The sequence below is a fragment of the Ranitomeya variabilis genome, chromosome 1 (genome assembly GCF_051348905.1).
Source record: "Ranitomeya variabilis isolate aRanVar5 chromosome 1, aRanVar5.hap1, whole genome shotgun sequence".
Taxonomy (NCBI): domain Eukaryota; kingdom Metazoa; phylum Chordata; class Amphibia; order Anura; family Dendrobatidae; genus Ranitomeya; species Ranitomeya variabilis.
In genome coordinates this window covers 1,118,894,954-1,118,966,493 of record NC_135232.1, presented here as the reverse complement: position 1 = coordinate 1,118,966,493, position 71,540 = coordinate 1,118,894,954, and the positions used below count along the sequence as shown (strand labels likewise).

The 71,540-nt window shown below is 47.7% G+C and overlaps 3 protein-coding genes across 4 annotated transcripts in view; 2 read left to right on the top strand and 1 right to left on the bottom strand.

Moving 5' to 3' along the window:
* The window catches only part of RMND5A (required for meiotic nuclear division 5 homolog A), a 15,540-nt gene extending 5,261 nt beyond the window's left edge, over positions 1-10,279 (bottom strand). The window contains exons 1-3 of one of the 2 annotated variants that reach the window (XM_077280245.1): positions 9,904-10,279; positions 3,885-4,030; positions 3,370-3,504 (exon numbers count right to left, since the gene is read on the bottom strand). In XM_077280245.1, coding sequence (XP_077136360.1) covers positions 3,370-3,504; positions 3,885-4,030; positions 9,904-10,045 — 423 coding nt within the window. In that variant the 5' untranslated portion in view covers positions 10,046-10,279. The remainder of the gene's footprint in view (positions 1-3,369; positions 3,505-3,884; positions 4,031-9,903) is intronic. The other variant, XM_077280244.1, reaches the window with a different exon arrangement.
* A 10,996-nt stretch (positions 10,280-21,275) lies between these two features.
* Positions 21,276-30,371, top strand: RNF103 (ring finger protein 103). The gene is made up of 5 exons (XM_077280241.1): positions 21,276-21,474; positions 23,011-23,269; positions 24,217-24,356; positions 27,514-27,629; positions 28,423-30,371. Exons 2-5 carry the CDS (start codon positions 23,044-23,046, stop codon positions 29,915-29,917), a joined length of 1,977 nt encoding a protein of 658 aa, XP_077136356.1. The 5' UTR covers positions 21,276-21,474; positions 23,011-23,043; the 3' UTR covers positions 29,918-30,371.
* Positions 30,372-41,753: 11,382 nt separating this feature from the next.
* Positions 41,754-58,150, top strand: CHMP3 (charged multivesicular body protein 3). The gene is made up of 6 exons (XM_077280242.1): positions 41,754-41,906; positions 45,193-45,253; positions 51,953-52,132; positions 52,593-52,714; positions 53,328-53,442; positions 54,495-58,150. The coding sequence occupies exons 1-6, from the start codon at positions 41,862-41,864 to the stop codon at positions 54,635-54,637; spliced, it is 666 nt and encodes a 221-aa protein (XP_077136357.1). The 5' UTR covers positions 41,754-41,861; the 3' UTR covers positions 54,638-58,150.
* Positions 58,151-71,540: the final 13,390 nt, after the last annotated feature.

The following is a 71,540-nucleotide window of genomic DNA, read 5'->3' as shown; positions in this document are numbered from 1 at the left end:
ACTCTAAACACATGCAAAAGATACCTGAGGCTTTTAAAAACTCCCTGCCTGGTTCATTACTCAAAACCCCCATCATGGGTAAGACTAGCGACCTGACAGATGTCAAGAAGGCCATCATTGACACCCTCAAGCAAGAGGGTAAGACCCAGAAAGAAATTTCTCAACAAATAGGCTGTTCCCAGAGTGCTGTATCAAGGCACCTCAATGGTAAGTCTGTTGGAAGGAAACAATGTGGCAGAAAACGCTGTACAACGAGAAGAGGTGACCGGACCCTGAGGAAGATTGTGGAGAAGGACCGATTCCAGACCTTGGGGAACCTGAGGAAGCAGTGGACTGAGTCTGGTGTGGAAACATCCAGAGCCACCGTGCACAGGCGTGTGCAGGAAATGGGCTACAGGTGCCGCATTCCCCAGGTAAAGCCACTTTTGAACCATAAACAGCGGCAGAAGCGCCTGACCTGGGCTACAGAGAAGCAGCACTGGACTGTTGCTAAGTGGTCCCAAGTACTTTTTTCTGATGAAAGCAAATTTTGCATGTCATTCGGAAATCAAGGTGCCAGAGTCTGGAGGAAGACTGGGGAGAAGGAAATGCCAAAATGCCTGAAGTCCAGTGTCAAGTACCCAGTCAGTGATGGTGTGGGGTGCCATGTCAGCTGCTGGTGTTGGTCCACTGTGTTTCATCAAGGGCAGGGTCAATGCAGCTAGCTATCAGGAGATTTTGGAGCACTTCATGCTTCCTGGCACCTGCTCACAGTGCCAAAACCACTGGTAAATGGTTTACTGACCATGGTATTACTGTGCTCAATTGGCCTGCCAACTCTCCTGACCTGAACCCCATAGAGAATCTGTGGGATATTGTGAAGAGAAAGTTGAGAGACGCAAGACCCAACACTCTGGATGAGCTTAAGGCCGCTATTGAAGCATCCTGGGCCTCCATAACATCTCAGCAGTGTCACAGGCTGATTGCCTCCATGCCACGCCGCATTGAAGCAGTCATTTCTGCCAAAGGATTCCCGACCAAGTATTGAGTGCATAACTGAACATTATTATTTGATGGTTTTTTTGTTTGTTATTAAAAAACACTTTTATTTGATTGGACGGTTGAAATATGCTAATTTATTGAGACAGGTTTTTTGGGTTATCAGGAGTTGTAGGCCAAAATCATCAGTATTAAAACAATAAAAGACCTGACAAATTTCAGTTGGTGGATAATGAATCTATAATATATGAAAGTTTAATTGTAATCATTACATTATGGTAAATAATGAAATGTAACACTATATGCTAATTTTTTGAGAAGGACCTGTAGTTGTATTCTCAATTTAGAGCTATAATGTAAGTTTGCCTAAATGTTGTAATACGTCTTTCTACCACTAGAGGTCGCATTGTGGAGGTTTGCGCTGCACATGGAGCAGTGTTGCACTGGACTAGTTTCTGAAGATCCTCAAATGCCAGAACAGCAGAAAAACTGCAAATGGGACCCCCACACTTTGGATACCACATCACTCGGGGAATTCATCTACGGCTGCAGTGACTATCGTGGCCTCACAGGCATTTATACTTTGCAACATACCGGCCATGCTTTTTTTGTTTTAATTGGAAAAAAGTAAATATGTCACTGTAGTGCCCTATACATTGCAGTGCCCCACACATTGCAGTGCCCCACACATTGTAGTGCCCAGCTCGCGCTTCCGAAGGCACACACTGAAAATTAAGGTGGCCTTTCCTAGCTACAGTAATGTCAAACTTGGACGCCAACTGTGCTTTAGGCACACTGTGGGTCTCAGAAGAGGTTGGGGGGACTTGGGAGCGCAGAATTTGATGGAGCCATTTCGCTTTTCCAGAGCCTTTGTGCTACCAGTAACATGGACACCTCCTATATTTCCAATGACAGATGACGGACCTGAGTGGGGACTTGCTTTTTTTGTGGGTTGAGTTGGTGGCGTTTGGGGTACAGAACATTTTGGAAGATTTTTAAGGCTCAGTTCACGATTATCCTGCACTCTCCACTGAGCACTTATATTGGGGTTTCCGTTTAACTCAGCCAAAAAGGAGACTCAGATGAAACCCAGGATGGACTCACTCACTAACACCTTGCCTCTGTTCAGCGGGGCTCATCTCCTTAGTGGTGTCCTCAACCGTTCTTTGATGCATGCCTAAAAACACAGACACCGCCAGATCACAGACCAGACGGGAGTCCAAGGTGACTCAATCTGCTTCAATACAGTGAATGTTTGCTCAGTGCTCTCTTCCGAGTACCATTTTTCGGGGAGTGATTTAGACAGAAATCCCGGTGTAAGCGCTCAGCGCAGGAGAAATGTGAGCCGAGCCTTTCTGCGATCTTTGGGAGGCAGAATGAACAAATCAACAGTACTTTTTTTTTTTTTTTTTAACACTGTTCACCCTTTGGGCTGAAGTTCCGATACAATGTCTTCTTTAAATTTCTCATGTCCGTTGTGGAGTTATCGGCTTGTAAAAGCTTAGATGCCAATTTCCACTATAACAAAGTTATTAGAGCAGAGCTGTGCTTCATTGCAAACACGTCTCTGCCTCTATCCCAGGTATCAGGAATAATGCGCCAGTAATTGAGATAGATGCAAACCGCTGTATGTGACAAGCACTGATCGCATAACAGTGCTGTGAGATGAGAGCTGTAGTGTGCAGTCTACACTTGTCACCTACCTGGGATGGATGCAGAGCAGTGTTTGCAATGACACACGGCTCCGCTTTCCTTCTCCTGCACCATAGTCGTCAGCAGTGAGATCTATGTGACCTGGTTAGACATAAGTCTTATAACTCACACAGAGAGACGGCTCTGACCGTCTCTGGGGGACGTTTTCTTTTCCTTCTGAGAAACAATGGAAGGGACGGGAAAGTCTTTGACACAACTGTACGGTCCCCACAGCAGGGTATCAGCAGCAGAGCTCCTATTCACACCGGGCGATGTGCTGATGTCTGATTAGCACCAAGAAGCAGCATTCATGTGAGGCAGAAATGCGGCAAATTCGCTAGATTTAACCCTCTAAAACTGCACAGTGAGAACCATCAGCATAAATGGACGGGCTTTTTTTATGGCGAGGTATGAATTAGTATTTAGTAAATCTCAGCACGCCTTGCCATAACTGGAAAATATTTGCCAGGGTCTGGTATGAACAATATGCGATGTAGAAGCAAATTACCAGCGAGGACGGTTCGGTGGAATATCACAGGCTGGAAATGACATCTGTACAAAGGAGTCCACTTCTTATTGTGAGGAAAGGGAAGGTGACCCCTCCCCATATTACCCCTCTATTATTTGCCCCCCTGGGTGTTGCGCCCCTTTATACTAAGCACTGCCGGCATATAAAGTCCCTCCTGAGGCTGCGGGTACCTGGCACAGCTCCTCCGCCACATCCAGCATTCCCTGCCGGAAGAAGTGCTCCACCATGACCTCATTGAGCGTGCGCTGGCTGTCCGCCTGCCAGCAGCCATCGATGCCCACGCTGCTGATGTCTGCATCGAAATTCTGCAAGAGAGAAAGAAAACCTGGACATGAAACATCCGGAGAGGAAAGAACATGTTCTCAGTAAGCGAGTCTTGTCCAGATTGGTGGCGCTCCTCCAGATGGTGAAGTGCGCCCTTCATCATGAGTACCTGAGCGGAGGAAGGCGACCACCAAACCTCACCACCTTCTTATACACCACAGACGCCACACCGAAAAAAATATCCAGAGAATTGGGGATCAGTTTATGTTCTGGGACCTCAATCGGTCAGAAAGTCCCCGTGCTCCAGTACGAACGCAGCACCCAACGCATGAGCCAGCGCTCCGGACCGCCATCCACCCTCGCCCGCGCACTCAGTAGATGGCCCATCGGACACGGAGAGATGCTGCCGCCATTACTGTACCTTATCTATGGCCTTCCCCACCCTGGACACGCTGCTGTGGATATCCTTGTGGTCGGAGGCCAGCTTCTGCACGGTGTCCTTTATCCGCTTACAGCACTGCGTCAGCACCAGAGACAGCGTCCCGGACAATTCTCCATCTTGTTCTACTAGAAAGAAGGAAGGAGACGGTCACTTATGGACAGAGGTGCAGACACAGCGTCGTATACGGGCTGCGCACACACGCACAGCGTCGTATACGGGCTGCGCACACACGCACAGCGTCGTATACGGGCTGCGCACACACGCACAGCGTCGTATACGGGCTGCGCACACACGCACAGCGTCGTATACGGGCTGCGCACACACGCACAGCGTCGTATACGGGCTGCGCACACACACAGCGTCGTATACGGGCTGCGCACACACAGCGTCGTATACGGGCTGCACACACACACAGCGTCGTATACGGGCTGCGCACACACACACACACACACACACACACACACACAGCGTCGTATACGGGCTGCACACACACACACACACACACACACACACGTCGTATACGGGCTGCACACGCACACACACACACACACACACACACGTCGTATACGGGCTACACACACACACACACACACACACACACACACACACGTCGTATACGGGCTGCACACACACACACAGCGTCGTATACGGGCTGCGCGCACACAAGCACATACACACAGCGTCGTATACGGGCTGCACACACGCACAGCGTCGTGTACGGGCTGCGCACACACACACACACACACAGCGTCGTATACGGGCTGCACACAGTCATATATAGGCTGTACACACGGACAACATATTTTCCTAAGTTCTACCAAACATTCAATAGTTTTGATTTATGTCCCCAGTCTGAAGAAAATAAACTGTGCCCTACTCCCCCTGCCCAGGTCTCCCTCACTGCTTCCAGTCTCTGTAGCCGGGGAACAGATTCTGACGCTTTGTGGCTAATGGTTACTAGGCTCCATCATGGCCGACCCCCGGATACACACCCAAGCACAGGATGCCCGGCCTGCACGCTTATTTCGGGGTAAGTGGCTGCCGGGTATTATCCATAGAAACCTATGAATGAAAGGGGTGCCCAACTAAATCCATTGGTCGCCAGGTACAATCGTGGGGGGGGGGGGGCACAGTCTCCAGTGTGAATGGAGAAGGAAACAAGAGTGCGGACCCCTCTGAGCGATGGCCATACATCACTGATTAGCACCATTACTGGGGTCCCTGCAGTCAGCTGTGTGTTGCCTAGGCTGCTAAATGTAAAGCCTCAGGGGGTCCAGTGCGCCTGGAAACATCTCTGAGGGTCTCTCACTAATGTGATATAGCTCTCCCTGGTTTTAGGTTCTTTCCCGTTTATCCGAGACTCCAGATGTCCTGGGAACGTGTCAGCTGCTGACTACAATCGCTGCCATTGTGTCCGGTGGGCACGGGGCGAGACAACCATTGTCCCCACACGGGTCACTGTGGCCTCCGAGACAATGGGTGATACAGAGTCATCACCCGCCCGGATCCAAAAATAAGAACCTGAGTGTGACACATTCCCTGTGCGAGGAGCGGAGGCCGGACTCCCCCCAGTCACATGCAGTGGGCACAGGACCACAATCCGGCCATTATCAGCCATCAGGTGACCGTCTCCCATGTGGGCACTGCCACTGATCACCCCATGAGCCGCTTCTCACCACAGACCCTCTGACTCCCCGTATAGGTAGAGGACAGTATCATGGGGGGACGGTGTGCTGGGACCCCACTGATCCCAAGAATGGGGTGTAGAGGCCCCATCTGAATCATAGAATGGTAGGGTTGGAAGGGACCTTGTTATGATCCGGTGACCCTGGAGCCGCATGAGACCATCTCTGGAGTAGGTGGTACCTGTACTGACCGCAATCCTAATACTGACACTGCAACTAGAAGTAGCCGTGGGATGTACCTAACCAGGCTTAGACACCTCGACACAGCCGGAGAACTAAATACCCCTAAAGATGGAAATGGGAAATCCTATCTTGCCTCAGAGCAGAGCCCCAAAGGATAGGCAGCCCCCCACAAATATTGACTGTGGGTCTAAGAGGAAATACGTACACAGGCAGAAAAGACAGAGTTTAGCAAAAGAGGCACTTCTAGCTAAATAGAAAAGGATAGGACAGAGTTCTAAGCGGTCAGTATTAAAACACTAGAAAAATCCACAGCAGAATATACTATATACTACATCTAACTAAAGACATAGGATGTATATCTGCATCTCCAGAGAAACCAGCATGACAGAAAAATCCAAACAAGTCTAAGCTGGACAAAAACACAATAGATTGCACTGCACATAAAAGCACACTGCATGCGTGCTACAGAGAACCAAAACCAGACACTTATCTTAGCTGAAATGACAGCAGGGCAAGTGGAGCCAGACAGAGATGAAATCCCTCCAAGATACAATGGACAACTGGCAGGGATTGATGGATCCTACAAACCTAAATACTGAATAGAACTGCAATAAGCAGAAACACCTGCCCTGGCTATAATCCAGAGACCACTGCACTACCACTAACAACCACCAGAGGGAGCCCAAGAGCAGAATTCACAACAGGACCTCCTGGGTCATTTGGTCCAACCCCTGCTCAAAGCAGGATTCACTAAATCATCCTAGACAGATGACTGTCCAGCCTCTGTTTGAAGACTTCCATTGAATGAGAACTCACCACCTCTCTTTGCTGCCTGTTCCACTCATTGATCACCCTCACTGTCAAAAAGTTTTTTCTAAAATCTAATCTGTGTCTCCTCCCATTCAGTTTCATCCCATTGCTTCTAGTCTTTCCTTGTGCAAATGAGAATAAAGATGATCCTTCTACAATGTGACAGCCCTTCAGATATTTGTACACAGCTATTAATTCTCCTTTCAGCCTTCTTTTTTGCAAGCTAAACATTCCCAGATCCTGTAAACGTTCCTCCTAGGACATGGTTTGCAGACCGGTCACCATTCTGGTCGCTCTTCTCTGAACTTGCTCCAGTTTGTTGATGTCTTTTTTAAAATGTGCCCAAAACTGGACACAGTATTCCAGATGAGGTCTGATCAAAGAGGAGTAAAGGGCAATAATGACTTCATGTGTATGCTTCTGTTAATACATCCCAGAATTGTATTTGCCCTTTTTGCTGCTGCATCACACTGTTGACTCATGTTCAGTCTGTGATCTATTAGTATACCCAAGTCTTTTTCACATGTCCTGTTGCTTAGCCCTATTCCTCCCATTCTGTATATGCTTTTTTTCATTTTTATTGCCAAGATGTAGTACTTTGCATTTTTCCTTGTCAAAAACCATTCTGTTAGTTGCTGCCCACTGCTCCAGTTTATTTACAGGTCCTTCTCAAAAAATTAGCATATAGTGTTAATTTTCATTATTTACCATAATGTAATGATTACAATTAAACTTTCATATATTATAGATTCATTATCCACCAACTGAAATTTGTCAGGTCTTTTATTGTTTTAATACTGATGATTTTGGCATACAACTCCTGATAACCCAAAAAACCTGTCTCAATAAATTAGCATATTTCACCCGTCCAATCAAATAAAAGTGTTTTTTAATAACAAACAAAAAAACCATCAAATAATAATGTTCAGTTATGCACTCAATACTTGGTCGGGAATCCTTTGGCAGAAATGACTGCTTCAATGCGGCGTGGCATGGAGGCAATCAGCCTGTGACACTGCTGAGATGTTATGGAGGCCCAGGATGCTTCAATAGCGGCCTTAAGCTCATCCAGAGTGTTGGGTCTTGCGTCTCTCAACTTTCTCTTCACAATATCCCACAGATTCTCTATGGGGTTCAGGTCAGGAGAGTTGGCAGGCCAATTGAGCACAGTAATACCATGGTCAGTAAACCATTTACCAGTGGTTTTGGCACTGTGAGCAGGTGCCAGGTCGTGCTGAAAAATGAAATCTTCATCTCCATAAAGCATTTCAGCCGATGGAAGCATGAAGTGCTCCAAAATCTCCTGATAGCTAGCTGCATTGACCCTGCCCTTGATGAAACACAGTGGACCAACACCAGCAGCTGACATGGCACCCCACACCATCACTGACTGTGGGTACTTGACACTGGACTTCAGGCATTTTGGCATTTCCTTCTCCCCAGTCTTCCTCCAGACTCTGGCACCTTGATTTCCGAATGACATGCAAAATTTGCTTTCATCAGAAAAAAGTACTTGGGACCACTTAGCAACAGTCCAGTGCTGCTTCTCTGTAGCCCAGGTCAGGCGCTTCTGCCGCTGTTTATGGTTCAAAAGTGGCTTTACCTGGGGAATGCGGCACCTGTAGCCCATTTCCTGCACACGCCTGTGCACGGTGGCTCTGGATGTTTCCACACCAGACTCAGTCCACTGCTTCCTCAGGTTCCCCAAGGTCTGGAATCGGTCCTTCTCCACAATCTTCCTCAGGGTCCGGTCACCTCTTCTCGTTGTACAGCGTTTTCTGCCACATTGTTTCCTTCCAACAGACTTACCATTGAGGTGCCTTGATACAGCACTCTGGGAACAGCCTATTTGTTGAGAAATTTCTTTCTGGGTCTTACCCTCTTGCTTGAGGGTGTCAATGATGGCCTTCTTGACATCTGTCAGGTCGCTAGTCTTACCCATGATGGGGGTTTTGAGTAATGAACCAGGCAGGGAGTATTTAAAAGCCTCAGGTATCTTTTGCATGTGTTTAGAGTTAATTAGTTGATTCAGAAGATTAGGGTAATAGGTCGTTTAGAGAACCTTTTCTTGATATGCTAATTTATTGAGACAGGTTTTTTGGGTTATCAGGAGTTGTAGGCCAAAATCATCAGTATTAAAACAATAAAAGACCTGACAAATTTCAGTTGGTGGATAATGAATCTATAATATATGAAAGTTTAATTGTAATAATTACATTATGGTAAATAATGAAATTTAACACTGTATGCTAATTTTTTGAGAAGGACCTGTATATCTTTTTGAATCCTCTCTCTCTCTTCTCTAGTATTAGCTATCCCTCCTAGCTTTGTGTCATCAGCAAATTTAATCCGTTTACCCTCAATTCCTTCATCTAAATCACTGATAAAGATGTTGAACAATACAGGGCCCAGGACAGAGCCCTGTGGTACCCCACTAAGACATTCTTCCAACTGCATCTGACCTGAGTGGCCTCTACATACTGGCGCTGAGGCTTGTGCAGACCTGACCGACAATACTGCTAAACGGGGACATAAAACCCCCACTCTGTGGACAGATTATGAGAGCCCCCCCAATTCCGATGCCGGGCCGCCGCACAGAGACGAGAGACGAGAGACAAGGGGGCCGCCGCACAGAGACGAGAGACAAGGGAACCGGGCCGCAGATCCTGGGGAAGGGGAGACAAGGGAACCGGGCCGCAGATCCTGGGGAAGGGGAGACAAGGGGCGCCGGGCCGCAGATCCTGGGGAAGGGGAGAGAAGGAGCACCGGGCCGCAGATCCTGGGGAAGGGGAGACAAGGGGCACCGGGCCGCAGATCCTGGGGAAGGGGAGAGAAGGAGCACCGGGCCGCAGATCCTGGGGAAGGGGAGAGAAGGAGCACCGGGCCGCAGATCCTGGGGAAGGGGAGACAAGGGGCGCCGGGCCGCAGATCCTGGGGAAGGGGAGACAAGGGGCACCGGGCCGCAGATCCTGGGGAAGGGGAGAGAAGGAGCACCGGGCCGCAGATCCTGGGGAAGGGGAGAGAAGGGGCGCCGGGCCGCAGATCCTGGGGAAGGGGAGAGAAGGGGCGCCGGGCCGCAGATCCTGGGGAAGGGGAGACAAGGGGCGCCGGGCCGCAGATCCTGGGGAAGGGGAGAGTAGGGGCACCGGGCCGCAGATCCTGGGGGGGTGAGGGGTCCCGAGGCCTGGGCTCCATGCTGTACTCCCGGCCATTCCCAGGGTGGTCTCTCCCATACACTCTTGCCCAGCTGAGTGACGTCACATGATCACATCCGCGATGACGTCACCAGGGATCCCCTCCCGGTGTGCCCCCGGTCTCACCCGCCGCCTGCACGATCTCCCGCCTCAGGCCGCCCGCGTACTCGATCAGCTCCTCCAGGCTCCGCTCGCAGTGCTGCCCGTAGCCCCCGAACTTCTGCAGCACCTTCTCCAGCTCCCGCTCCACCGTCACACACTGCTCCATGTCCCCGGGAAGGCCTGAGGAGGGCGCCGGGGGCCCCGGTAACACGGGGCGGCGGGGGGGCGGCCCCGGGGCCTCCTCTTCCTCTGACAGCAGCAGCAGCAGCTCCTCGGCCCGGGCCGGAGCGGCCCCCGCCAATGCGACCTGCGGGAGAGGACGGACGAGCGCGGCCGGAATCTGCCTCCGCCCCGGCCTTGTCGCACGGTGCCGGCGCTTGTCGGCCGACGCTGGCAGCTGTGCTCACGGCCCCGACACCCGGCAGATCTCGGTCAGCGCCGCTTGTTTTTGTTTTTTACCGGAGCTCATCATTGACCTGTTTTACCGGGGTTGAACCACTCTACAGTATGGGGGGGTTCTAAGTAACTGTCAACCTAAATGTTCACAGACATCCCACACAGAACTGCCGGGGTTTCAGGTCACGAGTAAATAGTGGATTACTTAACGTTCCGGTAGATTTATTATCCTACGTTTCTTATTAATCAACAACAAACATCCCATTATTGAGCTCTCCCCCCGGAATAATGGAATATTCCATCTGACGACGTCAGCTCTACTTCCCTCTGCCCGTAGTTAGGAGTCCAGCTTTTTTTTTTTTGTACATCCGGGTCTCGACAGTTGTTGCTGGGCGGGGCTACAGAAGCTGCCTCACTGACGTCACCGCGTCATTCTATTAGCTGCAGCACGGGGCCTTCGTGCATTTTGATTGGCTGCTCCTAAAAGAAGCCAGCACGTTAACCCCTTAACCACTATGAGCCAAACTATTTTTTTTTTTAGGGTTAGGCCATGTTCACACTTTGCGGGTTTTACCGCGGAACCGCGGCGATTTTGATGCTGCGGGTCCGCAGCAGTTTCCATAGCGTTTCCATTTACATGTAAACCCTATGGAAACCGCAAACCGCTGTGCACATGCTGCGGGAAAAACCGCGCAGAAACGCAGCTGTTTACAACCCACAGTTTGTGCAGAATCGCTGCGATTCTGCACCCATAGGAATGCATTGAACTGCTTACCTCCCGCATGGGGCTGTGCTCACGTTGCGGGAAGTAAGTGGCTAATGTGCGGGTGGTACCCGGGGTGGAGGAGAGGAGACTCTCCTCCAGGCCCTGGGAACCATATTTGGGGTAAAAAAAAGAATAAGAATAAAAAATCATGTTATACTCACCTCTCAGCGCTGCCCGCGGCCGGCCGGTCTCAGTTGCTGTGTGAACAGGACCTGCGGTGACGTCGCGGTCACATGACCGTGATGACGCCGCGGTCACATGACCGTGATGACGCCTGGGTCACATGACCGTGATGACGCCTGGGTCACATGACTGACGTCACGAAGGTCCTTCTCGCACAGCATCTTTGGAACCGGAGCGCCGCGTGCAGCGCCGAGGAGATCGGACGTCAGAGGGTGAGTATAAACCATTTTTATTATTTTTAACATTACTATTGATGCTGCATATTGCTGCTTATGCAGCACCAATAGTATAGGAGTAAACCCGCAGCAGTAACTGGAAGACAAACCGCGATAAATCTGCAGGGATAACCGCAGCGGTTTTGCCCTGCAGATTTATCAATTCCGCTGCGGGAGAACCCGCAGAGCACGCCGCAAAGTGTGAACGTGGCCTAATAATGGCATTTTAAAATCTAAGTATTCCTTTTTTATAGTTTTTCTATTATTTGTGAAACAAAAACACTTGTGGATTTTTTTTTAAGTGTTCTTAGATTATTTTATTTCTCATCCAAATCACAGCTTTAAACTATTGGTGTTACGTCTCCCTCTCGGAGCTGTGGATCCTCGTTACTTTCACACTGGCATTTTTTGCAATACGTCACAATGCGTCGTTTTGGCGAAAAAACGCATCCTGCAAAAGTGCTTGCAGGATGCGTTTTTTCACCATTGACTAACATTAGCGACGCATTTGCGACGCATTGCCACACGTCGCAACCGTCGTGCAATGGTTGCGCCGTGTTGTGGCGGACCGTCGGCTGCAAAAAACGTTCCATGTAACGTTTTTTGCCGCCGACGGACCGCCATTTCCGACCGCGCATGCGCAGCCGGAACTCCGCCCCCACCTCCCCGCACCTCACAATGGGGCAGCGGATGCGTGGAAAAACAGCATCCGCTGCACCCGTTGTGCGGCGCAAACAACGCTAGCGTCGGTACGTCGGCCCGACACACTGCGACGGGCCGAGTACGACGCTAGTGTGAAAGAAGCTGAAGCCCTTGGTCCTGATCCATCATGGAACAGAAGGCGCCAGTGCAGTGAGGAGATATGGAACAATGGAAGCAGATGTAGCAGAGCTAGAACAGTGATGCATCAGAGCCGGAACAGTGATGTAGCAGAGCCAGAACAGTGATGTAGCAGAGCCAGAACAGTGATGTAGCAGAGCTAGAACAGTGATGTAGCAGAGCTGTAACAGTGATGTAGCAGAGCCGGAACAGTGATGTATCAGAGCTAGAACAGTGATGTAGCAGAGCTGGAACAGTGATGTAGCAGAGCTAGAACAGCGATGTAGCAAAGCCGGAACAGCGATGTAGCAGAGCTAGAACAGTGATGTATCAGAGCCGGAACAGTGATGTATCAGAACTAGAACAGTGATGTATCAGAGCCGGAACAGCGATGTAGCAGAGCCAGAACAGTGATGTAGCAGAGCCGGAACAGTGATGTAGCAGAGCTAGAACAGTGATGTATCAGAGCCGGAACAGTGATGTATCAGAGCCAGAACAGTGATGTAGCAGAGCCGGAACAGTGATGTAGCAGAGCTAGAACAGTGATGTAGCAGAGCTAGAACAGTGATGTAGCAGAGCCGGAACAGTGATGTAGCAGAGCTAGAACAGTGCTGCATCAGAGCCGGAACAGTGATGTAGCAGAGCCAGAACAGTGATGTAGCAGAGCTAGAACAGTGATGTAGCAGAGCTGGAACAGTGATGTAGCAGAGCCGGAACAGTGATGTATCAGAGCCGGAACAGTGATGTAGCAGAGCCGGAACAGTGATGTAGCAGAGCCGGAACAGTGATGTAGCAGAGCCGGAACAGTGATGTATCGGAGCCAGAACAGTGATGTAGCAGAGCTGGAACAGTGATGTAGCAGAGCTGGAACAGTGATGTATCAGCGCTGGAACAGTGATGTATCAGAGCCGGAACAGTGATGTAGCAGAGCTGGAACAGTGATGTAGCAGAGCTAGAACAGTGATGTAGCGGAGCCAGAACAGTGATGTAGCAGAGTGGGAACAGTGATGCATCAGAGCCTGAACAGTGATGTAGCAGAGCCGGAACAGTGATGTATCAGAGCTAAAACAGTGATGTAGCAGAGCTGGAACAGTGATGTAGCAGAGCTGGAACAGTGATGTAGCAGAGCCGGAACAGTGATGTATCAGAGCCGGAACAGTGATGTAGCAGAGCCGGAACAGTGATATAGCAGAGCCGGAACAGTGATGCAGCAGAGCCGGAACAGTGATGTAGCAGAGCTAGAACAGTGATGTAGCAGAGCTGGAACAGTGATGTCTCAGAGCTGGAACAGTGATGGTAGAGTTGACTTAGCAATGGGGAGGTGGTGTAGGAAATCTGATTTTATAAGGCAGGTTCACTGCTGCAGAGCTGAAACAGTTATGTAGCAGATGTTGACCCAGCGATGAGGAACATGTGTTGCAAAGCTGAGTTTGCAATGGAGACTCAATGCAAAAGAGCTAAAAGAATTAAATAGCAGAGTTGATTCAGCAATGAGGAATCATTGTAGCAACAGAGGCTCAAATGCAGCAGAGCTGGAACAGCGCTGTGGCAAAGTTGACTCAGCAATAAGGAGCCAGTGTAGTAGAGCTGAGTTTGCACTAGAGTCTCAGTGCAGCAGAACCGGCACAGCCGCTCATTGTAGAGATGACTCAGCCTTAAAGGGCCAGTGTAGCAAAGCTGAGTTTGCAGAGCAGACACAGTGATATAGCAAAATAACTCAACAATGTGGATCCAATATAGCAAAGCTGAGTTTGCATTGGACATAAATAAAGTAAAGAAACTTGGCACTCAACTTGGTTATGATGGTAATATTAAATATGCTTTTTTATTTCAAATAGCAGTCCCATTATAATAAACGTTTCGGTCTGCCCTAGACCTTCTTCAGTAAACCGACTGCTCAAGGGATAGGTATGGGAGAAGTCTCTGGATATAACGTAGGTCCTAGTACATAGGGACACTCAAGGACCATAGAAAAAAAATGGTCGCCCGGATTTCGTTTAGAAGGTATTAATGTTTATGGATCGTGGATTCCGTGTTATAGTATCACGTGGCTAATACTGGTAGCTAAATGTAGACAATATGCGTAGAGGCTGCCAATTTATCTAAGGTAACCTGTTGTTAGTAGATAAAGAATGTATATCAGTGTCATCCCTATAGTACTGTGATCTCAAGTACTCTGGAGGAGGGCGTACCATAAAGGAAGCGTGCCCATATGAAGGGAAAAGTCACGCCTCACAACGCGGTGTCCGCCGCTGGGCAACTAGAGGCGGACACCGCGTTGTGAGGCGTGACTTTTCCCTTCATATGGGCACGCTTCCTTTATGGTACGCCCTCCTCCAGAGTACTTGAGATCACAGTACTATAGGGATGACACTGATATACATTCTTTATCTACTAACAACAGGTTACCTTAGATAAATTGGCAGCCTCTACGCATATTGTCTACATTTAGCTACCAGTATTAGCCACGTGATACTATAACACGGAATCCACGATCCATAAACATTAATACCTTCTAAACGAAATCCGGGCGACCATTTTTTTTCTATGGTCCTTGAGTGTCCCTATGTACTAGGACCTACGTTATATCCAGAGACTTCTCCCATACCTATCCCTTGAGCAGTCGGTTTACTGAAGAAGGTCTAGGGCAGACCGAAACGTTTATTATAATGGGACTGCTATTTGAAATAAAAAAGCATATTTAATATTACCATCATAACCAAGTTGAGTGCCAAGTTTCTTTATTTATGTCCACTGGTTTGGGGAACCTATCTTGTGCACCAACGCAGTAGTGCCACGATATACTTCACTATTCGAGTTTGCATTGGAGACTCCATTCAGCAGAGCCGTCACAATGATATAACGGAGCTGACTCAGTGATATAACAGAGTTAATTCAGCAAATTGAACAGCCTCATGTAGCAGAGCTGAGTTTGCAATGGAGACTCAATGCAGACAAGCTGTCAGAATGATATAGCAGAGTTGATTCAGCAATGAGGAACTGTTGTAGCAGAGCTGATTTGCAAAGTTGGCTCAAGGCAGCAGAGCCGGCACAGCTCCTTACTGCAGATCTTACTAAGAGATAAGGAGACGATGTAGTGCTGAGTTTGCAATAGAGGCTCGTTACAGCAGAGCAGACACTGCTATATAGTAGAATGACTCAGCAGCTTGGAACCAGTGCAGCAGAGCTGAGTTTGCATTGGAGACTCCACTCAGCAGAGCCGTCACAGGGATATAGCGGAGTTGAGCAAAATTACTGGTGGATCCTTAAAGGGGTTGTCCTCTGCTTTCACCAATCTTCTGCTTGCGGGATCCGTTATGTGTAAAAAGAAAGTCCTTTACCCCCCTCCCCAGGTCCAGCGATGAGTTTCTGCCACTGCCCCTCGTTTCTGATATTTGGCTGCAGCGCTGATATCATGTTGATAGCACTGCAGCTAAGCACTATATCTCCAGAATCCGTCCTTTCCTCAACCGTCAATCTACTAAAATGCTTGTGCATGCCCTCATCATCTCCCGCCTTGACTACTGCAACATCCTTTTCTGTGGCCTCCCTGCTAACTCCCTTGCACCTCTCCAGTCTGTCCTTAACTCTGCTGCACGACTAATCCACCTCTCTCCTCGCTACTCCACCGCTTCCCCCCTCTGCAAATCTCTTCACTGGCTCCCATTCCCTCAGCGTATCCAGTTCAAATTACTAATACTGACCTACAAAGCCATCCATAACCTGTCCCCTCCATATATCTCTGACCTAATCTCCCGATATCTTCCGTCACGTAATCTCCGGTCCTCCCAAGACCTCCTTCTCTCCTCCACACTTATTCGCTCCTCATCCAACTGCCTCCAAGACTTCTCCCGAATATCCCCCATCCTCTGGAATTCTTTGCCCCAACACGTCCGACTATCAACCACATTCGGATCCTTCAGATGGAACCTGAAAACTCATCTCTTCAGGAAAGCCTACAGCCTGCACTGACCCCGCTGCCTCCTCACCACTACCGGAGCTACCGCCTCACCAACGCCGGAGCTCCTGCTACTCTCAACCTATTGTCTCCTTCCCCATAATCCTGCAGAATGTAAGTGCAGCGCCCCAGAGTCCTGGTCGTTGCAGTACTGTTGCTCCGCCGCTAAGGGGGGCTATGGTACGTCTGATGGCACTGAAGGAGTTCATCTGACCAGGTATCACAGACACCAATACATTTCACAGTCTGGCCTCCAGGGGGAGCTAAGGGTTCTATTTATTAGGCCACTCCTCACAATCTGGTAAAACTGGGGGTTAGGCAGGAAGTTAGAGAGAAAGCTGACTGGGTTGGAACCAGGCAACACCTTGTGGCAGAGGGTGTTGTAGGGGAAGATTCGGAGGGGTCCCTGTCAGGGGTGGGATCCTGACAGAGGCCTAGCAAACAGAGAGAACGTTACGGGACCGCGCCTGCACGATATAGCGGCGGTACCCTAAGAAAGAACAAGAAGCGAGGTTTATTGTGCTGAGTGAGAAACGAGATCAACGCAACAAGGAGAATACCAGTAGGAGTCGTGCTGTAAGACAAGGCAACATCCTATTGAGGCGCAATACCGGTGGCCGGAACGCCGAGGAAATATAGAGCTCCAAGCCAAACTTCAAACCTACGGCAGGACAGTCAGTTATAGGCGGGCTGTCTCACCCAATTGACCTAGGAAGACACAAGGGGGGTAACAACAGGAGTGGGGCGACGCTAGAGTCCCGGAAGAGCTCCGAGCCTCCCCGTCATACGGGTGCGCCCTAACCATAAGATCTGGGGGACGTGGAAGAACATCAGAATCGAGTTGTGAGGGAACACGAGAAACAGACACAACAGTTGTGAGGACTATCCCGTGGTGCTTAGCAGGGAAGGACTACAACACACAAGCGCTAGAAGGTAGGCACAGATTTCCACCTGCAAAGGGAACTCTGGAGGTGCCATCGGACCGGCCGGACTTGCGCAGCCCGGTTAACCGTATTCCGGACTGAGGACCCTGAAGCCTTCAGTAAAGAGGTAAAGAGACTGCAACCTGGTGTCCTCGTTATTTACCGCGACCGGCACTACACCGCACCATAACGACATCCCATACCTCCACCTTCATTGTACGCCCCTCAGCAGGGTCACGGACCAGGTCTAGCCACCGTGACAACCCCAGAGCAGAGACTCAGAGACCCGGTACTGGGTACCCCTCGGCCCTGCGGCAGTGGGGGCGCTGCAAAACTTGGCGTCACGAACAGGATCTACTTAAGCCTGAAGAATCGGGTCATGTGTGCCTTGGAACTGTGGTTTATTATACTTGGACTGTGACTTATTGCAAAGACTGTGGATTGCCACTTGCCCCCAAAAGTTCCCGCCGAAACCGCCGCCATTACAGCGCCACGAGGACCGCAGGAGAAGAAGGGCGTGGAAGTGGGCGTAAACAAGCTGAAGAGCACGAAAGACAATGGCCGCCCAGTCTAAGTATTTCTGCACCGTGAGGACGTGTCCGTCAGCAGCCGAGATCCGCCTCCTGATCCTCAATGGTGGGCGGAGACAAAGAAAGCGAAACCGCCCACGAAGGAGAGAGCGGGAAAAGGACGAGGAAGAAGTCAGCGACATGGAGGATGCCATGGCCAGCCGCCCGGAGCCGGAGCGTGGGGTCAGAGCCGAGGACTCCCCCCAGCTACCTGGAGAGGCACCACAGCCAGACCTCCACAGTTGACGCTGACCTCCTGCAGACCGGAGCGGACGAGCTGATCCACCAACTCCTGCAGACGCAGCTGAGCACTGAGGCCGGGTGGAAGAAGACCATCATCGGGAGCCTCATCAGACGTCTGTCGGCAGCCTCGTCTGGTCCGGAGCAGGAAGGAAGTTACAGCGCTCCAAAGCCAGAAAGCCAGGCCCTGCCGGAAAGCGAGATGCTGCGAGCAGAGATGACAACGTCGCAGCACAAGGCCCCGCAATCAGCGTTCCAGACCTCAGCGGAGGCAGAGCAGACCGGCACCGGAGGGACCGCATCTGAAGCAGGTATGAAGAACGACCCTGCCCCACCAGCAGAGGACTTGCTGATAGGCCCCGTCGCGGCACCTCCTCTCCCTGGGACCTATAGACTCCGGTGCCTTACACCCTGGGATCGGGCCACGAGTATGGAGCACTTCTTAAAGGCCCCGATCTCGCCGATCACCTTGCCGAGCGAGGTCTATGCGGAGCTACGGCCGCCAGAGCAAAAGTAAACCTCGATGCCATGGATATGTAAATAGTTAACTGCTTGTTTCCCTGCTTTTTGCTGCTTTAAACCCGACTAGGGTTATTCTTAAAGGGATCCCTTTGTTTACCCGGGATCCCTTCTTCTGCTTTTTGTTTTTGTTTCCTGTTTATTCATCATTGAAAGAACTGCTGAATCATGAACAATGCATGATTACAAACTTTTTGTACATAGTTTGCACCTTCTTAAAGGTGCTCTCTACTGGTTTTACACAAGGAAAGGACTCTTTGCGAAGACACTGGTCTAGGAACCAGCATCGGAGTCCTTACTGCAAATAGACTTGCAGCTTGAGAAGTTGCACTACCTCATAGAGACTTGGTTCCCTCTTAAAGGGAATGTTCACATATTGCACTTATGAACAGTGTTGCCTTAAGATGGTTAAATGGCAATAATGTCTTGAAAGAAGAAGTTAAATGTAACTAACTAGTTGATTGTAAGAAATGTTGGTAATGTGCTCTGAAATAAAGTCCTGTAAAGGTGAAAGCTAGAAGAAAGATGCAGCAGACCCGTAGGGGTAGACATAGCGTCCTGCATACATGTCAGTAAGAAAGTAATGAAGGAAGTTTAATGTTTTATTTAATAGAAAATGTTTAATAATGTGCTAGAAAATGAGGACAGGAAGTGAACCCGTAGGGGTTAGTGGTGAGTCCTCTTAGGAGCCATACAGAGCTGGCTCAGTAATCCGAACTGAAAGATGGATGATATGTTCTATACTGTGTATAGTAGTAGAAAGACAGTAGGCCCGGGCAGAAAGGGGCGGTCCTGTAACAGAAAGGAGAGGCAGTAGGTCTGGAGCAGTTAGGACAGGCGGTCCTGCCGATGTAAAGAAGGAGAATGCATAAAAGTTGATTAGCCTTATAATGTTTTATAAGAAGGTCTTTAGTGGATCCAGCGAGTACGTCCTTAAAGGCAGTGTTAAATTATTGTTCAAAGATTTTGCACTTAGTAGAATACCCGGTTGGGTAAGAAAAGTTATTTAAAGTATTTAACTATGTTTGAAACGTTCAAGTGTCCTCACCTCCCATAAAGGGAAGCTCTGTTAAAAAGTTTACTTGTACTTGCATTTTCAAAATTGTATGTCTTTTTGCTGACATGTATTGTTGTTTTCTTCCCAGTCCAGGAGTACTGGATTTAACCGGGGGGGAGTGCAGCGCCCCAGAGTCCTGGTCGTTGCAGTACTGATGCTCCGCCGCTAAGGGGGGCTATGGTACGTCTGATGGCACTGAAGGAGTTCATCTGACCAGGTATCACAGACACCAATACATTTCACAGTCTGGCCTCCAGGGGGAGCTAAGGGTTCTATTTATTAGGCCACTCCTCACAATCTGGTAAAACTGGGAGTTAGGCAGGAAGTTAGAGAGAAAGCTGACTGGGTTGGAACCAGGCAACACCTTGTGGCAGAGGGTGTTGTAGGGGAAGATTCGGAGGGGTCCCTGTCAGGGGTGGGATCCTGACAGAGGCCTAGCAAACAGAGAGAACGTTACGGGACCGCGCCTGCACGATATAGCGGCGGTACCCTAAGAAAGGACAAGAAGCGAGGTTTATTGTGCTGAGTGAGAAACGAGATCAACGCAACAAGGAGAAATACCAGTAGGAGTCGTGCTGTAAGACGAGACAACATCCTATTGAGGCGCATAACCGGTGGCCGGAACGCCGAGGAAGTATAGAGCTCCAAGCCAAACTTCAAACCTACGGCAGGACAGTCAGTTACAGGCGGGCTGTCTCACCCAATTGACCTAGGAAGACACAGGGGGGTAACAACAGGAGTGGGGCGACGCTAGAGTCCCGGAAGAGCTCCGAGCCTCCCCGTCATACGGGTGCGTCCTAACCACAAGATCTGGGGGACGTGAAAGAACATCAGAATCGAGTTGTGAGGGAACACGAGAAACAGACACAACAGTTGTGAGGACTATCCCGTAAGCACAGCAGGGGAGGACCACAACACACAAGCGCAGGAAGGTAGGCACAGATTTCCACCTGCAAAGGGAGCTCTGGAGGTGCCATCGGACCGGCCGGACTTGCGCAGCCTGGTTAACCGTACTCCGGACTGAGGACCCTGAAGCCTTCAGTAAAGAGGTAAAGAGACTGCAACCTGGTGTCCTCGTTATTTACCGCGACCGGCACTACACCGCACCATAACGACATCCCATACCTCCACCTTCATTGTACGCCCCTCAGCAGGGTCACGGACCAGGTCTAGCCACCGTGACAACCCCAGAACAGAGACTCAGAGGCCCGGTACCGGGTACCCCTCGACCCTGCGGCAGTGGGGGCGCTGCATAAGCCCGCAAGGGCAGGGTCCTCGCCCCTCTGTACCAGTCTGTCATTGTAAGTTTGTTTACTGTAAATGATATCTGTAACTTGTATGTAACCCATTATCATGTACAGCACCATGGAATCAATGGTGCTATATAAATAAATAATAATAAGTACTATTATTACTGTTATTATTGTAATTATTACTATTATTATTACTGTTGTTATTATTATTACCGTTGTTATTATTATTACTGTTATTACTATTATTATTACTGTTATTATTGATGGTATTATTATTACTGTTATTATTATTGTTGTTATTATTATTACTGTTGCTATGAATCCTGATTTTCTCATTAATCCTCATCCTATAAAGCAACGTATTCTGTGTCAGTTACCACATCCGGCCACAGTGGCGCTGCACCTATGTGTGATTTCTCTGTCTTGTCTGGCCGTCTCTCCCCCGTATCTATGGTGAGTCGTGTTCTCTCTAGCTCTCAGCTGCTCTCTATGGTTAGTCCCCGCCCACAAACACAGAGCCATACACACAGCCGGGGTCGGAGGTCGCGGTGACGTCACAGCTGTCTTGTTGCTCAGCTGATCGCAGCCCGGAGATCGTCGTCCGTGACAGCGGAGCGGCCGGCGATGGACGCGGGCGTCGTGCTCTGCAGCGCCTGAGACACCGCTCCGCCTTACCTTCCGTCCAGCCGCTGATGAGGTAGGGGGTGCGGGCCGGGGGAGGCTCGTCCTGGGCACGGTGTAAACCTGCTGGGGGCTCTGTACGCGAAGTCCTGCAGCTGCCACGTTTCATGTATCCCCCCGTGTCCTGCCTCACTAGCTCCCCTCAGAGTCACATGTAGGGGCTGCACTTGGCTCCCTATGCAGAGCGCAGCGGTGGAGATGAGTTTGTCATGTGCTGCAGTGCTCTGCATAGCAAGTGACCGAGATAACAAAACTCTGCAGTCAGCTCTGTCATCCCAGTCTCTGCCTATGCAGAGCGCCTGTTAGTGAGATTGGTGCTCTGAGACACAAATCCTCTGTTATTCCTCCTCAAAATGTCTCCATCCGCTCACAGCTCCCCTGCGCAGCCCCCGTCCCCTGCGCAGCCCCCGTCCCCTGCGCTGCCCCCGTCCCCTGCGCTGCCCCCGTCCCCTGCGCTGCCCTGTCCCCTGCGCTGCCCCCGTCCCCTGCGCTGCCCCCGTCCCCTGCGCTGCCCTGTCCCCTGCGCTGCCCCGTCCTCTTATCAATAAGATTTATTGCTCACGTTTCAGTGTTATACATTTCCAGGAGGAATAACAGAGGAACGACGCCCTCTGGTGGCCGGGGGTTGTCAGTTGTCGGCTCCTTCTCCTGCCTGATATACAATAATGAAGATTATACAGAATGTAGAACAGTGGACGACTGGTGACAGACATGGCCGACCTCCCCGCCACACAGTCACTGGCAGGAATCCCCCAACCCCCTCCTTTCGCGTTTCGTCTGAGCAGTTGTCGTTAGTTTTGTCACCCTGAGATTCCAGTAAAACAAGTTTTGTCCCATGTGATGTGCGGCCGGAGCTCTGCGGTTACCAGGCTTGTAAATGTTTATATACATACAGCTCCGATAGCTGAGAAGCCGCCCTGCCCCAGCCTGATTCCCCTCCCCCCGACCTTGTAGGACCGCTCTGGCCTGTCCCCTCTGACCCGCTAGGACCGCTCTGTCCTGTCTTCCCCCCCTCTGACCCGCTAGGACCGCTCTGGCCTGTCTCCCCTCTGAGCCACTTGGACCATACAGGCCTGTCCCCCCAACCCCTGAGCCGCATGGACCATACAGGCCTCTCACCCCCCGCACCCCTTGACTCGCCCCCAGGCCGCTCTAGCCTGTCCCCCCTGAACAGCTAGGATCGTTCTGGCCTGTCCCCCCTGACCCGCTAGGATTGCTTTGGCCCGTGTCCTCCCTGACCCGCTTTTACCGCCCCAGCTTGGACCGCTGCCTGTCTCCCCCTGACCCCCGTGACCTGCTCTGGCCTGTCCCCACAGTCAGCGGACATCTGTACTAGTTTAGTGTTAGAGCATGCGGCTGCAGATGCTGTGGTGGAGGTGTCACCATTACATTCCTGCACACGTTGTACATCGTTATTCATGGCACGTGCAGGCTGTGCACTCATCACACATCTCCGCAGCCTCCGGGGAGGATGTTGGGATGATTAAATAATTGTGTGACGTCCCGATGTTGTTTTTATTAACACCCGCTGTACCTGTGTCTTATCCCGCAGGGCAGATCCGCTGCCTCCACCAAGACTGGCAAGATGTGGCTGAAGCTCTTACTCCTCCTCCTCTACTTTCTCATCCTCTTCGTCCTGGCAAGGTTCTTTGAGACCATCGTGTGGTATGAGACGGGTATTTTTGCCAGCCAGCTCGTGGACCCAGTGACGCTAAGCTTTCATCAGCTGAAGACCATCTTGGAATGTCGGGGACTGGGGTACTCTGGGCTTCCGGAAAAGAGAGATGTCCGGGAACTGGTAGAGAAATCAGGTAACAGAAAGGTGCTGTGTGGGGAGGGCGCCGCTGGCTGGCGCTGTGTGGGGAGGGCGCCGCTGGCTGGCGCTGTGTGGGGAGGGCACCGCTGGCTGGCGCAGAATAACAAAGGGAGGTTGGTGACAGAGAGGGGAGACGCGCGCCGGAGGTCTCTGTGCGCGGAGGGGAGACGCGCGCCGGAGGTCTCTGTGCGCGGAGGGGAGACACGCGCCGGAGGTCGCTGTGCGCGGAGGGGAGACGCGCGCCGGAGGTCGCTGTGCGCGGAGGGGAGACGCGCGCCGGAGGTCGCTGTGCGCGGAGGGGAGACGCGCGCCGGAGGTCGCTGTGCGCGGAGGGGAGACGCGCGCCGGAGGTCGCTGTACGTAGCTTAGGTGCTAGGCAGGCCTGTCTTCCATGCAGCTTTATAACCAGACTCCAGGTTATTATCTCTAGCTTGGGGAAGTCTGGCACTCTGGATATCTCCGCTCTTCCCTTCCCTAAAATCTGTCTCTCTTCTGATCATTGCTCCCCCCCCACTGCTCCTCGCTCCCCACATTTGCTGTCTCTGGAGGGATCATGTGTCACATACTGGGGAGCCCGTAGTGCCGTCAGTGAGACGCAGGATCCCAGAGCATCTGACACCTTCTAATAGTGAGACATCAGGTGGCTGTAACTAGAGGCAATATACAGTTGGCCAGACGGAAAGAGTCATGGGGACCTGTAGTCCTTCACACGTGGAAGCATCAAAACAAAGGTGCAGAGCAGGAATCGAGTAATGAGTCAGGGACGTAGAGACATTTTACTTGTGTGTTGGTGTTGTTTTTGTTTCATTGTACGTTTTGATCAGACGCCTTATGTTTCCGTTGTCTGCGCCGCCCTCGCTCTGACTTTAGCACGGTCTGCAGTGATTGTGCATCTGCTGTTTTGCCTATTGGTGTATTGTACAATGTGACTGTCTTTACCAGGAGATCTTGTGGAAGGGGAGCTGTACTCCGCCTTAAAGGAAGAAGAGGCCTCCGAAGCCGGATCCAGCACCAACTTCAGTGGAGAAATGCACTTTTATGAGCTGGTGGAGGACACGAAGGACGGCATCTGGCTGGTGCAGGTAACGGCTTACACCTCTGATTAGCTGCAGCGGTTTCATAACCTAACAATGTCACGTGATGGTTGGGGGACACAGCGCTCACAATGCAGGAACGACACCGATCCAGGACATGAGGCTTTTCTCTTTTTCTTATGAAGCAGTTAAGGGGGCGTTATCCAGTTATGGACATCCCCTTTAATTAAAATTAATTTTCTTTTTCCAAAATATTTGCAACTGCTTCCTGTTGTCACGCTGCAGCACTTCAGTTAAATGCAAACTCCACTAGATGGCAGCAGAGTGGAGAGAGGGCTGAAAACCTGCTCAGAGCAGACCAGCAGAACTGCAGCTAGGCTACCACCAGGTGGCAGCAGAATAGTCAGACAAGCCGGATCAATACCAGAGAGTAGCGTAGTACCAAAGGAAATCCCAAACATAGAGTCAGAGGAGCACAAAAAGGTCAGTAACGGCCCATAGCAGAAGTACCAGAGGGAAGAGACAGAATCAGGTCAGAGCCAAAGCAGAGTCGAGTACCGGGCAATCCAAACACAGAGGGAAACACAGAGGAGGGCGGGGAGAGAGGAATGAACAGACACGGGCAAAGACAGCTAAATGCAGCAGTACAAATCAGGGTCTCACCAGTGCCAGCTACAAACGCCGTAGGCAGGAAATATAACTGGCACTGCCTGCAGGATGACACCAGAACGAGGCAGAGAAAGTTAACCCCTGACATGACCAGACCCAAAACCCGGTCTCGATCATGACACCTGTCTTACTGATGTCATTATTAGAAAAAATGCTTTCCAACAACCATAGATGGCCAAAGCTTAAGGCATAGATGAGACGATAATCAGGAATTAGCGCTTGAGATTTGGTCGCACCCAGTATGAATGAGTCATATATGCACCCAGAATAGGTGCAAGTTCACATTCCTCCTGCAGACAGTGCCTGTAAAGCATTTCCTTCGTGCCAGATCCCAGGGTATTTCCATCATACAATGAGATCTCGGGATTTATTATACTTTCTAGATCATTCTTTTTTGATTTTAAATCCGTTTTGGTGACTGAAATCCCCAGCGATCGATCAGTCGCTAAAGAAAGCTGCAGTGACCACTATAGGAATAATGTGGTATTACATGACAGGCTCCTCCAGGATGGAGGCCGCCCTCTGCCTTGTGTAGACGCAGTTCAGGTCGTCTAATATGATGGGACAGCGCCTTTAATTCCGCAAGTGCACGGCCAAGTACTAGGATAAAAAAGAAAAGAAAAGCCCGTTTTGGCAGTGACCCGTGATCCTGTTTGCCAGCATTGCCTCCTTTGTTATATGCAGCTTGTGTTTGCTTCTAGGTGAGACGGTGCGTGCAATGTCGTTGCATTTGGCGCCACTAGAATCACAACAACTTGTAGAACACAACGAATGTTCTTTAGGCCGGGCTGTGATGTTCTAAGATAATATTTGCAATGCATCTGTAAAAAAATAAATAATTATATGTGATCCAAGAGTGTATATGTGTGTATATATGTGTGTATATATGTGTGTGTGTGTGTGTGTATATATATATATATATATATATATATATATATATATTTATATTATAGAGAGAGTTATATGTAAAAGTTTGGGTACCCCTGGTCAAAATTACTGTTATTGTGAACAGTTAAGCAAGTTGAAGATGAAATGACGTCTAAAAGGCCTAAAGTTACAGATGACACATTTCCTTTGTATTTTAGGCCAGCAAAAATATATTGCTATTTTTTTACATTTTAAAATTTTTAAAAAGGAAAATGGGTTGGTGCAAAAGTTTGGGCACCCTTGGAGATTTGTGTGCTCAGATAACTTTGACCAAGGTTTCAGACATTAATAAGCCTGTTAGGGTTATGGCTTCTTCACCATAATAATTAGGAAAGGCCGGGTGATGCAAATTTCCCAGCTTTATAAAAACCCAGCCTCCTCTAACCTTTTGCCCAAAATCGACAGCCATAGGTTCTTCTAAGCAGCTGCCTAGCACTCTGAAAATGAAGGAGGCCCACAAAGCAGGAGAGGGCTATAAAAAGATAGAAAAGCGTTTTCAAGTTGCCCTTTCCTCAGTTCGAAATGCAATTAAGAAATTGCATTTATCAGTAACAATGGAGGTCAAGATAAGGTCTGGAAGACCAAGCAAAATTTCAGTGAGCGCAGCTTGTAGGATTGCTAGAGAGGCAAATCAGAACCCCCACTTTGTATATTTTACTTTGAACCTAGTTTTAAGAAGCTGGCTGGGAGCTATTGGGAGAGACCTGTCAATCATCTTGAGCAGGGCGGGCAGTGCCGGACTAGTCACATCGCTCCCTATAGTCCCTGGTTGTCTTTTAAAACACTGCAGCTGTAATTGCCGGCTGCATGGGGTTCTGGCAGAATTAATCTAATCTTCTGGGATGTAATGGTGACTGTGTATGGAGGAGCGTCTGGAGCTCCTGAATTTTGTGCGCCCATTTGACATCCCTCGCACCCCAATTGTGGGGTTCCCCGATGGCCCCTGTATCTGCCATGTCAGTACTCCGGTGAATCCCAGGCTGAGCTTCATACGAGACTGTGATTTTTCTTTAAGGGGTTGAAGAGTTTATACTTTGTCTCCCATCCTATAAATAGGGAATAACTTAGTAATTTCTTGGGGCTGCACTGATGGGACACCGCCAGTCCCAAGAAAGGGGCTCTCCACTGAATGGGGCTGTGATCTGTCACGTGCAACTCTGCTTTATCCCCTCTCTATGGGACTGCCGGAGATGGCTGAGGAGCAGTCTCTTAGACAATCTATGGCCGGCCAGTTTTGTAGTTGGTGGGGTCACAGTGGTCAGACCCCCTGCGATCAGAAAACGATGACCTATTCTATGGAGAGAAACCTTCGATGCAGGAAATTGGTCACCGACCATCGTGTGGTTTGATGGGTGTAGACACCGGTCACTTTGCTTTGGGGCGCAGTCAGACGGCCATATAAATCGGACCACAATGCACAGACTGGCCGGCGACCCTCCTGTCCCGAGCCTGACAGCTGCGTATCTTTCTGTTCTCTGGTCGGTAGAGCCGCCGGCCAGTCCGAGCTCCGGGGTCCTCTGTATATGGCAGTCTGACTGCGCCCTTATTGTTATCTCTTATTCTCTTTATTACGGTCTCGTCATGTTGTCGCCTCTCTCATCACTTCCAGGTGGTCGCACACGACAGGAGTCCTCTTGTGAGTAAAGTCCATTGGGAGAAAATGGTGAAAAAAGTGACCAAATTCGGCATCCGGACGGGAACGTTCAACTGCTCCAGCGATCCGAGGCGAGTGCTGCATCCAAGCATTGTTACTGGTCCCATCACATGATGTCGTCTGAGTACGCTGCCCTTAGTGAGCGGCGTTATAGTCCACGGACTGATCCGTTTAGCTAAAACCGAGCAAAAGAAAATGGAAAAGTTTGTCAAGACTGTCTGCCTTCAAAATAATGAGGCAATGGGGATGGGCCCAAATTCAGCTGAGCAGAGGGTACACACACCGGATGCCTACTGAATAGTAATGCCTGATATTACAGTTCAGCAAAAAGATTTGTGCTGGCCACTTTGCCCACCGTGACTGCCTGACCCGGGTGGCCTTCACTTCTGCACTCGCCATCTGCGTCCCGGCATCCTGGGTCCTGTTGCATTCACGAGGGCCGACAACTTTGACACTTTGTGGAGACTAGTAAACTCCAGAGATGCCCAGGATGCCGGGACGAAAATGCCGACTGCAGAAGTGAAGACTACCCTGGTCCTCCGGCTGCCACCGAGGAGCAGTGTGGACACGAAGGCCTATTTGATATTAATGGCCTATTCAATTATTTTCTTAAGGATAAAGAAAATCGACATGGGAGAGAAAGCGTAGGGCAAAAGAAAAGGCAAAACAGTTGTCCGTAGAGCCCAGTCATATTCCATGGCCCAATGGAAGAAGCAGCAACTTAAAGGGTTTCTCCACAATTTTTCTTTTGCACTAGTCTTAATTAAACTCCTCACTGCTTTGTTCCAATGCGATATCCCTAATTTTACACATCGACCTATTCTTACGAGAGTCTAATCTGTTCTTGGTTCTTCCTATCTCCAGATATTGTAGGAAGCGAGGATGGATGAGATCAACCCTCATAATGTCCGTGCCCCAAACCAACCACTCGAAGGGGAAAGTCATGCTGAAAGAGTACAGCGGCCGCAAGATCGAAACGGAGCACATTTTCAAGTGGATCACGGCCCACGCAGCGTCGCGCATCAAGACCATCTACAACTCCGAACACCTGAAGGAAGAGTGGAACCGGAGCGACCAGTACAAGGTCAAGCTGTACCTGTTTGCAAATCTCGATCAGCCTCCAGCTTTCTTCTCCGCGCTGAGCGTCAAGTTCACCGGAAGAGTAGAATTCATATTCGTCAATGTGGCAAACTGGGACAATACGAGTTACACGGCTGAAATCGGCATCTCCAGGACGCCATCCTACGTTCTGAAAACGCCGGAGGGAATCTACAAGTATGGGAATAATACAGGGGAATACGTCTCCCTGAGAGCCATGGATTCCTTCCTTCGCACTTTACAACCGGAAGTCAATGACTTGTTTGTGCTCAGTTTGGTTCTGGTGAACCTCATGGCCTGGATGGACTTATTTATTACCCAAGGAGCCACCATAAAGAGATTTGTGGTCCTGATCAGCACTTTAGGGACCTACAACTCCTTGCTCATCATTTCATGGTTACCAGTTTTAGGTTTTCTCCAGCTTCCTTACCTTGATAGCTTTTACGAGTACAGCCTCAAACTACTCCGCTACTCCAACACCACCACTTTAGCATCATGGGTCAGAGCCGACTGGATGTTCTACTCTTCTCACCCCGCTCTTTTTTTAGGCACCTATCTCGGCCACGGGTTGCTCATCGATTACTTCGAGAAGAAGAGACGGAGCAATAATAACACCGATGAAGCCAACGCTAATAATCTGGAGTGGCTGTCCAGCCTTTGGGACTGGTACACCAGTTACCTCTTCAATCCAATCGCTTCGTTTCATCACTTTCCCATTAATTCCAATTGGGATGAAGATCCGGAACTTTTTCTCGAACGTTTAGCCTTTCCAGATTTATGGCTTCATCCTCTGATCCCCACAGATTACATCAAAAACCTACCAACCTGGCACTTTCACGATTATCGGCACGTCAAAGAAAATATGTCTGAAAGTTCACAAGAAAGCGACAGCGACTCCGAAATTGAACGATGCCAAAATGAAAGGTGTCAACCTCCTGGATGCATGGAGTCTTCCGACCAGACTTGCTCATGCCAAGGTGGAAGAAATGTCGGGACCTCGATTAAGGAGAACGCTGAACCGGACTGGTCCTCGTGGCCCGAGAACATGTTGCACTGTACAGAATGCGTCGTGTGTCTGGAGAATTTCGAAGACGCCTCTTTGCTTATGGGTCTACCGTGCGGTCACGTGTTTCACCAAAACTGCATTGTGATGTGGTTAGCCGGAGGTAGACACTGCTGCCCGGTGTGTCGATGGGCGTCCTACAAAAAGAAAAATTTCACCCAACCTATGTCGTCCGTGTCGGGTCCTGCCCACTCTTAACACCCGTGTTTCCATCTGGAAGCTTCCCGGCCGCCTGTAATTTCTCGTATCTGTGGTTTGATGTCCTGTTTCTTTCCTGTCAGAGTACAGTGGACTAATTATTGCACATTATGTTTCCGTCATGATTCATTTTTTTTCTTGCCTTGCGTGTTTAAGTGTAAATGCCTAATGTAAGCAACGGGAAGGGGGAGAAAAAAAAATATTTTTATGATTTTCAGAAATTATATTCCTATTTCAACCTATTTTTAAAAGAAAAATTGTCTGCCAAATTGTAGAAAAAAAATACAATTCTGACTTTTTTTATTTTTCCCAACCGCTTTCATTTCTTCTCTCTCCTCGCTCAGTGTTTTCATACATTTGTGAAGGTATGTAATGAAAGGCTCAAGATTTCACTTAAGTGTTATCATTATTTTTTTTATTTTTTTTTCTTTTTAATAAAAATATAACAAGAGTCTCCTGTTGTGGTGTAAATCAAACCGCTCATCTTTAACGGGAATCTGTCAGCAGGTTTGTGATATGTAATCTGACAGCAGCATGGTCTAGGGCCTGAGACCCTGATTCCAGCGATGTGTCACTTTGTATCACAACTGCTGCACCCAGTAAACTATCAGTTTTCTCTGCTTGGAATGCTGAGCTCTGTATAACTCCGCCCACTCCACTGATTGGGAGATTTCGGACACTGCCTACAAAATTCTGCCAATCAGTGGTGGAGGTGTGTCTGGACCAGAAGGCACTAGACACCTAGTCCTGTAGCGATAATATCCTGCTGATAAAACACTGATTTTATTGAAACAGAAAAAAAAAAACAGCCCAGTAAGTGACACATCACTGGAATCAGGATCACTTCCCCTACATAGTGGTGCTCTCAGATTACATAGCAAAATCTCCTGACAGTTCCCATAAATATCTGACTTAATTCCTGTACTGAATATTAAGGTTTACAGTTTTCTTACATCCAGTTGCATTTGCGGTTCTAACCCATAGAAACGGGATTCATTATAAAAAAAAAAAAAAAAAAAAATTCTAAAATCTTCTAAATGAAATGCCATTATTTGACTTCTATGCAGGATCCAAGCCAGCAGACAAAAAAACTTTTTGCCTTTTATATATTTTAGGGTTTTGTAGTCGCTGAGCTACAGTTTGAGTAGGCACAGGAAGCAGTTTCATTAAAAATGTCCAGTCAGGTTTATTGGCTCCATAAACCTGCTTAAGTACAAGCAAACAAAAAAACAGCCTTTTCTGGCACAAAGTGAAAACGGAAAATAAACAGTCTATAGCAGTGCGGGGTCCACCGGCTCAGGTCAGTGTCTTTAGTAAACACACTGAAGGCCTCTACACCTCTCCAGACACAGATACTGAATGAGACACTCGGTCTCCATTTTATATGCCAAACCATGCCCCTGGGGTTGGGATATGTGAGCGGTCATTCCCACCCATCTCTTTTGACTGCTCGTAAAACCCGGCCCTGGAATGGCCTAATAACTCTCTCAGCACAATATGTGCTGGAGCATGCTTTCCGAGCTCGCATTACCAAAGCTACCAACCGCGATGATGCATATCTGCAGTCAAAGATAGGTGGCCATCTTACATAACCCCCCCCCCCCTCCTAAAGCTGGGGGCCTTGGCACCTTCTACCATCAAACAGTGGACTCTCGACAGAGCGTACGCATTACCATGCAGTTTCTCCGGCCTATGCTCCACATGGAAGTTCCCCTTCTTCTCCCTCATCCACTTCAGTGAGGCATGGTCTAACACTAGCCTGATCTTCCTGCCTGAGGTAATACCTTAGTGTGTCCAACGCCTACTTGATGGCCATCTATTCTTTCTCCACTATGGAGTAATTCTTCTCGCAGGATGACAACTTCCCACTCGGATACATTATGGGGGTGCTCTTCCCAGTTCACCTCTTGTGATAAGACAGCGCCCAGCCCGACATCTGACGCATCCATCTGGACCATAACCTCCTTGGAGAAATCCGGTGCCACCAGCACTGGCTGTTTACACGGGGCTAGCTTCAGTTCCTGGAAGGCCGTCTCATCTTCTGGAGACCACTTAGCCATAGCCAACTTTGTCCCTTTTAAGGAGGTCCGTCAGAGAGGCAGCTATCATGGCAAAGTTAGGGATAAACTGGTAGTAATGGCCTACAATGCCCAGGAACGCTCTGACCTTCTTTGAGAGAGCTTGTGGCCAATTGGAGCACCTCAACTTTATTTATTTGGTGCTTTATTTCGCCTCTGTCTATAACATAGCCCAAATATTTAGCTTTCTCCATTTACATGGCATATTTCTTCGGGTTTATGGAAAACCCCGCCTTCCATAGAGCATCAAGTATCGCCTGGACTTTGCTTAGATTACTTCCCCAGTCGTGGCTGAAGATCACAATGTCATCCAGGTAGTCCGCTGTGTACCTCTTGTGAGGAGTTAGTATACGGTCAATGGCTCTCTACAAGGTAGCTGGAGCTCCTTGTAACCCAAACAGCATCCTTGTGTACTGGAAGAATCCATCCTGGCGATGGGAAGGCAGTCTTCTCCTTGGCATCTTGGGACATGGGAATTTGCCAATACCCTTTTGTGAGGTCAAGGGTAATAATGTACCGCACTGGCCCTAGCCTCGACACGGGGCATTGGGTACGTATCGAACTTAGAGACCTCATTCAGCTTCCTATAGTCATTTCTGGAACAGTACCAGCCACTCTTGAATTCTTCAATGACTCCCAAGCTAAGCATCCGCTTCATCTCTTTCGAGATCACCTCTCGACGGGCTTCGGGAATCCAATATGGCTTCAATTTGACCCAGACATGATGCTCCATCACAAACTCATACTTTCTATGATCTTTGTACAATCTGGTAGTACTGAGAACAGGTCTCTGTTCCGATGTAGCAGCTCTTAGCACTTGCTTTTGGGCAGGTGACAGCGTCTCCGCCACTTTAACCTCTTCTACATCAGCTTCAGGCTTAGCCACCAAACATGGACTTTATAGTTGATGCCTCCAACCATTTCATAGGGGCCCTGTGACTAGGAAGTTGCTCTCTACCGTAGGTACCAGCACCAGTACCCAATCCCCAAGGCTGAAGTGTCTCACCCTCGCCGATCTATTGTACACCCTCACCTGTGCCTCTTGTGCTTTGAGGTGTTCTTTTACGATGGGCATCACCTCGGCAATTCTCTCTTGCATCTGGGCCACATGTTTGATTACACTCCGGTAAGGTGTAGACTCTGCCTCCCAGGTCTCCTTTGCTACATCCAGGATTCAACGGGAGTATCCGCCATACAACAGCTCAAAAGGAGAGGATCCAGTAAAGGCTTGTGGGACTTCTCTGATGGAGAACAGAAGGTACGGCAGAAGACAGTCCCAGTTTCGTCCGTCCTTCACTATGACCTTCTTCAACATGGTCTTCAAGGTTTTACTGAACCTTTCCACCAAGCCATCTGTCTGTGGATGGTAGCCTGAGGGCCGGAGTTGTATGATTTGAAGGGTTATGCACAACTCCATCATCACCTTTGACATAAACGGGGTCCCCTGGTCCATTAGGATCTCTTTAGGCAACCCTGCTCTAGAAAAGATATGTACCAACTCCCGGGCTAAACACTTGGTGGAGGAGTTTCGTAGTGGTACGGCCTCGGGATACTGTGTAGCATAGTACAGTACCACCAAACTATACTGCTGCCCTATGGGAGACTTGACTAGGGGTCCCATTAGATCCATGGCTATGTAATCAAAAGGAACCTCAATGATGGGCAATAGCACTAACGGGCTACGGAAGTGAGCCACTGGGGAGATGAGCTGGCAGGTGGGACAGGACGTACAGAAATTCACAATATCATGGTGACAACCGGGCCAGTAGAATCTCTGAAGGGTCTGTTCCTGGGGGGGGTTTTTCCCCTAGATGATCACCTAATACATGAGTATGGGTCATATCTAACACCTTGCGTCTGTACGTCCCTGGCAGTAGTAACTTCTCTATTACCTTCCCTGTCAGTTTGGTGACCCCATATATCAACTTCCAATTCACGGCAAAATATGGGTATCAGGTGTCAATCCCCAGCTCTTGAGCAACACCATTAAGTACCATCACATTATCAAATGCCCCTTTTTAGAGTTAAATCCCTGAGTTTGGTGGATCCCAAGTTTCCCCCGGACTTCTACAGTTTAGTGATGAGTGATGGATGTTTGCCTCTGGGGATGCTGCCTCATTCTCATCGCCAACAAGCGCAAAAAACGGAAACCTGCCAGCTGCAGCCTGTGATGAGGTTTCTTTAGGAGCGACCTGACTGTTGTCCAGGCAACGAGATGTCCTCCATTTTCCCCACAAGTCCCAAAACAATGCAAGTTCCCGCCCTATTATAACGGTGCAATAGGTCCTTGACTACGCCCACCTCATGGGCCTCGGTGCCAGTTTGTGTTTATGACCACTTGGGCCACAGGGTAGTCTTTAGCATTGCCATGGATACAGCGGACGCCCACCATCTTCCCAGGAATCATCTGATGGGGAATTGTGGCCGTCACTACAGTTATCAAACTCCCTGAGTCCAACAGAACAGTCATTTGTACTCAGTTCACTGATACGGGACATGCCTGCGGCCCCTTGCCTGGTTGAGGGTCCGCACTGCAGGCGGGATATGAAAAATACAAGCATTGCCGTCCTATGCTGCAGTCCATTGGCTCGGTTGTCATGGGGCAATGGGCGGCTATTTGACCTGGGGTATGATACCATATTGAATGGGTCATTTGACAACAACTCAGACGCCTCCTGGGCTCTTGGACGCCCCCCATACGTGGCTCTAGCTCCCCTCTTTTGGGTGTCAGGCCCCTTTGGGAACCTCTGTATGGAGATGCTAAGAACCCTTGCTTCCCCAAGAAACTCTCGACCGCCTGGTACCTCTCCACCAGGCTCACTAGGTCATCGGCATAAGGGCTCATTTCCACTTGCGAAAAACACATCCGTGTCTCGCATGTGGAAACCAAGCTGTGGCGCCGGCACTCCAGAGTGGAGCATGCGGCCGCATAGGAACACATGGAGCTGCACGCTCCGCTCCAAAGTGCGGGCGCCACAGCTTGGTTTCCACATGCGAGACACGGACGTGTTTCTCGCAAGTGGAAATGAGCCCTTACGGGGATCTCCTTGGACAACCCAGGATTGCACCTGCCTCAGTAGGGAGTTTATTAACCTTTCTATGATGACCCTCTCCACCATCTGTGCTGGGGAAGAAGATTCAGGTTGCAACCATTTTTGGACCAGATGAAGGAGATCAAACATTTGGGACTGGGGAAGTATGTCACTGCAACAGGCCCAATGGTGCACCCGTTGGGCCCTTACAGTCAGTCACTCCTAAGCGCGCCAAGAACTCAACGTTTAACTTGGCGTATTCTTTTGCGCCTTGCAAGGTCAGGTCATAATAGGCCTTCTGTGGTTCCCCTGTTAAATATGGTGCCAGAACCCCCGCCCACTGCTCTGAAGGTAATTTCTTCCATTCCGACACCCTTTCAAAAACCACCAGGAACTTCTCGATGTCATCACCCAGGGTCATCTTTTGTAAGGCTCTTCTTATCGTCTTCCTCATGTGTGAGTCATCACCTGGATTTGGGGCTGCGGACGTCTCCCGCCCGGAGTTCCATCTGCCTATGCTGCTGCTGCTCTCGATGCTTCTGGTGTTACTTCTGTTGGCTCAGGATCAGGTGCTTGATCAGCTCCTCTGTTTTGTCCGACCATTGTTCCATCCCTGTAGCCACCTTCACCCAGGAAGTGCGGTATCTCAGCGGCAGTCACACAGCCCTTTGGGATTCATGTCGGTGCTTCTAGCACCAATTGTAAGGTTTTGTACTCACTGAGTTGCAGTTTGAGGTAGGCACAGGAAGTGGTTTCATAAAAAATGTCCAGTCACATTTATTACCTCCATAAATCTGCTTAAGTACAAGCAAACAAAAGAACAGCCGTTTCTGTCACAAAGTGAAAACAAACAGAAAATAACAGTCCATATAGCACTGCGGGTCCGCCCTCTCAGGTCAGTGCCTTTAGTAAACACACTGAAGGCCGCCCCACCTTCAGTCACAGACACTCGTCTCCATTTTATCTTCCATATCACGCCTCTGGGATGAGGATATGTGCGCAGTCCTTCCCTCCCATCTCTTTTGACTGCTCGTAAAACCCGGCCCAGGGATGACCTAACAACTCTCTCAGCACTATATGTGCTGAAGCATGCTTTCCAAGCTCACATCACTGAAGCTACCAACTGCGATGATACATATCTCCCCTCAAGGTCCTGTCCGGCGGCCATCTTACAATATTTATTCATAAATTGTGACATTTGTGCTTACAGTGATTTTTTTCCCCCCTGAAGTTAGCCCTGGAAGTTACTGAAAAGAAATGTAAAAGTACGGAGATTTACTATATTACAGCTTACACCTTTCCATAAAGGCCGGGGTCAGAGCTAACTCTGATCCCCTGATAACGACCATAGCATCTACGCTGATAGGGCTCCATTTTCATGCTTGACCCTGGTTTTCTAGGCTGTATGCGGCCAGGGTTTATGTAGACACCTTAATAATAGTGGGTGTTCTGGGGTTAGGGTGGGAACAGAAATTTCCACAGCAACGTTGACAAATTAATGCTTTTGTCACCTCTTTGGTGCTGCTGTGACGTGATTGTGGGACACAGAGGGATTGTCATGGCTACTAACGAACCCTCCCAGGTCAGCCGCGTACAGTATATTTGCCCAATATGCCTTGACTCACAATATGGCCGGGCAATAACGGACATCCATATTGTATGAGCGATCAGTCATGTCTCATAGTGGGATAAAAATGAAAAAAAAAAAAGTAAAAATTTCAAATGTTTAGTACATTATTAAGTAAAAATAAAATCTTAATATGGTGCAAAAATAGTGACGTACTGCCCTGATCCATGGCAGCATTGTGGTGTGGGAAGAGAAATGCCGTTTATGCCATTGTGAATGCCGGTAGGTTCTAAAGACGCAAACACAACATGCTTAAAGGGTTACTCCGGAGACAAAAAATCTATTCCTATGGGTATAACTTTATAAACTATAAAGGCTTATTCCATCCATCGTGCTGATTTCGGCCAATCAGAGGCTGGCAGCAGACATCAGCTTGCCCGTGACAGGCTACGTATGGCAGTGATGTCATGCGCTGGCCATGCCGGAACGCCGAAACCAGCTCCCGGCTTCTGGGATGGGGTACATTATTACTGAAAGGGACCCCGAATGTTGGACATTATTAAGTGAGGGGCCCAGGATGGGGGACATTATGCCTGGACGGGGCCCAAGACAGGGGGCATTACTATGGGAAGGGACCCAGGATATGGACATTGTTACTGCAAGGGGCCAGGATGGTGGAGATTATTACAAAAAGAGGCCAGGTTGGGGGACATTATTACAGGGTGGAGACCAGGATCGGGGAGATTATTACAGAAAGAAGCCAGGATGGGGGGACATTATTGCTTGGGGGGTGAACACATATGACTTTATAGGATCTAGAACGCAGGGCCCATATATCTGACCAACATGCAGGTGGGGGTCCAGGTCCAAATTTTGCACAGGGGCCCATCTGTCTCTAATTCCACTGGTAGGAAGTATTGAATATTAGTCAGACTGTGCATCACAATCACTATCACATTCAAAACTATCAATGCTCATCTCATCCATAAAAATAAACATTGCCCATGGTGAAATATATCACTAAGGCCAGGTTCAGATGGGCGTATTTCACGGTCTGTATACAGACTGCAATGCCAGAACTTACAGCCTAGTGTGTGACTATAAGGCCGGCATCACACTAGCGAGTTTTACGGACTTTATTTTATGTCTTTATTTCATTAAAATACTTTTAAATAATGTGTGTGTGTGTTTTATTAACCATTTCGTACTATTGGATTAATAATGGATAGGTGTCATAATTGACGCCTCTCCATTATTAATTTGGCTTAATGTCACCTTACAATAGCAAGGTGACATTAACCCTTCATTACCCCATATCCCACCGCTACAGGGAGTGGGAAGAGAGTGACCAAGTGCCAGAATAGGCGCATCTTCCAGATGTGCCTTTTCTGGGGTGGCTGGGGGCAGATGTTTGTAGCCAGGGGGGGCCAATAACCATGGACCCTCTCTAGGCTATTAATATCTGCCCTCAGTCACTGGCTTTACCACTCTGGCGGAGAAAATTGCGCGGGAGCCCACGCCAATTTTTTCCACGATTTAACCGTTTATTTTACCAGCTAGAACGCACAAATTTTTCACATACACACTACTAAAATTAGTAGTGTGGACTATGCAAAAAAAAGGGATATGAGATGGTTTACTGTATGTAAACCATGTCTCATATCATGTCGGGTTTGTGAAGGAGAAATGAAAAGCCGGCAATTGAATTACCGGCTTTTCTGCAATCTAGCGCTGAATTAAATATAAATACAGTATATATATATATATATATATATATATATATATATATATGTGTGTGTGTGTCTCAGTGACATATATATATATATATATATATATATATATATATATATATATATATATATACTGTATATATGTTTTAACGAACATTTGAGCCCATAAATCCATTAGATGTCGGTTTTGCAAGCCATACGGATTATATACGGAGGACGCCATGCGCAAAATACGCTGCCACACCCTGCCTACGGATGACATACGGATCACTATTTTTGGAACATTTCTGCGTATTATGGCCGTAAAAAACTGACCGTATTTTCATACGCTGAGTGTGACGCCGGCCTAAGGCTGTAAGTTCAGGGGTGAGATCCATATATGGATCATGAAATACGCCTGTCTGAGCCCGGACTATCAGGTAGCGGAGAGAGGGGCCTGCAGCACTGAGAAGAAGCAGGGAACTACAGGGAAATGGGAAAAGAATAGAATCGCCCATTCTGCTGAGTGAAGCTGGATATACAGGGGGACAAATGGAGATGAACAGAGACACAAAAGTGCAAGAAAGAAACGTTTATGGTGGGCTTATACCATATTAACAATTGTTATGTAGATGCTGAGCTTTGTTTAAATCCTTTAAAAGTTTATATCACACAGCAGATCAGTAATAACTATAGAGAAATATACAGCAGAAACTCTACAACAAATCATGTGGATTTTGTTGGATATTTTCCTGTGGAAACAGGCTTTTCCCCCATTTCTCTGCACACCCCACATAGGGCTGCCCCAGGAATTTTCTATTAATAGATCACAGACTGCACATGAGTCAACAGTGTGATGCAGCAAAAAAGGCAAACACGGTACTAGGATGTATCAAGAGAATCATAGAGTCTAGATCACATGACATAATTATCCCTTCCTGTTCCTCCTTGGTCAGGCCTCATCTGGAATACTGTGTCCAATTCTGGGCACCACATTTTAAATTAGTCCTTGAAAAACTGGAGCAAGTTCAGAGAAGAGCGATTAGGATGGTGAGCGGACTGCAAAGCATGTCCTACGGGGAGCGGTTAAAGGATCTGAGAATGTTTAGCTTGCAAAAAAAAAAAGACTAAGAGAAGACTTAATAGCTGTCTACAAATATCTGAAGGGATATCACAGTGTAGAGGGATCATCATTATTCTCACTGAGTGTAAACACTAGAAGCAACAGAATGAAACTGAATGGGAGGAGACACAGATTAGATATTAGAAAAAACTTTTTGACAGTGAGGGTGATCAATGAGTGGAACAGGCTGCCACGAGAGGTGGTGAGTTCTCCTTCAATGGAAGTCTTCAAACAGAGGCTGGACAGACATCTGAGATGGTTTAGTGAATCCTGCATTGAGCAGGTGGTTGGACACGATGACCCTATGTGTCTCCCATCCTGCCTCATGCGTCTCCCATCCTGCCCCATGTCTCCTCCCATCCTGCCTCATGTGTCTCCCATCCTGCCCCTTCTATCTCACAACCTGTCCCTTCTATCTTCCATCCTGCCCCATGTGTCCTCCCATCCTTGCTCGTGCGTCTCCCATCCTGCCCTCATATGTTCCCCCATCTTGCCCCATATGTTCTCCCATGTGTCTTTATCTGTCCCCATATTGCGGCATTCAGTACAAAAAAAAAAAGTAAACAAAAGTTTCTCCTTACTTGGCCATGATCTAGCAGCGTGTGGCAGTGATGTCATATGCCGGTGATGTGTTTCCCGAGAACAGATTCCACCCAATCACGGACCAGGGCAGCTGACAACTATTGCCGTGCAAGAAACCTTCACGCATTTCAATAGATTTTAACTGAAGCGCCCCTGGGGCCCGGCGAGCAGAAGCAAAAAGAGAGTGTCCGGACCAGGCCCCCTCTGCTCACCGGGCCCCATACGCCAGTAAGGACAATAATGTCCTGATGACGGCCCTGACCCGGCATGTTGGATTTGGTTTTTGTCTGTGCGGTTCCTCCTTACACTACTACGGGGAGCCTATAAAAAAGATATGTAAAATCACTATGTGTCTTCCCTAAAAAAATGCATTTAACAAAGCATTAAATTTGCACCAAAAATGCAACCGAGAAGAGAGTTTACTGTTCTATATTTCATTCCAAATTCCTGAGGAAAATGTGGGAAAAAAAGCAAAGTGGGAACAAGACATAAAACCCCCTGGTGGCTCCACAGGCAGCGTCTCACTACCTGGGAAACTGTATAACTCAAAGTTGTGTTTTGCACAATCTGCCGTTGCGGTGACTTTAGTTGGATGTTAATGAAGTACAATTCTAAATATTTCAGAAGTTCAAAAACATCAAGTTCATGCAAAGTCTTAACATTTACAATGTTATCCATGCTTCCCAACTAGAGGGACAAACTACGAGCCCTGCGGCAAATTTTGACCACACCCCCAAGCCACGCCCATTTGCCATTTCTTCCCCCCCCAGGAAGGAGGAGTGGTCAGAGGGGCGGTGGTAATGATCAGCAGAGACTGCAGGGTGTAAACCCAAATCTGGGGCCTTCCATCGTCCCCACCGTGGCTTCTGATGACCCAGCGCTGGCGGGACGTCATCTCATTGGCTGCAGCGGTCACTTGACACTCGCCTACAGAACAGGAAGCCAGGAAACTGACAAGAGACGGCGGCAGCAGCACAGAGGAATGGCGGGCACCCGTAAGGGATGGGTTGTCTTATGTTAGGACCATTAACACTGAAACAAAGGAGCGGACGAGCCCTTAAAGCAAATATCATCTGCTCTGCCGGAGACGTCAAAAATTATCTCTAGCATTTATTGATCTAATTATTTCGTGAAAATGATGAAAAACAAAAACGCTAAAATAAAATAAAAAATAAAGTACTAAGTAAAGAATATAGATCGCAAAGTTGTTTACTTGAACCCCCCCTTTAAAAAAAAAATAAAAAATACAGAAAAATAAAACCATTTCCCCTGTATAAATCAAAGCCTCGTACAGACACGGCAATGAAAAAAAAAAGGTTACAGCTGCTGAAATATGGAGAGGGAAAAAAATAAGTAGAAAAGTTTATAGCATGGAGAGGAAAAAAAACAAAAGTTCTAGCAGTTATGGGGAAAAAATAACTAAAAAATAACTAAAATAAAAAGTTCTAGCAGTTATAGGGAAGAGTAAAAACAAAGTAAGGTCTGGTCACAGAGGGGTTAAGCAGCACGATTAACCCTTTGCATCTCAGTTTGAACTCCGCAGACTCATCCTGACACTCACTGTCCGGGATTAAGTTTGTCCTTTCTCCTTCTCCTTCCTCATTATTTCCTTTTGTGTGTTGACAATAAAGCTACATGAATACAAATTAACAAAAAACACTAGTGCGCAGAGATAGAAAAAAGAGGCAACTGGTGCGCGCACGTCAGCCGCCTGAGCGTATGACGTCACATCTGTCGTAAGATGAGGGCGGAAGTCGTAGGAAGGTTTTGACGTTAAGGGCGGAAGACGGAAGTATAGTGACACCGGAAGCGCTGTGCGGAGACTCTGTGTTGGGGTGTTCGGGTACATAGACATGGGGCTGTTCGGGAAAACGCAGGATAGGCCGCCCAAGGACCTGGTGAGTCGGGACGGGGACTTATGGAGGGGGTCACAGTGTGTTATTACATGGGCTGCTGTGTAGTGACTGCTGTGTGTTTCTGTGTATCCGGCTGTGCCTCCACTATATACACACACATTACTCCTATAGATAGGAGAGGTTTATATCTGCACCTTAAAGTGATATATACACCTTAAAGGGATGTCCCCACCCTATACGGATGATAAAACATAAGAATAGCAGTTCATGGCTGCTTACCAGGATGGTAACGTGAGCAGTGCTTTTATTATCTCTTATCTCTGGTTAATTAAAGGGACGGGCTCCCTCATTGTTGCTTTTTTTTATTATTCTGAGACTTGATGTTCACACAGAAGGGTTTTTGGATCCAAAATCTTCCTAAAAATACTTGGTAAAATCGTGGGGGAGGGGGTTCTATGTCAAATCCACTTTGCTGTTTATATGGAGGTTTTTTTTTTTTTTCACTCATGAAGACTAGAGGAAAATGTAAAAAGTGTGTGTCCGGGGTCCCCATTCTCTGGCCCTTCCCTGCATGATTGACAAGTGGTTTTCAGTAGGAAAACGGGGCAGCAGCCCAGAGACGTCCACGTGACTGTCCTCCTGTTTAATCTATAGCTGGGATTTATCAGGGGCTTTGTATATCAGTTTTATGCAAAAATCTAAAAAAAAAAAAAAAAAAAAAAAAAATAATCGCAAACCCTCTCCTACTTATAACAATGTTAAAACACAGTACACTGATGTTTCAGCAAGACCTTAAAGGGGTTGTTCACTACTAGGATAACCCCTTCTCATTCCCAACGCTTGATAAAATAAAAAACGTATACTCCCCTCCCGTGCCATCGGCCGTTCCTTCTGTGTCAGCACTCGCGGTCCTGGAGTTCCCTTGCGGTTGTTGTGAGCCTGTTGCCCAGTCAGCGCAGTCGTCAATGCCTCCGCCTTCTGACAGCTTGAACATGAAGAGTAAGTCAGGGATCAACTGCAGCCCGGTCTTCCTCTTCATGTTCGATTTGTCCAAAAGCGGGGACAGTGACGCCAGCGCTGTTTTGGCATCGGGCCCCATTTGTCATACAACCACATGGGAGCCCCGGGACCGGGAGTGCCGACCCCAGGGGTAACGGCGCCGCCACAGGAGGTGAGTAGAAGGTTTTTTTTATTTTATTAGGGCCAAGTGTGAGGATTGAGAAGGGATTGTCCTAGTAGTGGACAGCTCCTTTAAATTGCTATTTCTAGACTCAAATTGTCCATGTCAAAGATCACAACCCGGGGTGGTCAGGCTACTCACCGCGCTGTTATCTTTTTGTCTATGCTGCCCCCTATCGTTAGGACAATTACAGAATTGGCCAATGATTAACGGACAAGGCTGCAACTGTTACCACTAACAGGCCGGTTATGGGAGAACTAACAGTGAGCATATTGTATATACACCTCCGATTCCAACGCATGGTGTATACACAGTATACCCCGGTATCATCACTACTAACTCCACGATAACCCAAGAAGTACTCCCTGCCTGCACTGGTTGTTTATACAGGCTGACTGGACACCTGACAGGTTGCGTATGGCTTTGGGGTGTGGGTTACAGAACAAAAGGAATAGAACTTTGACATTTTATATTTAATCCAAAACGACAGGCAGTGTTTATAAAAAAAAAAAAAAAAAAGTATAAAAGATTTTACAAATGGGACGAGACAATACAGCATGTACAATTACATAAAAGTAAAGAGGATAAACAGACGAAAGTAACTAAACCTGTCATCACAGCCGTGGCTTCAGATTTTTGGAGGAAGGCACTCCAGGAAGCCGGACAGCACCCACAGTGAACTGTGCCTCCATGTACTGACCACGTCCAATAATTTGGCATTTGCCTTTTATGCGCTCCTAAGTTACACCCACACACCTTCTCTTGATGACTCCTAACAGGGCTGGTCATGGGAAGTGGCTTGAGTTTCAGAAAATTGAGATTCCCTAAATACACTATCTTTGCTTCTTAGGGTCGCAGGCCCTAAACATTGGCATCATATTTTTTATCATGATTTTATCTTTACGAAAGCACCAAATATCACCTGGTTTACACCCATCTATCAGACTGTTATTTAATTGGAGGGATTCTAGCAAACCCACGGCGAAGTGAGTGAGTGCGTAACTTCCGTACTCTCACTATGATGCCGAAAATCTATTTAATAAATATCGGGTCAATATAAATCCCAATATTCATAACTTCCCGTCGGAGACACAAAGTCTGGGGAAGTTCTTTCATCATAACAGCTCATTCTGGACAGGAGCCTATTGCCCCTCTTCTAATTAAACAAACGCCAAACGTCATTACAATAGGTATCCTGTCCTAATTACCTGTCCCCACCAGGGAGTCTGGACTTCTTAAGAATTTTTGTTCTGTCACGTCCTGGTTATACATAATTTCCCCTATTTTAAATTGTGTATTTCAACTACTAAAAGAGGTTTAGATTGTCAGCTCTTTTTCCTACTGGAAATTCTGTGACAGAAGAGGGGGGGGGGTGAATGCCCCCTCCCTGGAGCTGTGTTGTGAATCTTAATATTTTCTATGACATCCAACATCATGGGGAATAGCTGGTGGTCCGACCTCTGAGATCTCGGGAACTGAACTTAGCTGACCTCCATCTTAGATGGAGCAGAGATTGTGTGTTCATACTCTATGGGACACACTGAAAGTAGCCGAGGACATCACTCATCTCGACACTGCAGAGGATGGGTCCTGGGACCCGTAACCCCCACTTTGGGACCCAAGCAATTAAATTAAAGGAAAACTTTTGATTCTAGGAATACCCCTTAAAGCCAAACTGTCTCCAGTTTGATAAAAAAAAGTGGCAAATCTTTTCTAGACAGGAATCTGGAATTTAAAAATGTACAAAAGTTTTCAAACTTCGTACAAAACTTTGATAAATTTGGTTCAAATAATGACACTAGAATTGAGCAAGTAGGGTTCGTAGGACCCTGGTCCTGGCTGGGCCACTCTGGTAGTCCGTGATCAGCCGACCAGAGCCATGAGCGCCTCCTCCAACCCCAGCACCACTTCTGATTAGTGCTGGATTTACTGATCAGAAGAAAAGCTGGGGATGACTACATCTCGGTGGGGGCTCCGGACCACTGCAGTTGCCGATGGACCAGGGTCCAGCGTATCTTCTTGCTCAAATCTAGCAGCCACAGGCAAGGCTGACTTTAAAAAAAAAAAAAAAAAAAAAAAGGCCTGATGGGCAAAGTGTTCGCAGCTTTCCATATTAGTCATTTCTTGATGATTGTCTTTCCTCATTAGGTGAATGAATGGTCGCTGAAAATCCGCAAGGAAATGCGAGTGTTAGACAGACAAATAAGAGGTTGGTTATATTTGCTTAATTTTGTTTAGTATTGATTTTTTTTTTCTCAGTCTTCTCTCCCTCCCTATGTTATAGCAGCCCTACCCCTGCACTCATGGGTCCAGGCGCTGGGCCTTGTGACTCGGGCGTGGGCCCCTATAAATAGAAGCTTGTCTCAGCTCTGTGTATCTGGTTTCTCTGAAGTCGAGGTGTGAATATAGCCTCACAGGCAATGCTGGATGCATGGCAGGAGCCGGAGTCATCAGTAACATAAGGAATCGGAAGGAAAGGGCACACTGGTGACTCTCCTATATACCATACCTGTTAATTGTGCATATACATAATATACAGCCATCACTATCCTCACAGGAAACGCTGGATGCACGGCAGGAGCCAGAGGCATCAGTATCATAAAGAATCTGAAGGAAAGGGCACACTGGTGACTCTCCTATATACCGTACCTGTTAATTGTGCATATACATAATATACAATCATGGCACCTTTTGAAATTATTCCTGAAAATTAAATTTCTCTATCGCCACATTGGGGGACACAGGACTGTGGGTGTATGCTGCTGCCACTAGGAGGCTGACACTAAGTAAATACAAAAAAGGGTTAACTCCTCTGCAGTATACACCGCCCACTGGCTCCGAATAATACCAGTTCTTGCTTAGTGTCTGTAGGAGGCACACTGCATCTGTTTCTTTCCAGACGTTCTTACCCTTTTTATTTTTCTTTGCGCAAGAGGATGAAGGGGGCGACGGACCCTTTTAAGGGGTCCGATCTCCCCCGAAACACCAACAGGCAAGCACGGCGAGTTTACTCCCCGTTGCCTTTCCTGCGACGTGGGATGCTCGGCCGTGGACTTGCTCTGTGAAATCCTAGGGGAGCGAACCCTTAGGATACACAGAGGCCACCTGCCCACAGTACTGTCCGGCCGCCCTCCCTCTGTTCAACCACTAAAGGTATAGCGTTTCTGCAAGGAGCTTCCCAGTCCCTCTCCAGCCCCTCATCAAGAGGGCGCTGGATTGAGGTGGACTGCATCGACCCTCACCTTGCCTGAAGAGGATCCACAAGCGGTGAGTCTTCTGGGGTAAGGGGGGCTCCCGAGCGCACCGCGGGCTCGGCCGCATCTTGCGGCCGGGCACCGCTAATTTAGCCCCCGGCTTCTGGCTCTGCTAGGCCAAGATCCGCCCACAGCGCGAGTCACGCGTGAGGCCCCGCCCACCGCTTCAGCGCTTCTCGCACACTGCCACTTCTCGGCGGCCATCTTGCCACAACAGGGGGCCTCAACGCCACTTCTCCTCACCGGTCTCAGTGCGGCTTCTGGACACAGGACCTGAGTACGTGCGCTGCGCGCTGACACAGCTCCCTTCCTTCCGCAGTCTCCGCTTTAAGGGCTCCCCTTTTTCTGCTCAGTGCTCCGTTTTTTACTAGCTGCACAGTGCTTCGCTTTACTAGCCGCACAGTGCTCTGCTTTACTAGCTGCACAGCCTGCACGGAGGTTAACAGACAACATGTCTCTGCCTAAGCACAAAAAGTCTGCAAAAACGCATACAGTGTATACTTGCACCTCCTGTCAGGCTGCGCTACCAAGCGGGCATACTACCCTGCTCTGTAATGCTTGTGACCCTAAAAGCGCTCAGGAGCCCCCCGCCGCAATCGAGCCCGCGGTGACCAGTCGCCCATAGTGGGCTTTGTCACTATCGCAGTCTATGGCTTCTTTGACTAAGGCCATTGAGTCCCTCCAGGATCCCACCAGGAGCAGGACCACTAATCCGCCTATTCAGGAGGATTCCCCTAAAGCTGCGGAATCTTCAGCAGGCAGGGGCCGCTCTCACTCTAAGCACAAGTGGCCATCTAGGAAGCGCACCCGTAGCTCGTCCCCCAGGCCCTCTGGTGCCTCAGCGTCTGGCAGCTCCGCTTCCCGCTCTTGCTCCCCAGGCACCTCTTCCGACCAGGACGCTGATCCTGAGTCCGATGGGCCTCTAGATCTGGAGTCTCCAGGTTCAGAGCACTATAGATAGTCTCCTTGAGGCCGTCAACCAGTCCCTTCAGGTTGATGAGGAACCAGCGGCCTCCAATACGGATAATTCGGTGTCCTTCAAAAGGACCAAACGCACTTATAGGGTGTTTTCCAATCACCCGGAGTTCCAGGACATAGTCCAGCGACATAGGGAGGGTCCAGACGAACGCTTTCAAGGCAAGAGATCTCTGGAGTCCAAATATCCTTTTTCTTCTGATCTCCGCAAACAATGGACAGAATTTCCCCCCCCCCCCCCCCCCCCCCGTGGATCCTCCTGTCTCACGTTTGTCCTCTAAAACTGTCCTATCAGTGCCGGGCGGATCTTCTATCAAAGATCCCACGGACCGCCTAGTTGACAGCCTCGACCGCTCAATCTTTGAGGCTTCAGGCTCGGCACTCTTCCCCTCGTTCGCGGCTACCTGGGTAGCCAAAGCCGTGGCCTTTTGGGCAGACTCTCTTTACTTAGTAAACGCTTCCCTGGACGCGGCTAACTGTTCTGCACTTACGGCTGCTAACGCTGTGGCAATTAGGAGAGCGCTATGCCTGAGGACCTGGCAAGCGGACTTCGTATCTAAAAAGTCGCTCACGTCCCTGCCTTATCTCAGTGGCCGTCTCTTTGGAGAAAAACTGGACAAACTGATTTCCGATGCTACGGGGGGTAAAAGTACTTCCGTTCCCCAGCAGAGATTCAGACAACCGTTCCGACGTCAGCCTCAGGCCCGTTTTCGGCCCTTTCCTGGGTCCTACTCATGGCATTCCTCAGTCAGTTCCCCTGCATCGGGGCGCCGTGCCGCCAGAGACAAAAGCCCTCAGGCTTCTTACAGGCCCAACCAGTCCTGGAGGGGCCGCTCCACACAATCTAGGTCCAGGGGATCCAGACCCCAATCATCTTCTTCCAAATGACTCACAATCCCGCCCGGACGACACCAGCAAAGTAGGCGGATGCCTTCTCTTGTTTCGTCATGCCTGGCTCGCTGTCGTTCACGAGGAATGGGTCAGGGATCTGGTGTCCTCTGGTTACAAAATAGATTGTTCTTCCCTATCTAGACGACTTACTGGTCAAAGGCCCATCCTTCGAGCCTGCGAGGAGTGCGTCCGCATCTCCTTGGATACTCTCTCGGCTGGGCTGGTTGATCAATTTAAAGAAGTCATCCCTTCTTCCAACTCAACGGATTTCCTTCCTGGGCATGACCCTGGACACCTCCCTAGGGTTGGTGCTTCTTCCTCGGGACAAGGTCCTGGCTCTTCAACAAGGGGTCTGGAAGCTTCTTCGGCCGTCCCCCTGCTCCATCCGCTTCGGCATGAGGATTCTTGGAAAAATGGTGGCCGCAATGGAAGCGATTCCTTTTGCGCAAAACAAGAAAAAATCCAGCTTCCAAAAATAATCCAATTTATTGAGAGTAAAATGCAAAGTCCAAAAAAACGTGGTGAACAAGAGAGTAGCAGCAGGCTACGCGTTTCGAACAGTGTGTTTGAAAAAGAACACACTGTTCGAAACGCGTAGCCTGCTGCTACTCACCCTCTTGTTCACCACGTTTTTTGGACTTTGCATTTTAAATAAATTGGATTATTTTTGGAAGCTGGATTTTCTTCTTGTTTTGCTCTATTTACGTGATGACTGCACTGTATCCGAGCTTCCCCACAGCACATGCCTAGCAGGTGAGCTGCTTTCATTTATTTTTTTTTTTTTTTTTTTTCTTTCTTATTCCGTTTGCGCAACTACACCTCTGCCCTCTCCAGCACGCTCTTCTGGACGCATGGGACGGGAGTCCATTTTCTCTCGACAAACTGTGTCCCCAATCCCCTCGGGTCAGGCAGACACTCCAATGGTGGATGCTCCAATCCTCTCTTCTCCAAGGGAGGTCCTTCCTCCCGGTCCATTGGCTGGTAGTCACCACCGACGCCAGCCTCCTAGGCTGGGGAGCGGTTTTTCGCCATCACACTGCGCAGGGAACCTGGACTCGTCACAAGTCATCTCCTTGCAGGTCGCCCCATCCGTATCCAGTCTGACAATGCCACGGTTGTGGCTTATATAAATCATCAGGGGGGCACCTGCAGCAGAGCTGCAATGCGCGAGGTAGAACACATCCTTCGCTGGGCCGAACACAACCACTCGGTCATATCGGCCGTCCATATTCCCGGAGTGGAAAACTGGGCCACGGACTTCCTCAGCAGGCAGGGCCTCGCCTCAGGAGAGTGGTCTCTCCATCAGGACGTATTCCAACAAATCTGTCTCCGTTGGGGTACTCCGGATGTAGACTTGATGGCTTCCTGGTTCAATGCCAAGGTACCTCAGTTTGTGGCCCGGTCCCAGCATCCCAGAGCGATCGGAGCAGACGCGCTAGTCCTTCCCTGGACTCAGTTTCACCTTCCTTACCTCTTTCCGCCCCTGCTCCCCAGAGTCATCAGGAAGATCAGGGCAGAGGGTGTCCCGGTAATCCTCATCGCCCCGGATTGGCCTCGTCGGGCGTGGTATGCAGAGCTGGTCCAGCTCATCGCAGATGTTCCTTGGCGCCTACCAGATAGTCCAGATCTACTTTCTCAGGGCCCGATCTACCACCAGAACTCAGGGGCACTGTGTTTGACGGCTTGGGTTTTGACTCAAGCAGGTTTTTCCCGTGAGGTAGTTTCCACCTTGATCAATGCCTGAAAGCCAGTATCATCGCGCATCTACCATTGGACCTGGAGGATCTTCTTTGATTGGTGCAGAAGCAGAGGTCGCCCTCTGATGGTCTTAAACATCCCTACCATCCTGGATTTCCTCTAATCCGGTCTGGACTCGGGGCTTTCGTCGAGTTCCCTTAAAGGGCAGGTCTCGACCTTGTCGGTCCTTTTTCAACGTAAAATCGCTTCCAAACCTCAGGTCAGAACGTTCTTTCAGGGAGTCTTTCACATGGTGCCTCCCTACAAAGCTCCTCTAGAGGCTTGGGACCTTAATCTGGTCCTAGGCGTCTTGCAGGAATCTCCTTTCGAGCCGTTACAAGACACCTCTCTACCTCTCCTTTCTTGGAAGGTGGCCTTTCTTGTTGCTATTACCTTGATTAGACGAGTCTCGGAGCTGGCTGCTCTTTCCTGCCGGACGCCGTTCCTTACGTTCCATCGGGACAAGGTGGTCCTCAGACCGTCCCCTACTTTCCTCCCAAAGGTGGTGTCTTCTTTCCACCTCAATGAGGATATCGTACTTCCGTCCCTTTGCCCTACTCCAGCGCACTGCGTGGAGAAGGCTCTTCACTCCTTGGATCTTGTAAGAGCTCTCAGGAAGTACGTGTCCAGGACGGCATCTTTTCGACAGACGGATGCTCTGTTCGTGCTCCCGGCAGGACACCGGAAGGGACTGGCCGCTTCAAAGTCGACAATCGCCAGATGGATTCGGTCGACTATTCAAAAGGCTTACTGCGTTAGAGGCAAGCCTATCTCTGCGGGCCTCAGGGCACACTCCACTCGGTCGGTGGGTGCTTCCTGGGCCATTCGGAATCAAGCGTCTGCAGAGCAGGTTTGCAAAGCTGCGACCTGGTCTAGCCTGCACACCTTTTCTAAGCATTACAATGTCCATACTCGGGCATCTTCAGATGCAAGCCTGGGTAGGCGTATTCTGCAGGCGGTGGTAGCGCACCTGTAGACAGCAGGTGCCATAAGTTTACACTGTTGGGTTGTTATTTCCCACCCAGGGACTGCTTTTGGATGTCCCACGGTCCTGTGTCCCCCAATGTGGCGATGGAGAAATAGGAATTTTTGTGTACTCACCGTAAAATCCTTTTCTCCGAGCCACTCATTGGGGGACACAGCACCCACCCTTGTTTTGGCTTGTTGCCTATGATAAGTTTTTAGTCTCTGACATGTTGTTTCTACGGTTAAACCTTGTTAATCTCCTACTGCTTTGCTACGAGCTGGTATTATTCGGAGCCAGTGGGCGGTGTATACTACAGAGGAGTTGTTAACTCTTTTTTGTATTTACTTAGTGTCAGCCTCCTAGTGGCAGCAGCATACACCCACGGTCCTGTGTCCCCCAATGAGTGGCTTGGAGAAAAGGATTTTACGGTGAGTACACAAAAATCCCTATATTTCTCCCAAAAAATTATTGCAATTACACATTTATTATACACATCTTTATTTCATTTGTGTGTAAAGGGGAGACGTTGACTCAATCTTTGCATTGTGTATAAACAATCTCAAGGTTACAGGTCCATCTCCAGAGATTTTGATGTTCCTTTGTCCACTATGCGTAACATAATAAGATAACAACCCATGGCACTGTAGATGATCTCCCTGAACAAGGACGGCAGAGAAAAATTGATGAAAGGTTGGTGGTTCATCAACCCCAATCAAGTTCCAAAGAAGTTCCAGTTGTCCTGCAGACCCAGGGTGCATCAGTGTCAGCGCAAACTTTGTCCACATCTGAATGAAATACATGCCACCGCACACTCCGGTCCCGAGTGCCGGGTGGAAATCGTTTTGTTTTGGGCGGTCTCCACACAAAATAGAAAAACAAGACCCCATATGGTGATGGGGAAAATAGAAGTTACAACTCGCGAAGGCGGGGAGGGGGGAATTAAAAATTTTGGTTTAGTGTCCGCAGCTCCTGTGCGGGCTGATATGTCCTGAACCCAGACCCTGATTATATGGAGTATTACTTGTGTGTTTGTTTTTGTTTCTTTTATTTTTTGTGGGGATTTATGTTTCTGCATCTATTTTAGATATTCAGAGAGAGCAAGAAAAGGTGAAACGATCCATAAAGGACACGGCGAAGAAAGGCAACCGGGAGGCTTGTGTGATATTGGCCAAGGAGGTGGTGCAGTCCAAGCGGGCCGTGAATAAGCTGTATGCATCCAAGGCTCACATGAACTCCGTGCTGATGAGCATGAAGAACCAGCTGGGTAAGGGAACGTCACATCTAATGAGCCTGCGGCATGGGATTACCAAAAACAGCTACATAGTCCCGGCCTACATGTCCCCCGTAGACCTGATAAAGAAAGAGTTATGTAACTTATATTTCTTCTCGTGCATCGAGTTTGGTGCCGTATAGCATTTTTCATGGAGGCCTTCTAGGCAGAGACTGCTAATAGCAGATGTGGGTGCCATTTTTTTTTCTTTCTGCAAGGACCCTGGGTGCCCTAGCGACTGATCATGTCCCATAAGGGCCTCTGGGCGGACAAAAAGGAGCCTCCTTGCAAACACCACGATCTTGGGATTGCTGGGGGTCCCAGTGATGAGAAAGTTATCCCTTGGATAAACCCTCAAGATTGCAAGAAACCGCTTGTCCTTATGTCTGACAGTCGCTATGCTGCATGCAGCAGGACATAATTATTAATTTCTTGCTTTATTGTGTCCCTCCAGCTGTACTCAGAGTTTCCGGCTCCTTACAGAAAAGCACAGAGGTCATGAAAGCCATGCAGAATCTGGTGAAGATTCCAGAGATCCAGGCCACCATGAGGGATCTTTCCAAAGAAATGATGAAGGTAAATGTACAGAAAGTCAGAAATGGATACCAGATTACCAGCCGGCCATGTACATAACATATTTACCAGCAAGTAATTATCCAGCCTGTCAAATGTTGGATGTTTACTACCTCCTGCCCGCCAATAGATGATGAAACATCCGGGCAGTCCGCGGCTGTGTGAGTGGGAAGCTGGCTGTCAGGCACATCCGGACTTCCCATTGAGAAGGCAGAGACGGTTAATTACCGTCTCTTCCTTCCATATACTCAGGACTAAACAAAATCCGCAGCTGAAAACCAACGCTCGACATTATATTTCTAATCCCAGATCTGCAGAACTATGTGCAGTTTCCACCTTAAAAGATGGTGTAAGGTGTTCAGCCATTTTGCCTGGGATCAAGCCTTACAGGAGACGAGTCAGACAGGCAGGTCCCTGGCAGCTTCTTACCCGCCCCAGCCCGTGATTGACAGGACTTTCCCTGTGTGTATATATAGGGAGAGACCTGTCACTCCAGGAAAATGGGCAGGGAAAAGCTGCCGGGGACCCGCCTGTCCGATTAGTTTCCCGTGCGGCTCGGTTCCCGTCATTTTTTTCCCTTCGCCATATAATAGAATGCAGCCTTATTTTCCCCCAGGCTGGCATTATAGAAGAGATGCTAGAAGACACATTTGAGGGAATGGAGGACCAAGACGAAATGGAGGAAGAAGCAGAGCGAGAAGTAGATAAGATCCTTTTCGAAATCACGGCAGGTAAGGAAATAAATTCAGCCCTATAAGATATGCAGTGAGAGCTCGCAGCACCGGCTTTGCTCACCTCTTCACTGTTCAGGGGTTTTCCGTTTTTTTAAAATGAGGCATTAAAGATAAGGATGCGTCCTGGGCCATTGTTATTTATAGGAGTTTTTGCATCATAAATTGGTTAAAAAAATGCAAAATGGTTTTAAAAACAAATAACTTTGCAATTTTTATTTAAATTTAATAAAAGGAAACCTGTCAGGCGATTCTTGCTGCCCAAACACGACCCATACACGATGGCAGCCAGGTATATCATTCTCTGAAACATTCCCGTGTTACAAAGAAAAATGGGCTTAGGAGAAGATCCGGCCAGAGACTAGACTATAGTGTAGTGCCATCCAGCGCTGCTGCAGGTGATTGACGGGTCTCCGCTTTGCGTGTACATAAGAAGAGACCTGTCAATCATCTGCAGTGCTGTCGGTGTATTCTCTTTTACGGCTATGGTCCTCAAGCCGGATCCTCAAAGTATATCTTCTCTGAAATCCCGATGCATTTCCCAAATTAATACACCTGACTACAATCTTTCAGCTAGGCTGCACTGCATGCTGCACGCAGTTTGGGCAGCATGTATCGTCTGACAATGTTCCCTTTTATACACAGGTCTCCGTAGGATGGAGATGAGGGAAAGCATGTACAGTCTTAAATGGCAGAGAAAATAGGCTTTATATTAGGAAGAAAACACATGAAGATTAAATAAGTGCAGGATAGAAGCTGTGCTGATACAGAACTCGCATCCAGCCTGTATTACTCTGAGGGACAATCCCAAAAGTAAAAAGTTGAACCAGGCTGCAAAACTGGATGGTCTGAAAATGAAAGGAGATTGCAGCCTGCAGCAATTTTATTAACTAAAGGAAACGAGTTGCATAGGTATAATCATTTTGTAGTTTGTGAAGATCCCCAGGGCTGTCTGCCCAGAACGCCCTAACAACTGCCTGTATTCAAGCAGAAGGTCTATTGTTAAAATTTTATTTTCATTTTGATTTTACCATAGTTTCCGTGTTTTCCAGGGGCCTTGGGCAAAGCTCCCAGCAAAGTCACAGATGCCTTACCGGAGGCCATCGAGGATGGAGCCACAGCTGCCGCTGTATCCGAGGAAGAGGAGGAGGACTTGGAAGCCATGCAGTCGCGGCTCGCTGCCCTCCGGAGCTAATGATGCACTGTATAGACTCTCTTCTTTATTTTACTTGTAACTTTCCTTTGTGAAAGTATTTTGGGTTATATATTTATATATATATTTACTATATAAATCTATCTGCGGCTTATTAATGGTGGCAGACTCTTGCTGCTGTTTGTTATCCTCTGGTTCACAGTACTCTAGCCCTTTAAGAAGGCACACAGCGGAGATGACTGCAGACGTCTCTCGCTGTCCGCCATGCGCCCGTCTCTCTGTCCGCCATGCGCCCGTCTCTCTGTCCGCCATGCGCTCGTCTCTCGCTGTCTGCCATGCGCCCATCTCGCTGTCTGCCATGCGCTCGTCTCTCTCGCTGTCCGCCATGCGCTCGTCTCTCTCGCTGTCCGCCATGCGCTCGTCTCTCTCGCTGTCCGCCATGCGCTCGTCTCTCTCGCTGTCCGCCATGCGCTCGTCTCTCTCGCTGTCCGCCATGCGCTCGTCTCTCTCGCTGTCCGCCATGCGCTCGTCTCTCTCGCTGTCCGCCATGCGCTCGTCTCTCTCGCTGTCCGCCATGCGCTCGTCTCTCTCGCTGTCCGCCATGCGCTCGTCTCTTTCGCTGTCCGCCATGCGCTCGTCTCTCTCGCTGTCCGCCATGCGCTCGTCTCTCTCGCTGTCCGCCATGCGCTCGTCTCTCTCGCTGTCCGCCATGCGCTCGTCTCTCTCGCTGTCCGCCATGCGCTCGTCTCTCTCGCTGTCCGCCATGCGCTCGTCTCTCTCGCTGTCCGCCATGCGCTCGTCTCTCTCGCTGTCCGCCATGCGCTCGTCTCTCTCGCTGTCCGCCATGAGCTCGTCTCTCTCGCTGTCCGCCATGCGCTCGTCTCTCTCGCTGTCCGCCATGCGCTCGTCTCTCTCGCTGTCCGCCATGCGCTCGTCTCTCTCGCTGTCCGCCATGCGCTCGTCTCTCTCGCTGTCCGCCATGCGCTCGTCTCTCTCGCTGTCCGCCATGCGCTCGTCTCTCTCGCTGTCCGCCATGCGCTCGTCTCTCTCGCTGTCCGCCATGCGCTCGTCTCTCTCGCTGTCCGCCATGCGCTCGTCTCTCTCGCTGTCCGCCATGCGCTCGTCTCTCTCGCTGTCCGCCATGCGCTCGTCTCTCTCGCTGTCCGCCATGCGCTCGTCTCTCTCGCTGTCCGCCATGCGCTCGTCTCTCTCGCTGTCCGCCATGCGCTCGTCTCTCTCGCTGTCCGCCATGCGCTCGTCTCTCTCGCTGTCCGCCATGCGCTCGTCTCTCTCGCTGTCCGCCATGCGCTCGTCTCGCCTTTCTGTGGCTGGATATACCGTGACCCTGGGTGCGATCGGCGGAGTTTGCATCTGCTAAATAAGTATATAACGGTTTCTTTATATAATCTATATTTTACTTTCTTGATCCGATGTCTTGGATGATGCTCTTTTGATTTTTGTAGCACAGGAAGGACCTGTACGACACACACGTGGGTATGTGTCACCCCTGTCGACACATGAGACGGCAGATATGTCCAGCTACTAGAATTTGCCTTTTATCTACTTTATATCTAACCGGATTGGAAATATCATCATGTATTACACACTCCAAACTGTCTAGGATCCATTTATGCTAAAAAAATGTTGTTGTTTTTTTTTTTTTTTCTTTTCTTGTTTTTTTTAGCAAATTTACATCTATACATTGTAAAATGCAAAGTTTTCTAAAAATGCCAATAATTAATTCTTCACCGTTCCCAAGATCTCCGCCTCCTGTCGGTAACCAATAACTTTCCAGTTTATTCGGTCGTTAGTATGTGACTGGTGTTGGGGATCTGACGCCTCCGGATGGAGGTGAACAGCACAGATCCGTACGTTGCGTGGTTTTACTGACGCTCAGCTCCTGTCAAAGTGAATGGGAGCTGAGCCACAGTACCTGGGAATGCCCACTATTCAGTGGGGGTATCGATCTGCTATATCAAAGTATTGGACAGTTCCTTTAAATATCTTTGCAAATACTATGTCATAGTGGTCAGGACAAGGACATCTTTGTTTCCATGTAGAATTCATCTGTAAAGTGTTAATAAAAATTGGAAATCCTTTAAAGACAACTTCAGTGGGATAAACCCGTCGGCCATTTATATAATGTAAATGACAATACTTCCCATACACTTCTATGGGCACGAGGTGACTGTGAGTGATTCTAAGAGTCTCTCACTGATTGTAGCACCAGGTTATGGCCCGGATGTATTGTGGTCTGGAATATTGGGATTTTTTTTTTCCTTTGCCACTTAACATGTTAACCTTTTGTAATCCCTTGTTCTGAATTGTTTCACTACGATGACTGCATAGAAACTCTAACCTATATAAATCTTGCTCCCATACCCACTCTATCGTTATAGTCCCCCCGTCCTGGTCAGAACACTACAACTTACTGTCCGCTATGTCTGAGCACACTGACACTTTAAGCTTGAGCCAAATGAATAAGAAATTATAGGATTAGTGAGCACTACGGTTTACGTGCTAAGGACTGGGCAGGATTTGGCCTTCAGGGTATTTCATGATCTTAATTCCAGCTTTCTTATTTTTGAAGCTGCTTCTCTGGTGGTTTTACTGTCACTTTCTGCACCGGTGTCTTTTCCTTGTACTTCCAAATATATCGAGCGGGCAGCTTCCATACAAGGCCGCCCGAAGAATGAACAGGTCACTTCTTTTAACCACGTTGTGGTTTCTGAGCTCTGAAGTGGTTAAAAGAAGCAACAAAAAGCTGAACAGCGTTGTTTTGCAGATTTCATGAGCACATATGCTTAGAGGGTTTTGCCTATGAAAGCAAGTTATTACCTATGCACATTAACGATAACTTGCTGCTCGTTCTAGGCGGGATAGTGATCTCTGGGACTACCACCAATCCTGAGACGACCCATTCTGAAGCACCACCACACCTCCTCTCTCTTCATTTTCCGAGTCTACTGGAGATGGCAGAGAACAGCGCCTTCTCTTGTCATCCCATAAACAATGGAAGTCACTTTAGAGCCCAGATATGCCCATTGAAATGGAGCCCTCTAGAGCACCAGGATTGTTGGAGGGGAAGCAAGCTCCACTGTCTTACCGTCTAGAACCATCTCCATTGCAATAGATGATCAGGAGATAAGGGACGGCGGATGTAAAGCTATAAAACATGACCAAAATTCCTAATATAAAAGGATTATTATAATTGTACCTCCCTTTATTAAATAAGTCACCAGTCTTATTCTTGAATGCCGTATCCGTTGTCTTTGTCTGGAAAACATGGCTGCCTCCTTCCAAAACAATAACAACACGCTTTGGTTGTGTGTTTTTTTTTTTTTTTTTTTTGTGTTGTTTTTTAGACGATGTTTCTCGAATCCCCGGATGGACCGCTTCTTTAATAAAATATCCCCCTCCTTCTTTACTGGTGTGGGAGCCTGCGCAAATTATGTCCTGAATGAAAAATATATAAAAATAAAGATTATTAATGATCGATATATTCTCTTTTTTGTTTGTATGACACTGAAAGTTTATTAAAGACAGTTTCTAAAATGTTTGTCTAGTTGTCTATATTGGCGCTCGCATAGAGCTCAGCAGCTCCATAGGGAATGTATGAAGGAGTGGTCAACCCCTTTAATTTTGTTCCTCCTTTTGTCACCTGGGGACCACATATGTTCTATAGGCTGCTGCATATACAGCAGAGCCGAATGCACACAGACTGTAAGGCAGAATCGGACACAATTGTGTGAAAAATGGATGACTTAGTCATCTGAAAATGTTGGCACCCTTGAAATTATTGCGATTACATGTTTTGTTATGCACATGTTTATTTCCTTTCTGTGTATTGGAATAACACAAAAACAATGAGATCATGTTATACAAAACCCTAAAAATGGGCCAGACAGAATTCTTGGCACCTTTCAAAAAATTGTGGGTAAACAACTTTTGTTTCAAGCATGTGACGCTCGTTCAAACTCACCTGTGGCAAGTAACGGATGTGACCAATATGAAAATCACACCTGAAACCAGATAAAAAGGGGAGAAGTTATTGTGCATTGTGTGTCTGTGTGCCGCACGAAGCATGGAGAACAGAAAGAGAAATGTCTGAGGACTTGAGAGCCAAAATTGTTGAAAAATATCAACAATCTCTCAAGGTTACAAGTAAAGTTGTTTGTTCGGGTCCCTACTTATTCGGGAAGCTATAGTGCTTACCAAATAAGCTGCAGAGGGAACCCGGATACATGGAGCGCACCTGCTGATTGGTGTCGCGGCTGTGTCACTGTCACAACACATGCATGGAGAGCCTGTGTGTTGGGCGGCTCTCCATGTGTGTGCTGTGACTGTCGCACAGCCACGACACATGCTGCTGCGGCGCCGATCAGCCGATGCGCTCCATGTATCTGGGTTCCCTCTGCGCTATAGCTTGCCGAATAAGCAGGGAACCAAACAAATTCGCTCATCTCTAGTTACAAGTCCATCTCCAGAGATCTTGATATTCCTTTGTCCACAGTGCGCAATATAATCAAGAAGTTTAAAACCCGAGGCCTACAAAGAAAAGGACACAGTACCTACAGTCAAATATGGTGGAGGTTAAAAAAATTGCTTTGAGGTTGTTTTGCTGCCTCTGGCCCTGGGTGCATTGACTGTCTTCAAGGCATCATGAAATGTGAAATCTGAAGATTACTAAAAGATTTTGTGTACAATGTAGTTGCCCAGTGTCAGAAAGCTGGGATTGTGTCATGGGTCTTCCAGCTACAGGGGCCAGTGTCAGGAAAGCTAGGTTTGCGTCTTAGTTCATGGGAACAATGACCCCAAACATACTTCAAGAAACCCCCAGAAAGGGATGGAAACAAAGCTCTGGAGAGTTCTGAAGTGGCAGCAATGAGTCTGGATCTAAATCCCATTGATCGCCTATGGAGAGATCTAAAGGTTGCTGGTGGGAGAAGACGCCCTCAAATATGAGAAACCTGGAGCAGTTTGCAAAAGAAGAATGCTCCAAACTTCCAGTTGAGAGGTGTAAGGAGCTTGTTGATGGTTATAGGAAGCGATAGATTGCAGTTATCTTTTCCAAATGGTGTGCAACCAAATATTATTCCTCTTTTTTTTTTTTTTTTGTGGTGTTCAAATTCACACAAAGGAAATAAACGTGTATAACAAAACATGGGGAGTTGCAATAATTTTCTGGGAGAAATACTTCATTTTCTGGAACAATTGTAAGGGTGCCAACACTTTTGGCCATGACTGTTTATCTGGCAATTGGTTTCATTTAAGCCATATAGAATTTTCTGACCAGATTACGACCTACACTGATGTTAATGAAATGGACACATGGATCCGTCCTCCATGTGCCGGAGGCACTGAATTCCTGTAGCCTAATTACCATACGTCGCGTCTAGGTTAGAATAGCAGCAAAATATACGAGCTAGGGTTCTGGCCGTATGGACCCCCTCCCCAGCAATCTAAAGGACTGTTCCATCATTATACAGACATCCATAAATGCTTAGATTAGTCTACAGGAATATGTTGGCTCATGATTAAGGGCACAATAATTTATATATTGTAATGCAGCGGGGTTGGTGCAGTGTGATAGGCAGGGACCACAGGAAAGTTCACAGCAAACGTGTTTTATGTCCAAACAACTTGCACGATATACAGCACACAGTACCATCCGGATCGCAGCCGTGGTGTTAAAACAGTCCGTATAGAGACCCGTTGTCGAGGGCGACTGCACCACCGTGTTACGCTGCGGTGTGCCAGGCGTTTGCCGCTCTTGGCTTTGTGTTATCTCACAAGGTGGACAATGCAGAGCCACCTGCTCTGCCACTTGCAAACACACTGAAACACCCAACCCTTTACTGCAGGGTTTTTAAAATGGAATCTGTGGCCATGGGCCACTTGTAAGACCCGGCTTGGAGGGAGTGAACCGTCCCACTACCATCCTGTAGTTCACTCCAAAAATAAATGCCTATAACGGGTTTTCCTGAACATTGCCTTGGCCAAATAACTCAACCAGGTCCACACTTTTATTTTGCACTGCAGCCACAACTATGTCTGTGACTGCAATGTACTCCATCGGATTTAATACTCTTCTATGCAACGCTCGCATATAATACCTATCACTGCCTCACAATAAATATGTATATATATCTCCCTTCTTCCGATAAACCTACAACCTGCAGTAACCACCAAACCGCTGCATGACCTGCTCTGCCCTCACCTACTGTATCCTCACCCATCCCTTGTCGATTGTGAGTCCTCACGGGCAGGGTCCTCTCTCCTCCTGTACCAGTCGTGACTTGTATAAGATTACTGTACTTGTATTTTATTATGTACACCCATTCTCACATTTAAAGCGTCATGGAATAAATGGCGCTATAATAATAATAATAATAATAATATTTACTTTTTTTATCTAGTTGTAAGACCAGGCCATTGCCACTAGAGGGCAGCGTATCCTTGAGTTCCGATAAGAGCAAGTGTCTTGTCTGTGCAAAGTTATGGACTACAGTTTTAATTCTGAAACTATGCAGAAACACAGGAAAGCAATTGTCTTACCTAATTATATAATCAGGGCTTTATTATTGTTAATTATGTAGAAGCTTGTGTCTTTGTTAAGGGGAAGGAGGCGGCGTGGATGCCTGTTATTGCACTCTGCTGCCACAAGGAGGCAGATGGCGAGTCAAGAGCGTTGCCTTCTTCTACAGATACTGCGCTATTAGGAACCAAGTGTCCATAACCGGCCCCAAAATACATATTGTCCTGTGATTGTGGCAGATATGAGAAACTGATTTAGTGACCGGCAGCAGCCGCTTTATCGTGTTCCTCTGCATGCAGTCGGGGGAGAGAAGAGCCATATTAATAGGTCATATACATCCCAGGGATGCCCGTCTCCTTTTAATCCCTTTCTAACGTGGCAATTTTCTTTTGCGCTTTCCTTTTTTCTTCTTCTTCCAGGTAATATTTTTTCCTTCAATATAGCCATACCAGGGCTTGTTTTTTGCAAGACAAGTTGTACTTTTGAATGACCCCATCCATGTTATCTGGTAGTGTACTGTAAAGAGGGAGAAAATTCTAAGTGTGGCAGAATTTTGGAAATGGCACAATTCCGCCACCGTTTTTTTTTTATTTATAGTGTTCATTATATGGTCAAAATTACCTGGAAATATGATTGTTCTGGTCAGTACAATTATGGCGATAGCAAACATGCAAAGTTTTTGTTTTCTTTTTGTTTGTTTTTTTATTTGCTTGTTAAAAAAACAATTCTGAAATTTTTAAAGAAAATTTTTTTTGCCTGTGCCGCCATTTTCCAAGAGCCGTAATGTTTTCAATTGTCAGGTAATGGGGCGTTGTGGGGGCTTATTTATTGTACCCTGAGCCAATGTTTTTATTGATACCATTTGGGGGTAGGTACGATTTTATATTTATTTGCGGTGGGCAAAAATCACAATTCTGGGGTTTTGATCTGTTTTCTCGTTATACCGTGTGCTGATAGTGTTAATTAATTTGATATTTTGATAGATTGGACTTTTACAAACATAGTGATGCCGCCTACTGTATGTGTATTTATTTTTTTATAAATTTTTAATGAGGAAAATAGGGGTGATTGGAACTTTTTTTTAATTTGTTTTGTACTTTTTACTGTATTTTGTAGTCCCCTTAGGGGACTTGAACCTGTGATCGTCTGAACGCTTTTACTATATACAGCAATACTACAGTATTGCGCATTGGCCCCCTGCGATCTCTTAGTTTTTATTTTTACCATTTGGACTACATATAGTTTTTTGATTTTGATTTTTTAAATTCAAATTTTGGATGACAGAGTGAACAAAAAATTGGATTTTTGTACTCACAATAAAATCCGTGTCTCGTAAATACATTGGAGGACACGAAAACATGGGTATACACCCTGCCACTAGTAGGCTTAGCACAAGTTGGAAAAAAGTGTCATCTCCGGCCCTATCATCAAACACTACTCAGCTCGGATTAGTGTCAAAAGCAGTAGGAAATAAAACCCAAACGAGCAAAACTATTAAAAAAAAATATATAAAACAACCACGAACCAACAAGACTTGAACCTGGGGAAGAATAGTAGATAGGGAGTGACAACTGATCATCGGTAGAAATCAACTGAAATAAGAAGAAAGTTGTGTCCCCCAACGTATTGGATTTTACGGCAAGTACAAAAATCCAATTTTCTCGTTAACAGCATTGATGGGACCCAGGACCTTGGGAAAAAACAACAGCACCACCCCGTCTAATAGGCGGAGGTCTACAGCATCTTCCGCCAAAGGGGATATTGTAAAATTTTACAAAGGTAAGGACAGAGGCTCAAGTGGCAGCATTACAGACATGAGTGGCAGAGGCTTGATCCTGACCACTCAGGATTCACCGAACTCCTTGGAATGAGGAGTGACCGGAAGAGGCAGAGATTTTCCCTTGAAGTTAAAGGATTCCACAATGGTCCTACCTAATCCATTGAGCATTGGTCTTGGAGGCTCACAAGTCCTTCCATAGACAGTCTGGAGTCACAAAACATAGAAACGCTAAGCTGAAAGGCTTCCGTAACTGAAAGATAGGTCATGAATGATGGTTCTAAGTAGATCCAGACAATGAAAAGAATGCTCCTGGGAATGAACCGGGGATAGACAAAAGGAGGGGAAAACAATGTCCTAATTAATATGGAAAGCCGAAACCACCTTTGGAAGGAAATATTAAATTAGATGAATGGTCACCTTGTGCTAGTGAAGGACAAGAAAGGGAGCCCTGCAGGATAGGGCATCCAAATTGGACATCCTATGACTGGAGGTTATGGCTACCAGGAATGCCACTTTCCACAAAAGGATCTTAGAAGAGAGAGATACTACAAAGAGGCTTAGGCCGGGGTCACACTTGCGAGTGCAATGCGAGAAACTCGCACGAGTCTCTCGCATCAATACCCGGCACTGTCGCCGGCACTCGGGACCGGAACATTTAGCTGCATAGAAATACATGCAGCTGCACATTCTGGTCCCTAGTGCAGGCGGCAGTAGCGGGTATTGGTGCGAGAGACTCATGCGAGTCTCTCGCATTGCACTCGCAAGTGTGACCCCAGCCTTAAAGGGAGACTTCCATTTTGACTCTCTTGAAGTCACCAAGTAGAAGACATAGACAAGAGACAACTATGCCTATAGAGTGACCAGTGTCTACCGCAAAGACCCTTGAGTCGTGGGACCTGAATATGTAGGATGGAAGTTTGTGATTGAGATGAGAGCCACTCCACCAGATCCAGAGTTTCTTGGCTGAGAAAATTTGCTGCCCAGTTTTCCATGCTGGAATTGTGAAATGTGCTGCCAAGTCCAGTCAAGAATGCTGGCAGCCTCCTTCACAGTTGAACGGTTCCTGGTCCCCCTTGATGGCTCAGCTAAGCGACTGTGGCTGGAAGATGGAAGGGACACAAGATGTATCATCATTTTACCTCACAGATAAGATCAGGTTCTGTTTCATCAATAACATTGGCCGATGAATCAAGTGTAGCCTCAGGACAGACTAAAGCGTCTGGGGGAGACAAAGTTGGAGGCATACGCAATCTGAGGAAACGTACTAATAACAAGAAGAGGAAACAGTATTCACCTCCTGTTTATAAACGGAAGGCTAAAAACACTAACCTTGAGGTGATTAACCTTTCCTCTCATCCTCTATCTGAGACTCAATGTGAGCTTCTCAAATTAGGTTTAAACTTTGTACCATGTAACAGCTTCAATCTTTTTACAGCTTTAAAGGATGTTCATCTCCTTTGTCGCAAACTCGTCCTGAAGAAGCTACATAATCAGACTGGTTTACAATTGGGCCTCACGAGTGTTGCCGAACAACAGGCTTTAGGGGCCTTGGAGGATCTGCTTAGAGAGCAACAACCAGAGACTTCAGGTACTTTTCCCTCTTCGGTCATACCCAGATCGTCGACGTTCCCCGCCTTGTCCGTCTGTCCACAGGTGGAGATATTTTGTAGGTTGGTTACAGAAGATTTTAAAAAAATATTGCAACATATGTGTAACGACAACCTCACCTCCCAACAGAGACAAGCTTTGAGAGAGCTACAATTATTGGATGATGTGGTAATTAAACCGGCGGACTAGGGGGAGGAACGTCGTCATCTGGCCGATTGAAAAGTACGAGAGGGAGGCGTTTAGGCAGCTTAGAAACAAATACACATATCGGATTCTCCCTCAAAATCCTATGCAGATTTTTTATACTAATCTGGAATCTATTTTGACCTTTGCTTATGAGTCAGGTATTGTCCCAAAGAAGATCTTTGAGGGACTTTTGCCTAAATTTACAAAAGTGGCTACGTTTTACCTTCTGCCAAAAGTGCACAAGGATGCTGCAAATCCCCCGAGCTGTCCAATAGTCTCTGGCATAGGAGGGTTGTGTGATAATATCTGTAAGTTTATTGACTTTTACTTGAAACCCTTAGTGGAGACACTCCCCTCATATGTCAGAGACACCACGGATGTGCTCACCAAGATTGACGGGATCTGTGTTGACGATGGGATGATGCTTGTCACAATTGACATTGAATCTTTATATACGTCAATCAGACATTCAGACAGCTTAAGGGCAGCCCGCTTCTTCCTCGAGACGGCCAACTGGGATGGTCACTTTTCAGATTTTGTTTTGGATTTATTAGAATTTGCTTTGACACATAATTTTTTTGTTTTCAATGATCTTTTTTTTTTGCAGACACAAGGTACCGCGATGGGCGCAGCGTGTGCTCCGTCGTATGCAAACCTGTTTCTTGGATTTTGTGAGAGGCAGGTTTTCCAGTGTGACAGAGCGCACGCCGCGGACCCAGTGATGGGCTGGTTTCGTTACATCGATGATGTATTGATGATCTGGGAGGGTGACGAAGCCAGCCTATCCAATTTCATGCAACAACTTAACGATAATTCTTTCAACTTGAGGTTTACTTTTAAATGTCACAGGAAGAGTATCGATTTTTTGGACATTAAATTGTGTGTTGGGGAGGATGCGCGGATTGAGACTGATTTATATAGAAAAGACACTTCCATCAACTCCCTATTACATGCTACATCGGCACACAATTATTCGGTGATTAAAGCCATCTTAGTTGGCCAGTTTCTTAGGAACAGGAGGGTGTGCTCGACAGAAGCTCGGTTTGAAGAGCAATCAAGGATTCTCACTGATCGGTTTAAGTCCAGGGGGTACAGTGCCCATTGTATTAAGGCAGGTTACAAATGAGCTAGAGCAACAAAAAGGGGTGACCTTCTGACATCATCTAAAAGGAAGGTTGAAAGAGGGAACTATGAGCTCAGCTTTATCTCTACCTCTAACTGTCGCTGGGAGCAGATCCGTGACATCCTGAAGAAACATTGGCCTATATTGCATACTGATGCCACTCTGGCTGCAACGATACCTCTTGTTCCACGTGTCACGCAGAGGAGAAGCAAAAACTTAAGAGCACCTGGTAAAAAGCCACTATGTGGCAAAACAAAAAACCTTATTTAATACAGGTGGCCCTAGACATGGTTGCTTCCCCTGTGGTTTATGCGTTGCGTGCCGCAATATATTGAGATGTGGGACCTTCATTTCATCAGATGGGAGCAGGGAGTATACTATCCGTGATTATATTTCCTGTAACACCACACACGTGATTTATTACTCTACCTGTCCCTGCTCCCTGATATATGTCGGTCTCACATCTAGAGAATTAAAAATCAGAACTCGGGAGCACGTACGTGATGTCTTGGCGGCGAGGGAGGTATCAGATTTATCTACATTAAAAACTATACCAAGGCACTTCAGGGTTTGTCACGGGTCTGACCCCAGTGGCCTGAAGGTTAGAGGTATTGATCGGATCCACGTTGGTATTAGGGGTGGAGATGTTAAGCAAATGTTGGCCCAACGTGAGTGTAGATGGATCACTATCTTGGATACTATGTCCCCGAAGGGGTTGAATGAAAAGCTGAGTTTTGCACCCTTTTTCTGAGTTACCTAAATGACGGCCACAATTGGATGACTTGTCCCCACAGTCTCGTGCGTGGTGTTTTTCTAGATTGTAAATATTTTTCCCGAAATAATGTACCAGTCTTTGCTAATCTTTTATTATTTTTGTTTTTAATTGATGTTGTCTTTGTCCTTTTTAGTTATTAATTTCAGTGGATGTTTCACATGTCGTCTTTTTGACAAAATCATCTTACCCATTTGGGATCCCATACATTTGGACTATCATCGGAACCTGCGGAGCTGGAATTATACCTGTTCTCACGATTTGGACTGTTTATATTTATATGGGACATTTATTTGTTCCATTATGTGCAGTGCTGCTAGTTTTGAGGAAGCAATTTCATCTGATTAATTCTATTTGATATTTATTCTTCTTATAATAATATGACACTATTTTCACATAATGTCACATTATCTGTGTCATTTTTATTCAATGACTTTTAGCTATATACACTTTCTTATCAGTGTTTATCTGTTGTATTTTGTATTTTTTTTCTTTTTATAATTTCCATTTAGCACTTTACCATTCACTTTCGTCACTCTTATATATTGATCTTGTTTATATCATTCCTTGATATTTTGTACACACTTTTATAATATGTGACAGGGTTTTAGTATGGGAACTCAGTTTCCGCCCCTTATCATTCCTTTTGGTCTTAAACAACATGGCCGCTGAGAGTGCACGTGCGCAATGTGTTCGCCCGGCACTGTCTTCTCATCTGCCGTCTGTGGTACACGCAGTACGCATGTTTACTGACGTCATGGGGTGATTGGTCACCCGCATGTGTGGTGCGTGTCTGACGGAAGTGGGATGGACGTCTTTACTATGCTACTTCCCCTTTTGAGAAAGCGGGCACGCGAAACGCGCGGCAGGGGTTGCGGGGAAATCGTTGTCGGTCCTGACTCACCATTGGTAAGCACATTATTGAATATAGCGCTTGACTTTGAGGTGGCTGTACATGGATGTTCACTATGGAGCGATATATGTGTGGTGACTAAAACTATTATGCGGACGTGAGTCTGCACCGGTGTACTGCTACCTTTGTTTGCTCATGTTATACTATTGACCGACTGGATCCCCTCTAGGTACTGGCATTGTTTTCCTCCGTATTTTACTTGTGATCCTTTTTGTAATCAAAGGTTACATCTGTTTGTTTGGTTAATTATTTAATAAAAGAAATTTCTTTTATTTGGTAGTGTGTGTGTCTACTCCATTCTCTTGTATTTATATGTAATTTGGAGTACTACACTGAGGTTATCAGTGCCGTATGAGTTGGGGAGAGTTAGAGATTAAAATATGCTCTTGGCCCATATGAATATTACGTGCTGCTTGATTTTGTTAATCGACTGTGGCTGGGTTGTCTGGTCTCCACTGGAAGCAGACAGTCTTTTAGGAGGGAGGACCAGTGGGAGAGAGCTAGGAAGATGGTCCTTTTAACAGGTTGATCTGAAGGCAGAATTCCTCCAGAGACCAGAGTGATGTTTGAACAATGCTCCCCAGCCCAAGAGACTGGTATCGGTTGTAACCACCTTCCATTGAAGAGGGAGGAAGGACTTGCTGAAAATCAGAGCTGTGGCTGTTAACCACCAGAGAAGTATCTGTGGACTTGAATGTCGAGGAAGATACGTTGATCCTGAGTGCTTATTGACTTATTCCAAAAAGATAGGATTGTACAGCATACAGCCCAGAATTCTCATGCAAAAAGGGATAGAACACTGTCCGCAACTGAGTCACTCCAGACTGAAGAATAGAGAGCTTGTCCTGTGGTTCATAAATTCCAGGTGCTGAGATGGCATTAGACAAGACTTCTGGGTGTTGACAATCCAACTGAAGGAATCAAGGTAGTCCAAGTTGATATGTTGGCTGGACAAGGTTTCCTCCTTGGATGGGGTCTTCAGCAAGAGATTGCCGAGATAAGCGATGATCGCCACCACTCTGGCACGCAAGAGTGCCATTAATAGGGCAAGCATCTTGGTGAAGACCCTGGGAGCTGACACTAGACCAAAGGGTAGAGTAATGAACTGTAAATGAAGAGGGCAGCAAAGTGAAGAAAACGGTGGTGGGACTCCACAATGGGGATATAAACATACACATTGTGTATGTCCACTAAAGAGAAAAATTCTCCTAGTTCCACCAACACAACAGACCAGAGTGATTTTTTGCAAAATCTTCATACTCTCACAAATGTGTTGAGAATCTTCAAATCCAAGATGGGTCAGGCCAGACCATAATTTTTTTGACTGTGAATTGGTTGGAATAGTACCTCTGAAAAAAAGAACAATGACTCCTTAACACTGATTTCATGGATAGCTTGGAAGAAAACTTACACACAAGGTTGAGTCCTTGGAGAGGTTGAAATAAAAAACCTGTTTGATAGCAATGAGGTGGATGCAACTTTGTAACCTGAGGAACCCACCTCTCTGATCGAGGCATCAAGTGAGCTATCCAGACATCCCTGGATTGCCTTGTCCAATTTGAGGCAAGTTGAGTGGGCAAAACCCTTCATGCTGTGGAAGACCAGGATGTGGAGGGCTTTGTGGCCTTGGGACGGGCATTCCAGGCAGGTTTAGGTTTGAACGAGGGTTGCCTGGGTGCGGAGGATTGGGCAGGCTTTTTGTTGCTTCCAACAAGACAAGAAAAATTTCGAAAAGAAAAAAGCCTCTGTGGGCACTTAAAGGGTTGAAAGTGTCTACAATTATGTGCAAGCACAACACTCTTGCCTCTAGTGGTATCCTTGATTATCTCAACTTGACGCTTCCCAAAGAGCCTGTCTCCAGAGAATGGGAGCCCTATAACAGCCCTGATCGGCAAGTGAAGCCTCGCAGATGATCTTTGACATATACGGTGAAAGGAAAGATCGAAAAGGCTATCTTGAGGGACCCCAAAAGATATCTGAGCATGGAGAGAGTCTGACTGACCACATGGTAAGCGTTTTGTCACTGAGCAAACAAAATGGGTGACAGATGCCACAGCAGGGGTCTGGCTGGCTGTGTTTTCCCAGGACCAGAACATGGCACCTGGGGGAAAATAAAAAAAGAAGGGGGGGGGGGGGGCCTGAACCAGTACTCCGGAAAGAACAGGAGCAGTAAAACCACAAATGTGTCCCAAAATGCTGCTGACTGCGGGGAAGAGGACTTCTGGACTCTGCTGATGTGCAGGATCACCAGCAGCCTGGAATGGCAGCAGAGCAGTTTTCAGAAGTGAGGAAAATCCTGGAAGGAGCAGGAGAACCCAGAAAAAAGGGTCTATCCCACATCGGCCAGGGGGAAAAGAGCTGATTAACATAATTTTCCTGCTCTCAAACCCCCCATAACTCCACACTGAGGGTGGAAATTGATGCCGAGGCTGTGAGTAGGCAGACCACCTGCAGCGATGCACCCTCCACACGGTTTTTGATACAAGGCCCAGAGGATCTAAAATATAGTGATCAGCAGAAAAGGTGAGGGAGGTGGACAGGACTTTTGTGAATTTCCTGATGTCCAGAAAACCCCTGAAGTGACCAAACGTATACTCACCTTTCTAACATCTTCGGATGCCTGCAGTGTTGCTGGCCTCTCATAATTGGGGGGATACTGGCAGTCCACTATGTCAGAAGCCATGGAGGATAAGGGACAAGTTGAAATGTTGTCCACGCGGAGGTATGCTACTATGGAGTGCACGGTGTGTTCTCCCTGGGATAGTAACCTAAAGTGAAAGACACCATACTACCTCATATGGACACAAGGCTAAAACGGATGTAGCGAAGCGAACACGTTTATTTTTTCACCTGGTGATGAACCTCCTAGTGGCAGGATCTGTGTCCGCCAATGTTTTTAACAAGAAACGGTTTTGGACGAACAGTAAAAATCACTTTCTTGTATCTTTCATTGGGGAACACAGGAAACTATGGGTATATGCTGCTGCCGCCAGAAAGCAAATACAAATCCAATCCAAAGCCAATCTTAAGAAAAATAAGTTGTCACCAGCAAGATACACCAGCCTACTGGTAACCAAGCTATTCAGTTAGTGAGAAAAGCAGTAAGAAAACAGAAAAAAAGTTATCAATACACACACACACCCAATGAGGCAACATGAAGAAAAGGGTGGGTGCTGGGAAGACTACAGTAAACCCAAAAGTCCTTTACTCTAGGTGCTTCACTAGGAAACAAATGAAACCATGGGACATCCCAAAGGCTGGTAAATATATATAAATGTGTAAATCACCCGAGCGACTGCAGCTAGCCGCACTTTTTTGCCCAGACTTACATCTAGTTAGGAATAAGTGTGACCCCTGTAGAAATTTTGAGAAAATGTGGATGGAGGACCAAGTAGCAGCTTTACAAAATTGCAAGGTTGATGCCTGATAGCAGACAGTCCAGGAAGCCCCAACTGCCAGAGTGGAATAAGCCTCGACCTCCAGTGAAGAAGACCTTTTGCTCTTGGCTTTATAAGTTTCCAAGATGTCAGAATGAATCCAGTGGGCAATAGTCGCCAGAGAGGCAAAGATATCTCAACGAGGTCCTTCTGGAATGATGAACAGGGAAACTGAGCGTCTGATGGAAGAAGTCACCTTCAGGCACTGCTCTGACAGATCTAAACAGTGTACAGAATTTCTCTGTAGGATTAGAAGGAGGAAGGAAGAACAATCTCTTTTGTTAAAGTGGAAGAAAATACCTTAGGAAGGACGGAGACACCGGACCCAACACCACCTTGCCCAGGTGAAGAAAGAGAAAATGAGATCAGCAGGACAGAGTGGCAAATTCTGCTACTCACCTGGAAGTGATTGCCATCAGAAACCCCACCTTCCATGAAAGTCAGAGCAGGGAAATGCTGCGGATTGGTTCAAAATGAAGGCAATGTAAAGTGCTAAACAACAGGCTAAAGTTCCTGGGATCCAAAGGAGGCCAGAAAGGAAGAATAGAGTGGAAGAAAAGTCCTGACATGTCCTGGTGTTTCTAGAAG

Coding starts and splice junctions, on each gene's coding strand:
- RNF103 (XM_077280241.1), top strand. CDS start 23,044: ATGTGGCTGAAGCTCTTACTCCTCCTCCTCTACTTTCTCATCCTCTTC. Junction 23,270..24,216: donor GGAACTGGTAGAGAAATCAG/GTAACAGAAAGG, acceptor TGTCTTTACCAG/GAGATCTTGTGGAAGGGGAG. Junction 24,357..27,513: donor ACGGCATCTGGCTGGTGCAG/GTAACGGCTTAC, acceptor CATCACTTCCAG/GTGGTCGCACACGACAGGAG.
- CHMP3 (XM_077280242.1), top strand. CDS start 41,862: ATGGGGCTGTTCGGGAAAACGCAGGATAGGCCGCCCAAGGACCTG. Junction 41,907..45,192: donor ATAGGCCGCCCAAGGACCTG/GTGAGTCGGGAC, acceptor TTTCCTCATTAG/GTGAATGAATGGTCGCTGAA. Junction 52,133..52,592: donor GAGCATGAAGAACCAGCTGG/GTAAGGGAACGT, acceptor GTGTCCCTCCAG/CTGTACTCAGAGTTTCCGGC.